Raw genomic sequence first — 60,948 nt, 5'->3', positions numbered from 1 at the left:
TCATGGTCCTATTTCATGTCTGTTATTAATATCCACAAAATGCTGGAGGAACTCAACAGGCCAGGCAGCATGGGTCTTGCCCCAAAATCTTTGCTCTTTTCCACAGATGCTGCCTGGCCTGCTGAGTTCCTCCGACATTTTGTGCGCGTTGCTTGAATTTCCATCATCTGCAGATTTTCTCATCTCTATTATTAATATCCTCCAGTTAGCTTAGTGTTGACTATCTCCAAATTCTACTCTCAGATGTTCAAAAGCAGATTTTCTCCAAATGTTTTACCTCTGCACCATAGTAATGCCCTTTCAGGTGACACTATTAGATGAAGTGTTAAACTCCAAAATGGCAGTCAGGACTACTTCCTTCTGCTGACACCATACCAATACTGTGTCCAACGTCACGTGTCTTAAGAAAATAAAAATAGGAGCAGAAGGGAATTGAATTTATACTCAAAAAGCATTCTGAGTGTTTGGGGATAGGGTGTAGAAAGACTAATTGGTAAAATCTTTTAAAGGTGAAATAAAAACAAAAAATGCAAGGAACACTCGGCAGGAAGCATCTATGAAAAAGCAAATAGAGTTGACCATCCAGATTAAAGCCCTTTCGTCAGCTGAGCTTTTTAATTTTATTTTTAAAGCATCGGCAGTTACAAAGGATGAGTACAAATGATTTGACTTGTGCAAGAGTCTCTTATACAGAGCATGAGGTGAGATTTCACTTGCTGACAGTGATCACATATAACAACAGTGAATGACTGCGGATGCTCAGAAAACCCTTAAGAGATTGTGTGCACACATACATTTCATAACAAATGTAAACCTCCAGAGTTGTATAGTCTGAAAGCCGAGTTAAACAATGTGCCAGACATCTATAAAAAGCTTGGACAGATTTTTGGACATAGTGACTTGAGTTCTCTATTTTTGCCTCTATCTATTTCAGGCAACAAATTCCATATTGTAACATCTCAGTGCATGAAAGTGTTTCTCGTTTCACCCCTTGGAATTAAACTTCAACAGCTTTTATTTAAAGCAAGCATACAACAAGATTTACAAAATATATGTTCTCTAAAAATTATCCAGGGAATTAAAATAAACAGAGGATAGTCAGTCCATCTAAGAGGATAGTCAGTCCATCTAAAATCAATAACATTTCCAGTCATATTCATCTTTACTTAGACTGTCACAAATACACAGTATATGCTTTCAAACATCACATCAGTTACTTATTAAAAGCTCTTCTAAATTCTACTTAGTGTTTTGACAAATAAGTTTCAGACACAATATTACATATTACAGTTGCTTCAATTACATCAGTAAAGATGAAAACCTTGTAAACATTGAAAAGCAAAGTAGGAGGAGTGATTGGCTGGCTTCATAAAGATGTACCAAACTTTTTTTCTCATTCTTAGTTATCTTGTAATAAAGCCCATGATCACATGAGCTGCACTGAAGGAAATGACCAGTTTTCAGAGGGGGTGTAAGGGAATTTTTAGCCATATTTGTGTTAGAATATTAGGGAGAAATTGTTACAAACATAGGGCAAAGATTATGACTCATTAAACAAGGTTAACAATTCCAATGTTCATCATTGGTACATGTCAGAGTGTACTGTGAGGAAATCATTGCCAGAGGTGGGGGTGGAATTGAAGGAGATATTGGATGTGGCGAAGGACGCAAAGGAGTTAACATTGGTACTGCCATTGAATGTCAAGATGATTGGGTGCTATCTTGTCTGAGACTATATTGTCTCCCACTTCTGCGGCACAAGTGTTACTTGCCATTTATCAGCCCAAGTGTGAATGATGTTTGGGTCTTGCTGTGTTTGGACTTCAACTACTGCACTACATAAGGCAAAGGACTGGGCACTCTGCAATTATCACAGACCTTAAGATGGAGGGATTGCTATTGATTAAATATTTGAAGAGGTTGGGCCTTAAGACACTGCCACGAAGAACTCCTCTAGTGATATTCTACAGCTCTAAAAATCACAACTAACTTTTTTTTTTGTGCCAGGTGTGGCTTCATCTAGCCAAGAGATTCTCTCTCACTTTATACAAACTTGAATTTTACTAGCGGTTCTTAGTGCCTCACTTGTCCAAATCCGCTTTGACATCAAGGTCAGTTACATATATTGCATGCCTAGAATTCAGCTCTTTTACCATGTGTAGTGAGTTTTGGAGGTGAGTAACCCTGGTAAAATCCCAATCAAAACATTTGTGGGCAAGTTATTGATAGACAATAGACAATAGGTGCAGGAGTAGGCCATTTGGGCCTTCGAGCCAGCACCACCATCACTGTGATCATGGCTGATCATCCACAATCCCCATTTCCCTTGACTCCACTATCTTTAAGAGCTCTATCTAACTCTTTCTTGAAAGCATCCAGAGAATTGGCCTCCACTGCCTTCTGAGGCAGAGCATTCCACAGATCCAAAACTCTCTGGGTGAAAAAGTTTTTCCTCAACTCCATTCTAAATGGCCTACCCCTTATTCTTAAACTGTGGCCTCTCGTTCTGGACTCGTCCAACATCAGGAACGTTTCCTGCCTCTAGTGTGTCCAATCCCTTAATAAACTTATATGTTTCAATCAGATTCCCTCTCATCCTTCTAAATTCCAGTGTATACAAGCCCAATCGCTCCACTCTTTCAACATATGACAGTCCCGCCATCCCGGGATTTAACCTCGTGAACCTATGCTGCACTCCCTCAATAGCAAGAACGACCTTCTTCAAATTTGGAGACCAAAACTGAACACAATACTCCAGGTGTGGTCTCACCAAGGCCCTGTACAACTGCAGAAGGACCTCTTTACTCCTATACTCAACTCCCCTTGTTATGAAGGCCAACATGCCATTAGCTTTCTTCATCTGCCTGCTGTACCTGCATGATCAAGTAAGAAGCATTTAATAGTTCTGTTGAAGGCTCCTTCCATCACTTTGCAGATGATTTTGCATAGGCAAATATTGCAGTATATGACCAGAACAGATTAGACCTTATTGTGAAGAGGCCATTCCTTGGTAACTTTCCACATTGTTGGATAGATGGCACTGTTGTGGTTGTACTGGAAAAGCTCCTCCATGAAATTGATCAACACCTTGATGTCCTGTGGAGGTTTGAGTGCTTCAAGGACTCCATCAGGCATTGCCAACTCAGGGCCATCCATGTTGGAAAGGCAATGGACAAGATGCCAGACGAAGATCAATGGAGGCCAGACGAGGATGCCCTGGCCTCCAAGTGGGCAAGTTCATGCCTGCTCCACCTGGGTCACACTTCAATCAGAAATGTGAACAACTGCCATACGAAACAAAAACACTGCAAAAGTCGATGGCATGGCTAGCTATTGAGCACAAGTCTCCACCACTGCAGCTGGGGCGTTGATCTATTCTATAGTCATTGCTAAGTTTAGTTTCTTGATATTACATGGTAGGAATCTCACGAAGAATCCGAATGGATCAACACTTCTGATTGAGGTTGGTTGCAAACAGTTCAGCATTGTCTTTTGCACTTACATGCTGGACTCCATCGTTTTGAGCACAGGAGCTATGTCTGTTCATAATTTGTATAAGTGTCCACCATCATTTCATTACAGAATGCTGAACTATTATCTGGTCCACAAATTATATTATTTAGTTCTGTCTGTGGCATGCTGTGTTAGTGCTGCACTTATAACCCATCACCAGGTGGGGGCTTCAATTTCAAGCTTACCGAGCAGTGCTCCCATCATCTGCTTTTACACACCCAGTTGAATCAAGGTTGATCCCCAGATTTGGTTATGGCAGAGTGAAGTTAAAACAGGATATAAAGCGGCATGCAGGTTGTTGTGGAATACTGTTCTGATTCTAATGCTCCTGCTTGGTATATATAGACTGGACGTCTGGTTTTGAGCTGCGAGTTTTTTAAAATCTATTCCATTTAACACTCTGGAATTACTGCATAGAATGATGAGAATTGTCTTCAGTGTGAAGCTGACTTTCATTTCCTCAGAACAGTGCTGTAATCACTTCTACCAGTATTATTAATGGGCAGATGCATCTACAATAGATAGGCTGGTGAGGAGAGAATCAATTTGTTTTCAGTAGCTGTCAAATGCTGATAACGGCAACAGTGTCACTGAGTCATAAGGAGGTACCGAACGGAAATAGGTCCGTAAGCCTACCATCTGCTCTGACCATCAAGCACCCGTTTTGAAACACTGAACCCTGCCCTAATCCATTTTATTACATAGAACAGTACAGCACAATACAGGCCATTCAGCCCATGATGTTGTGCTGACCTTTTAAGTTACTCCAAGATCAATCTAACCCTTCCCTCCTACTGTCCTCCATTTCTCTTATCAATGTGCCTATCTAAGTGTCTTAAATGTCCTTAATGCATCTGCCTCTGCCAACACCACTGGCAGTGTGTTCTATGCACTCACCATTATCTTTGTAAAAAACCAACCTCTGACCTCCTCCCCATACTTTCCTCCAAACTCCTTAAAATTATGCCCACTTATATTAGCCATTTCTGCCCTGGGAAAAGGTCTTTGGCTGTCCAATCTATCAATGGCTTCTGTCATACTATACACCTCTATCAAGTCACTGCACATCCTCCTTTTAACCAAAGAGAAAAGCCCTAGCACACTCAACCTATCCACATAAGATATGCTCACTAATCCAGACAGTATCCTGGTAAATCTTCTCCACTCCCTCTCTAAAACTTCTTTCTGATAATGAGGCAACCAAAACTGAGTAAAATACTCCAATTATTTTTTTCAATTAGTCCCACAATATCTACTACTCACTTACATACTAGGGGCTATTTGTAACAATCAACTAACCAGCCAAACAGCATACGTATGGGTTGTGAGAGGAAGCTGGAACACCTAGTGGAAAGCCATGTGGTCAGAGAGAGTATGTGCAAAATCCTTAAGACAGCACCAGAGGTCAGGCTTGAACCTACTAGAGCTGAGGCAGCAGTTCAATCTGTACCACTGTGCCTTCACGGTTCAGTCAGATAAGCATTTGGATAGTAAAGATCCCCACTCAGGGTATCTAATCTTAGTGCTTTTTCAAACTGGTATTGAAACTGGAGTGCAAGTTCATCGCCTGAATGAGTATAGCACATTGCAGTTAACAGGTTTCCTTGCCTGAAGCTGGCCTCGAGTTAATGCCACATGTCTTCACAGGAGTTGCTTCAAGAACACAAAGGACCAATCCCTTTTGGCTAAGTCCTCTAGAACCATTTCTAGTTGGCTTTCCCAGCTCTCAAAACATACCCAAGTCTGCCATTGGAGCAGTTTGGGACATCAGCTTTTAATTGTGAGTGCTTTTAATTTTGACACGATTCTCTCAAGTTTGGCATGTCAACAGATGTAGGCGGGGTTGACTTTATGAAGTTAACTGGGGAAAAGGAATGCATAAATCAGATAGGTCTACTAAAAGTGGGCGATATTTGAAGTAAATGTTGAAATAATAATCAATGTTCTGTTACGCCTGTACCCAACTCTGAGGGGTGCAGTGGCCCCCTCTTTTTAGAGAATCGCAAGATCGTTACTAATTCAGGTCAGGAGACCCAGGAAAAGAGAGAGATGTTTGGAATGTCCTGGCCCTCAGCGATACAAAGCCACAGAAAAGGCCATTGTCTCTTGGAGATGGAATTGTGTATTGAATACTGTACTTCATGGAAGCCCTCAGGCAACGTGGGCTGGTTGGGGGATGGCATCATTCCACCCTGATTGACATCTGAGACCCTGTGAGTCAGGATAAGAGAGGGTCTGGGGAACAGCCCCTTGACACGCACTAGGAGAAACGCTAGAAGTCCCGTGACAGCGTTTAATAGCGACAGCTGGTGGAGGGCCTACGTGTGTCCTTTCCCATTACCCTGGGATTGAGGCCCTACCATGGAAGGCGGCTTAGCTAAGGAAGAGATCACCACCGACGCCACTTCGAAGGATCGACATCATAAAACGGAAAATGGGCAGGTTCTAAACCTCCGTCTCTCTCTCCAACCAAAAGCTGCAGCCTGAATGAGCTAATGACTTTTATATTTCCATCGGACAATACATTATCCCCTAGACAATGATAGAGCATATTTCTTATTGATTATTATCATACCCGCACTGTTAGAGTTAGTATTGACGACGTATATTATCTGTATGTTTGCATTGATATTATCTTTGTGTATTTTTACCAAAAAATACTGTTAAAAATAGTACCATCAGACTTCAACGGACCTCTCTATCTTTGCTGGTAAGTGACCCAGTTACAGGGTACATAACAGTTCATACCCTCATTTATTTTGTTAATTATACAGGCTTTTTGATAGGAAAACTGGGGAATTGATATTGGTGTGTTCTGCATTTGGAAATATGGACTAGGAGTCTCATACATGCTTAGATAATTCGGAAATGACAGAGCCCTCTGATTGTGTGACAAGTGTTTGAAAAGAATACTTGTTTTGTATTACCACAGGTAGTAATTTTCCATGCTGCCAACTGCACCCAAGGTCTCATTTGAAAGATCAAAAAATGAAGTAGCTTAAAGAGTATTGCATCTAGAACCCAGCACCCCACAACCACAGCTCATAATGGTGAAGATATCAATGAAAGGGAAATGCAGAAATAAATCTGACAGCAGTTTAAATCTGTTAGACCAAATTCCACAACATCACTCACTCACTGAATTAGATTAAAATCAACACTTCAGGTCATCTTTGCACACTTGTTTTCTTGCGAGTGCGTTGCTGGGCTGCCACCTGGAGGGCGATAGGTAACAAATTGGACAGAGGTTACCAAATGATCACTTAATATTTTTTTAAACGAGCCAAAGAAATGATTTTTCCATGAATTTTTAATCGCAATCTTAAAAGTATGAGAACAATCCACATTGTGTCTAACACTGTAAAATGTTGCACGGTGATTCATGGGAGTGAAATCAAAAAAAGATTGACAATAGTTGCCATTGTGAGATACAAATAAAGCTGGTGAAGGTGGTTATTTTTAAGGATGATTTTGGAAGAGTACAGTGAATTGCAGAGGTTTAACAATCTTACATCTCAGGCAGCTAAATGTATAACTGAATATTAATACTTATGCCAATATTTAATACATGAAGTAAATTGGTTTCCAGTATCCTTAAATTTGCATTAGTGTTTCCAGCAATGCTAGGAAAAACGTTTCCCTTTGGGTTTGTAGTAGCATTTGGTTTAGGGTTCGAATCCATGGGGAGCAGAACAATTGTCTCTCATGTCGATATTCTTATCCTGAGTTTATTCACTTGTTGGTATTTGTCCTGTTTACTTGGGTTATGCCTAAGATTCTTTTTTATCCACTTTTACTTGCTATTATCCATCCATCTGGGGTCATGTTAATTGGTTCAAGCCAAGAATCTAGTTCACAAAAACATGACTAAAATTAGGTCACAAACAAGAACCCTGGGAATGCTGTGGGTAGATTAATATGCTACGTTTGGGTTCTAGACTTCTCAGCCAAGGGAACTATTATTGCAACCAGCCTGTTGAACCCTATCTTTCAAGTTTCAATGAGATCTCAGTCTTCTCTAGAGAATAATGGCCTAGTCTTTTCTGTTTTATGCAAGTGATGACCATACATTTTTCAAATTATTTTCCTGTGGTATGGACTTGTCCACTCACTCAACTCGTCTGCATCCTCGTGATGTTTCATATATCCTCTTCCCTATTCATAATCCCATCTATTGTTGTATCATCAGCATACTCTGAAATATAAACTTGGTCCCCTCAGCCAAATCATTGACATAGATTATTAATTTATTCACACTTGTTGCTTTCTGACTGTCAATCAATTTGTAGTCCATGACAGTACATTACCCCAATTCCACATGCTTGAACTTGCTGACCAATCTCCTGTGTGGGACACTATTTAAAGCTTTCTGAAAATATCAATATGTTACATCTGCTGGTTCCCCCTGGTTATTTGAGTGCTCGCAACTTCAAACCACAGCAGCTTAGGAACTTGCTCAGAGATAAAATTTTCTGCTAACTCCTTATCCCAAAGTCAACTAAAGTGACTTCTTAGACCAGACACATACTAAATGGCAGTGATCTACATAGACTGCATTTTCTTTAAGCAGAGGGATTACAAAGGACTGTTTGCATTCTGAACAAATGCCTTCATGAATTGGTGCAGTCCACGTGGTAACAGATTTGGCAGTTATGATAAAATAATGCTGACTCAATTTTCTTGCCAGCCTGCAGTATTTGCAAAGTAGACTTCCAGATGACCAAACCTAGTCTGCTTATTAAAGTAATTAGTGACCATCTTCACTGAATTAGACTCAATCACATAAAGGCTTCCAGGCATCCCTTCAGCTTGCACTTTACCACCCTGAGCTGATACTACCTTAGACAGTTGCCTTGGCCTATCAAGAAGTATCATTCGAATATATTTGTTCTATTCTTTTCACTACCAATCAAAGTGGCAAATTTCACATCTGCTTGATTGTGTTTCCAGGGAGAAAAATCATTTTTTCTTAATTCAATGCATTCTTGTAGTAGCGCCATCATTGTCTTGTATACTGGTGCTACCCCATTTTGTACACTGAGCTAGTGCAGGGCCTGGCAACACCATATTTCAATAACTGTTTGTATTCAATCAGTAGGACAGTGGATTCAGGTCCCAACTGAAGGACAAGCTTGAAATTTACCTGATGCATTGGTGTTTCACTGTTAGAGGCATTTGCCTACCACTGCAGCATTATTTGAAGGGCAGAGTTTTCTCTGGTGTGCAGGGCAACAATTTTAACTCACTTTAACTCAACCAGTATAGCTAACCACCGATGGAAACTGGCTCTTGTACACCTTACCACACCAAGTACACTGACTGTAAGGTGCACTCATAATCAGGAGATTATGAAAACTGATTGGTACCCATCAAATCCCATCTACCAAAGTTATTTAATGGGCACTTAGAACCTTGGTTAGTTCTGCTCATTTAAAATGTACATAATTGCTGGAATACTTCCCAGAAACTTATGCTCTTTCAACCAGAACAACTCAGAAAAGGTAACACAAAATGGATTTGGTTAAAAGGAAATTCCTGAGCCTTGTAATATTGCTAATGATTTTTTTGTAGAAATGAGAAATTCTCAGAAGCTCTTTCTCACACCCAACCCACCCGGATATCTCCATGTTTATCTTAGCCACACTTGTTCTCTGTAGAACCCTTGAGCAGAATTGCAAAGAGGGTATAGGATCAATGCCTACACTTTGTAACCAAGGTAACAGTGTACCATGCTTTTGTGAAGAACAGAGTTATCAATCTGAAACATTAATTCCATTTCTCTTTCTACAATGCTGTCTAACCTTCTAAGGATTTCCAGCATTTTCTATTCTTGTATAATTTTGAAGCCAAATTTACAAACAGGTTTATGATTTCTTTTAAAAAGGAAGTTTCCACATGAAAAATGTTATTCTTACATAGACTATTACAAAATTCCTGATATAATAAACATTTAACTAACATAGGAGGAAATTGATGAGGTCAACATTAATTGAAGAGTAAGAGTTTCCACGTAAACATTATTTTTGAGTGCATCCAGTGGACAGGAATCTGGAAGAAACTGTTAGTGACACTTGGAATTTTCTTGAAAATAATAGTGAAATCAATGTCTGCTTCAGGAACTACTGACTCAAAAGTTGAAAATGAATAAGCAAACTGACAATCTATGGCAACATTGGCTGACCACAAAATGTTAGAAGTAGAGGCAAAGCCTAATTGTACAGAAATACTTTCAGACAACTTACAAAGAAACAAATTTGTTTAATGATATTCAAATACAAACAATATGATTCTTGAATTACAACCCTCCTGTTAAGGAATATAATGAGATATAACAAAAGCAGATAAACTCATTTATTTTAATCTGCAGCACTAATGCAACAGCAAAATATTTAACTCAGCATTTTTAAAAATAAAAAATAATCCATCAAAAATTATGGTGTCTTGTTTGTTCCTTTGTTCTTTGACGTAAAAAAAGCAGATATATTTTTCATCCCACTTTTGTCAACCTTGGACAAGGATTTCTGAGCAGCTGTCATCTTGGTGGGCTAAAAGGGAGAAAGAGGCAGTCAACATTTTTTCAAGAAATTTAACTAGTTAAAGCTTTCATAACAAGTTTTCTGTTTAATTGACATAAATGAGTTACTTCATAGTATGAATATACTGCATCAATTAAAAGGCTTTAAATAATATAATTCTTGGAAATACCAGTTAAGAATTTACATGACACAACTGACTGTTCTCCCGGTTTACTATTTAACATTATTTACATTTTATTTTCAAGAAATTACACAACACTTTTCAGTAACTACAGTACATTTTACCAACCTTGGTTGCAAATGGAAAACACTTCCAGCTAATCCTAGTATTCACTATTTTACCAACCTTGGTTGCAAATGGAAAACACTTCCAGCTAATCCTAGTATTCACTATGCTATTATGTTTATAAGCAATGGGGAAAACAACCCATTACTTGGCTTCTTCCAATCATTTAAGTGTTTTTTAAAAATCCGATTAATAAATCTTTTAACTATCTACCTCAATAAACAAGTTCTTTTTTAGATTTAAAACAAAATTGAAATTGTTTTTCCCATTTATTCCAAGAAATCAATTGTTAATCCAAAACATTCCTTCTTTACATAGAAACATAGAAAACCTACAGCACAATAGAGGACCTTTGGCCCACAAAGCTGTGCTGAACATGTCCTGACCTTAGAAATTACCTCGGGTTACCCAAAGCCCTCTATTTTTCTAAGCTCCATGTACCTATCCAAGAGACTCTTAAAAGGCTCTATCGTTTCCAGTTCCACCACCGTTGGTGGCAGCCCATTCCAAGCTCTCACCACACCAATCTCTGCGTAAAAAACTTACCTCTGACAACTCCTTTGTACCTACTTCCAAGCATCTTAAAACTGTGCCCTGTTGTGCTAGCCATTTCAGCCCTGGGAAAAAGCCTCTAACTATCCACACGATCAATGCCTCTCATTATCTTGTACACCTCTATCAGGACACTTCTCATCCTCCATCACTCCAAGGAGAAAAGGCCAAGTTCACTCAACCTATTCTCACAAGGCATGCTCCCCAATCCAAGCAACATCCTTGTAAATCTCCTCTGTCCCCTTTCTATGGTTTTCATATCCTTCCTGTAGTGAGATGACCAGAACTCAGCACAATACTCCAAGTTGGGTCTGACCAGGGTCCTATATTACCTCTCAGCTCCTAAATTCAATCCCACGATTGATTAATGCCAATACACCGTATGCCTTCTTAACCACAGAGTCAACCTGCGCAGCTGCTTTGAGCGTCCTATGGACTCGGACCCCAAGATCCCTCTGATCCTCCACACTGCCAAGAGTCTTACCATTAATACTATATTCTGCCATCATATTTGACCTACCACAATGCACCACCTCACACTTATCTGGGTTGAACTCCATCTGCCACTTCTCAGCCCAGTTTTGCATCCTATCAATGTCACACTGTAACCTCTGACAGCCCTCCACACCACCAACCTTTGTGTTGTCGGCAAATTTACTAACCCATCCCTCATCTGGGTCATTTATAAAAATCATGATCAGTAGGGGTCCCAGAACAGATCCCTGAGAAACACCGCTGGTTACCTACCTCCATGCAGAATATGACCCATCTACTGTGCCTTCTGTGGGCAAGCCAGTTGTGGATCCACAAAGCAATATCCCCTTGGATCCTATGTCTCCTTACTTTCTCAATAAGCCTTGCATGTCCTTTTCCATAGTGAATACGAAAGCAGTATTCATCAAGTATCTCTGCTATCTCCTCTGGTTCCATACACACTTTTCCATTGTCACACTTGATTGGTCCTATTCTCTCACATCTTATCCTCTTGTTCTTCACATACTTGGAGAATGCCTTGGGGTTTTCCTTTATCCTGCTCGCCAAGGCCTTCTCATGGCCCCTTCTGGCTCTCTAATTTCCTTCTTAAGCTTCTTTCCTGCTAGCCTTATAATTTTCTAGATCTCTATCATTACCTAGTTTTTTTGAATCTTTCTTAAGCTTTTGCTTTCTTCTTGACTAGATTTTCAACAGCCTTTGTACACCACGGTTCCTATAGCCCACCACCCTTTCCTTGTCTCATTGGAACGTACCTATGCAGAACTCCACGCAAATATCCCCTGAACATTTGCCATATTTCCTCCATACATTTCCCTGAGAATCCCTGAAATCTGTTTCCAATTTATCTGGCATTTTAGCTTCATATTTCCCCCTTACTCCAATTAAAGGTTTTCCTAACTTGTCTGTTCCTATCCCTCTCCAATGCTATGGCAAAGGAGATAGAGTTGTAATCACTATCTCTAAAATGCTCTCCCACTGGGAGACCTAACACCTGACCAGGTTTATTTCCCAATATCAAATCAAGTACAGCCTCTCCTCTTGTAGCTTATCTACATATTCTGTCAGGAAACCTTCCTGAACACATCTAACAAACTCTGCCCCATCTAAACCCCTTGCTCTAGGAAGATGCCAATCAATATTGGGAAATTAAAATATCCCACCACTACAACCCTGTTATTATTACACTTTTCCATAATTTGTCTCCCTATCTGCTCCTCGATGTCCCCGTTACTATTGGGTGGTCTATAAAAAACCCCCAGTAGAGTTTTTGACCCCTTTCTGTTCCTAACTTCTACCTACAGAGACTCAGTAGATAATCCCTCCATGACTTCCTCATTTTCTGCAGCCGTGACACTATCTCTGATCAACAGTGCCACACCCCACCTCTTTTGCCTCCCTCACTGTCCTTTTGGAAACATCTGAAGCCTGGCATTCTAAGTAACCATTTGTGCCCCTGAGCCATCCAAGTCTCTGTAATGGCCACAACATCATAGCTCCAAGTACTGATCCACGCTCTAAGCTCATCTGCTTTGTTCGTAATGCTTCTTGCATTAAGGGACACATCTCAAACCATCAGTCTGAGTACATCCCTTCTCTATCACCTCTCCTTCTGACAATCACCTAGCTACCTGTGTCCTGCAACCTAGGGTGACTACTGCACTGTAGCTCCTGTCTATGACCTCCTCATTATCCCATACAAGTCGAAGGTCATTGAGCTGCAGTTTCAGTTCCTTAATACGTTCTCTTGGGAGCTGCAAATTTATCTGGGAGAATGGAGGTTCTCTCAGACTTCCCACATCCCATGCACTGCACAAAATATTGCCCCTGGAGCCATTCTCACTAAATTACTATGCCCTAACAGACAACGAACGAACAAATAAGAACAGAAAGAGTGTAGCTTACAATATTTTATCTCACCCCAGCTTGATTTTGCCTACGCTTGATGACCAAAGCCACTCTAAACACTGGCAGACTCAAAAGAACCACTCCACTTGCATCTGTGCTATTGTCACTGGCCCTTTCTAATGAATCCCCCTTGCTGATTAACCCTAGGTAATTTCTGAAGTACGCACATGTTCAGCACAGCATTGTGGGCTGAAGGGCCTGCTGTAGGTTTTCTATGTTTTTAAATCTATCATCATTAACTCCAAGTCCTGAATTAATTTTGGTGCAGTTGTGTACCATTCCAAGTATACATTTACTTGTTCAAATGCAGCGACAAGAATCAACTGCAATCTATATTACTTCACCCCCATCTATCACATCTGTGACCTATTTAGAAAAAAAAATCCAAAGTTATTCAGGAAGATCTTTATCCTACCAAACACCTGCTCTGTGGTCATGTGATCATTTTATACCCAATTTACAGTTTCAAATACCTCTTCACCAATAGGGTGACACTCAAAGAGTTTTGCCAGTTGAAGATTTACCCCCTTTGAAAACAAAAGGCCATGGTTCACTTTCAACCTGTCTAATGTTAGACAGTTCAAATGCATTTTGGAAGATCAGTTTGATGACTGGAATTTTTAATACATTGCGATTGGCCCAAATTAAGGACAAAGCACAGAATTAAAGAACAATACAGCACATAAGAATAAACAAGTTACTGATAATATGAATGGCAGTTCTTTGATAGGTCTGCCAAATAGAACCACTCCCCTGACTCATCTCCACTACCTGCTGTTTATCCAACTCACCAGTGACAGCTGCTTCCATCACCTTTCCAAGCAGTGGATCCCAAAATATAACAACTCTGGAATGAACAATTTTGCTTCTCACTCATCCTGCTTTCTGGTTAAAGACCATTGGAAGATGTTTATTCTTACTTTTTAAGATCAATTTATTTCCCCAAGTAAATAGAGGGCTACGTGAGAGGGAAGGGTTTAGATTGATCTTAAAGTAGATTAAAGGGTCGGCACAATATTGTGGGCCAAAAAGCCTGTACTGTGCTCACCTATCTATGTTTTAAAATAGCTTTGGTATCTCTGAATCACTTAGAACTGATTTTATAAACCTCTTCGTTATCCCCTCTTACTAAACTGTGGTGCCCAGAATAGTACACAATAGCCCACTTCAGTTAAGGTTTACCATAACTTTTATTTTGTACTCAGTACAAATATTTATAAAGCCATGAATCCAATGTATTTTAAAAATAGCTTTTTTTTCTTATATATACAATTGTCCTGCCACTTCAGAGAAGTAATAATACAAGAAAAAGCTGCAGAATATAACCTCTGAAGCCTATTCTGCCATTGATCTTGGTCTCATTTCCACTTTTCACACAGTTTCCTATAGTGATCAAATCCTTATACACAAAAAAAGTTACTTGGCATATAAAATACTCTCCAAGATGCTGAATCCCAAAAATTCGCATTCTCACATAGAAAACACTTCTTAGAATAAAAAACTTACTTTATACTCATCTCTTTTGCAATAAAGTCAACATTCCACTTGGCTTTCCAATTACTTAATGTACCATCTTGTTAACAGTGGTTAATTTACAAGGACACCCAGGTCTAGCCTGCGGAAACTGAAGTGACAATTTGGCAAGCAAAACTATAAAAATGATGATGGAAGGTCGCAGATGTTTCAGCTGCAGTCTGTACTTTCCCATGAAGGAGAAGGGGAGGGGATTAAAGTCAGAATTTCGTGGATGACCAGAAAGAGAGAAAAGCAGAGCTTACGAGTACAAGAAAGATGTTAGTTTACTAATGCAAATGAGAAACAAGCTGATTACAAAAAGTTCAAAGGAAAGAGAAAACGGAAATAGAAGAGAAAAAGAGAGCATGAGACATTACCGATGAATAACATCAAAAAGCAATCCGAAATACTCTAAAGGCATGTGAACAGGGAATGATTCATATGTGACATGAGAGTGAGTTAATATCAAAAAGGAAATCTACTCAAAAGGCAGACAGATGTGACTGAGGTATGATACTAGTACCATACACAATATCAAAAAGTCTTTAAAAGGTCCTGCTGAAGTCTCAGCAAAAGCAGTAGAGTTTGCTTGGCTAAAACTGAATAAGTCAACATTAGAAAGGCCAATTGCATTAAAAGTAGAAAAGTCAAAACAGTCCAGAAGGGATGCAAACTAGACCACTGCAGGAAACAATGGAGAAAATTACAGTCGGAATTTGCTGAAATCTTCTAAATGTCTACAGATTCATGGTTGAAAAACTGAAGGTGTTCCCAAAAAGTGAATAGTCAAACTCCAGAACCAGAAAGGGTTGTGAGAAGAAAGCCAGAATAGATTTGTTGAGGCAAAATGAGCCCACCTAAATGACAGAAAAAGTTTTTTTTTTAAAAAAAAGCAGCTGATGTAATACATAAGAAACATACAAAACAGGATACAGAGTAGGCCATCTGTCCCATTGAGTCTGCTCCACCATTCAATAAGTTCACAGCTGATCTGGCCATGGATTCAGTTCCACCTGCCTACCTTTTCCCCATAACTCTCAATTCTCCTGCTATGCAAAAATCTGTGCCTTAAATATATTTAATGAGGCAACCTCTACAGCTTCCCTGGGCAAAGAATTCCACAGATCCACTACTACTCTCTAGAAAAAGCAGTTTACACCCACCTCCATCTATACCACCACCACCCCCTCGATCTATCATATATAGACTTCCAAAAGGCATTTGATAAAGTGCCAAGTAATACGGTGTTCATTTTGACTGAAGCCCTTTGAATAAATGGGATTATTGCAGTATGCAGAGAAAGTTGGTGTAGTAACATTAAACAGGTTTTTGGAATTCACTGCATGAAATGGATTAAACAGTAGCTTTCAAAAATAAATTGGATTAATTACAGATCTGAGGAGCTAGACCACAAGACACTGGGGCAGAACCAGGCTCCACCATTCCATCATGACTGATTTATTATCCCTCTCAAACCCATTCTCCCGTCTTCTTCCCATAACCTTTGATGCCCTGACTAACCAAGAACCTATCAACCTCTGCTATAAATATATTCAATGACTCGGACTTCACAGCCACCTGTGGCAATGAAGTTTAGAGATTCACCATCCTCTGGCTAAAGATATTCATTCTCATCTGTTCTAAATGTGGTTCCTTAAGTTGTTATAGCCGGGGGTGGTAATGGAGACAAGCTCCCACTACCTATTAAATGCTCGCAAAGGCGTGAGCCTCAAATAGCCTCTGACGACCAAGTCCAGAGTTGGCCTTCATGTGTGGCTTAGCTACCAAGCCTGGTAGAACCATGTCTACTGACAGAAGGGGCAAAAGCAGGTTACTTGCACCTTAAAACCAATCACTTCAGGAAGATGGTGCTCATCAGCCGTGGCTGGCAGCTCATTTAGGAGAAGGAAAACTCTGATCTCAAACCTTCGCTGCCTTGTGGCTCTACCCACTCACGGGAAAGGCTTCGGGAGTAAACCCCGAGGGAGAAATCCAGAGCTGGAATCCCCAAGGCAGTCCTATATACTGACCGGCAACTCCTGTGATGCTGCTGGTACCAAACTGTCAGTCTCTGCCGTTCCTTTGGGTTCATCAGATGCATGGAGAAGAGGAGCTTACTTCATGGGAAACAGCTTGTTCTCTGCATCATACTGCCCAGGATTTCATATCTGTACAGCTAGGATGCAACATCCATGGTCAACCCTGACCGATGGAGGTCTCACTCACTCTCACCTGTGTTCTAAGTAGACGCCCATCTATCCTGAGGCTGTGCCCTCTGGTCCTAGACTCCCCCACTATAGGAAACATCCTCTCTACATCCAATCTGTCTCGGCCTTTCAATATTTGATAGGTTTCACCACCCTCCCCATTCTTCTAAACTCTATCGAGTACAGGCCCAGAGCCAAACACCTCATGTTAACTCTTTCACTCCTGGAATCATTCTCGTGTACCTCCTCTGGACTCTTTCCAATGCCAGCACACCTTTTTAGACAAGTGACCCAAAACTGCTCACAGTACACCAAGTGCAGTCTGACCAAGAGCATGAAATACTTTCTAAATGAAACGAATTTGGAACCTCTATAGATCCTAGCCTTACATGGATTCTGGACAATAGCATCAGATGCACAGTTAAGTAAAAAGGCTTACCTTTTTCTCTTTAGAATCAGAGTTAAACTTGGTGTAATCCTCTTCAGCCTCCACTGGTTTATCAGACAATTTCCTTTTCTGTAATGGTAGTTTTGTTGAATAAAGATGTACAGTGTTGACAGACTGTACGCTTTATTGCAGGAATTTTAACTGATGATTTAAGGCAACTTAAACATGCAATGTCACGCACACCTTCACACAAAGGTTTCACTGAGCATTTTTTTTTTTTAAAAAACACACGGGGCCAGTAATAGATCATCATAAAGCACCATCTTTTCATTCTGTGAAATTAACTTTTGCCCACCAAACACCTCTCATATGTATTTTACACTTGAAGAAATCGCTCATTCCTTAATAATCAGTTTAAAATTAGTATTTCATCCTGTCCTTCCCAATAATTAAAGCAACATTTATATCAGAAAACAAAGTACTGAGGAAACCTGAATTGGAAAGAAGTTAATGTTGAAAATCTGTAGGTTGGGCAGCAAATGCAGAGATCTAAAATTTCTGACAGTCATCAAGTGAAATATTTTCTTTCAGTGGATGCTGCCCAATCTTTCGAGTGACCTCAATGCTTTCCAGTTATTGCAGGACAGGTGCCCCCCCCCCCCCTTACAAAGGTAGAGCGTTCCTATGAAACTTCTCTTAAGCCGAAATGGCGTAAAGCAAAGAACCATTAATTTATATAGGAAAAATATTCGTAAAAGCGAAAATTCTCTTTGTAATATGAAAACAGGTTACTAATGTAGGTCTTTTGTAAAAAAGCGAAGTGACGTAAAACAAACATTTGTAAAGCGGGGGGCTTTATGTTATTGTGTGTGATTACAAGTGCTAAAATAAAGAATTTCTGGTGAAGTTTTCCAGTAATGTTTGTGAAAAATGTAGGTACAGTAGGAACAATTCATAGTATACTTAAAGTCAACAATGGGAAAGAGATCTTGCAATTGGATTTTCACAAGCAAATCAGCTCCATTAACAGAACATGGTTCTATTCAGCCAACTTGGATTCATTTCAAAATGTAAGATAGATACAAAGGGAGAACTGAGGTTTTGCTGGCTCAGAAATCACAGTGGTAGCCAGAAAATAATGTGCACAGCATGTGCTAATAACATTTTGTTCTGATCAGCCAGTAACGTTAAGTGATACCAAAAAAAAACAAAGCCCTGATAGTGGACTGACAACAGACCTGCCTACATAGGCTGCGGACTAAATCCATCCAGCTTTGCTCAGAATGGGCAACATGCGACAACACCATCACCATGGAACTTCACATATTATTTTGGGACTCAAAGTGACCGGTATGTTCTCTTCAATGTTAGTGATACAACCTTTAATTATTCTTTATTGCCCAAGCATGTACAGGTAAAATCATAAAACCAGTTAGTGAAGCCCACAGCTTCTCCTTGTGGACATTTCCATCCTTGTATGACATCTGTAGTCTGTTTGGGTTTGAGCACAGTCCAACAGCTCTATAGTAACTTGCTTGGTATGTCCACAAATGTGCAGATGTTTATGAATTCAACTGCATGAATTATACTAGTAGGTATAATAGAACACAAGGAAATTTTATCTAACACTTATAAAATATAAGGATTGCAAAAGGAAGCTGTAGACAAATTAAATTTGTGGTTTGGTGGCATTAGCCAAGGGGAAGTTGGCCATGATGTCAGACCAACAGAGACAGGCTTCCTGTTATAGAGTCAGAGGCAGACAGTGTAGAAACAGGCCCTTTGGATCCCTGCCATATCTATGTCAATCATCAAGCACCCATTTACCAGAACTCTGGTCTGTATACCATGGTGATTCTGGGGCTCACCCAGGTACTTCCAAAATGGTCCACCCAAAAGACGACTATTGCACTTGTGCAATACTTTTTTAATAATGGTCCTCCAAATAAACCCCAGCAAGACTGAACTCCCTCACTACTGCAATACTGCACTATAGGCAGAGCTGAAATTAAATACCAAAATCTTGGAGTGGGAATTAATTCTTAATGAAAATATGAAGCACTTACAATTATTCTGATTAGAATCTCTGATTTACTTGAACGTGAGTACCTGCATTCTTAACTATAAATCTCTTTGCCACAAAGGATAAGCAGATTGGAATGTTCATCTTTATAGAAACAAATGTTCACTCCATTCAAACTAATTATAAATTTTTCATTAAAATTAATCAGTTAAATATTTCCTACCAAAACTTTTACTAGGCATCTATAATAGCACAAAACAAAATGATCAATGCAGAAACAAACCTTAGACGGTGGTTCATTTACTGTTGCGTTGGTTGAAATAGCTGGCAACCTAACAGAAATACAAATAATTCCAATCAGGTAGGTTTTAGGATACAATACTATTATTAAATCAGAATTAGGTTTAGTATAACAGGCATGCAGTATTGTGTAAAAGCCTTAGGCACATATATACAGCTAGGGTGCTCAGGGCTTTTGCACAGTATTATAGTAATTTTATGTATTGCACTGTGAGTGATGATAAACCCAATTCTGATATGGGTCTCCAATGGAGGCTGAGAGTGGGAAGGAGGCAGGGAGAGGGGAGGGAGTGGGAAGCACCAGAGAGACTTTCTGTAATGATCAATAAACCAATTGTTTGGAATCAGATAACCTTTCCTGGTGTCTTCAGGCTGAGTGTGACTGAACCCCCAGCACTTCTACCCCCCACCCCCCCGTGCCCCGGCACCCCTTCATCACCACCTGTCCCACTCACCTCTTGCAGCTCTCCACCATCGCCATTCCCAACATCCTTTGCTCCTGCCAGATTTACCAACTCGCTCACCGCTCCACATTGACGAGTACAGTATTATGCAAAGTCGGAGGCAACCTAGCTATTTATGTGTCCAAGACTCTCGCACAGTGCCATATTTCATGAAATTTGTTATTTTACTTAAATAAGTAATGCAAAAAGAGAGAAGAACATACTGAGGTGGTGTTCTTGGTTTCATTTTCTATTCAGAAGTCTAACAGCAGAGGGGGAGAAACTTCCTGATTGTGTGTCTTCAGGCTCCTGTACCACCTTGATGACAGCAATGAAGGTGTCCCGGATGCTGGGGAGGCTAGTGCCCATGACAAAGTGGACAGGGATTAGAACTTTTTGTAGCATTTTCCAATCCAGTGCAGTAGCCCTTCCATACCAGACAGTGATGCAACTAGTTAGAATGCGTTTCACAGTACATCTATAGAAATTTATGATTGTCGTTGGGGACTTCAAATTCCGAATGAAATATAGCCACTGTTGTGCCTAATTTGTAATTGCATCAATATGTTGGGCCCAGGGTAGGTCCTCAGAGATGTTGACAGCTAGGAACTTGAAACTGCTCACCTTTTCCACTCCCGATTCTCAATGAGGACTGGGTTCTGTGCCCTCAACTTCCCTTCCCTGAAGTCCACAATTAATTCCCAAGTCTTACTAATGTTGAGTGCAAGGTTGTTACTACGGCACCACTCAACCAGCTAATCTACTTTGCTCCTGTACGCTTCCTCATCACCATCTGAAATTCTGCCAACAACAGTTGTGTCATCAGTAAACTTATGGATAGTGTTTGAGCTGTGTTTAGCCACACAGCCGAGGGGGTAGATAAGTGGGAAATGCATGCATTCTTGAGGTGCACCAGTGCTGATTATCAGCGAAGAGGAGGTATTACTCTGATCCACACGGACTGATCTCCTGGTTGAGGAAGTCAAGGATCCAGTCAAGGATCCAGTTGCAGAGGGAGTCTTTAGAGCTTGTTGATTAGAACTGAAGGCATGATGGTATTGAACGCTGAGCTGTAGTCAATAAGCAGCAGCCTGACGTAGGTATTACTATTGCCCAGGTGACTGAAGCCGAGTGGAGAGCCAGTGAGACTGCATCCGCTGTACAGCTATTGTAGCAATAGGCAAATTGCAACAGGTCCAGGTCCTTCCTCAGGCAGGAGTTGATTCTAGCTGTAACTAAACTCTTAAAGTACTTCATCACAGTAGACTTCTTCTAGTACTACAAGTAGAGCAAGACCTCTTCTAGTACTACAGTGGAGTGTCATCTTCGGTTCAGTCTGCAGTGGGGCTTGAATCTGCCTTTCTGATGCACAGATTATATCTGGGCTATGGTTGACCTTAGAAACATTCTTATTTCCATGGCTGACTAAGGTGAAGATTTCAATTCTTGTTCAAATTACTGTACAAAAGAGATTATTGGTTTACATAAAGCATCCTACTGCATTCAGGAAAATCCAATCAATTTGGTTTTTCTCCAGTGTGGTAGCAAGTGTCAGGAATGGCCCCAATCCTACTTATTGCCAGTTTAACATACTCCAACAGGACATAAGTACTCAAGGCATCCATTTAATGAATCAATCCTTACTAGTTTTAAACTCCATTTATGACATGTTCAGGTCTTTCATCTGACTGTTGCAGGACTAATGCTAACTCTCAACTAATACGATATAATGGAGCAGTGGGTAGAATTACACTAGTGGTTGAAGAATAATATATAATATTATACATTAATATAATTAATATAATAATATAATATAACATAACTGAAAACATAATCAAATTGTTATGAATATCCCTTTCACTAGAGGATGGGAAGGGCAAATGGAGTGTAGTTCCTCCAGAGGTCTGCAGATGAGAAATGTTGAATATCAGCAGGTTCAGATTTCTGGCCTGAAGGAAGGTGGGAAGAATGCAATAAACATCATGCTTGCATTGCTCAGAGTCCAATCAAATCTTCTGAACAAGTTTTAATGTCCCAAAATGGCAATTTAAATTCTGACATGAATGGCAGGTTAGGACAGCCATGAAAATACAAGTTTGGAACTGGCAATTTGAGAAAGCCAAAACTATTCTATAGGACTTTTCAGATTTTCAACATCTCAAAGCATTAGCATTACATTTTATATCATTGTAATTTATCGCATTCTGAAGGAATATTTCATATCATTCAGAATACTGTAAATTGCTATTTTTGAAAGTGCATTTTCACATTGGTTGCTAATTTCTCTACATTATCCCTTTGCTCAAATTCACTCCCATCTAACCTAGACTTAGATGTTATAATCTACTCAAATTCCTATCAAGACTATATTTAAAAAGAAACCACACAACATTGATTTGTGAGAATAAAACTACATAATATGAGACATTATGTAGTTAAAGCATTTTTCCCCAGTATGAATCAAATTGTTCCAGCTTATGATTAACAGATGCTGTTATCTTCTCCATTTTGTAAATGTCCATTGTAATTTCCATCCATGCATTCCATCCATACAAGTTGGGCTCTCCTGTGATAACCATTTCCTAGTAAGAGTCATTTTACCAGCCACCAACAGTATATTCATTAAATATTTATCTCTTTTCAACCATTCTTGACTACTTGCACATAGTTTTTTCTTTTGCTTGTTTTTTCTTTCCACTCTTTTCTATAAGTGTATACCTCAGATAAATACTATGTGGAAATTTGTGACATATATGATATATATGTACAATGTCTGAAATACATCTTATGGAAATGTTTGTTTGATGATGAACTTCAATAAAAAAAAAATTACAAAAAAAAAAATCACACTACTAACTGTCATCAATGTGATCATGGTAAACAATTCTTTCTTAACCTACCTACAAACCTTTGATTAACTACACCATCCACCTCCAAACCCTCTCCATTACCTAGCTGGTGAATCAACACACATCTGGTTTCATTCCTGTTCTTCCATTTGTAGTCAGAGAAATATCTGTGTTTGAGTTTTATGTTTATCTTTATTATTCTATGATTTGACTACTGTAATGCTCTAGATAAATTTGAGGAGTTCAAAACATTGCTGCTTGCACACTGACCTAGACTCTCCACCAATTTTATGAACAGCATCTTGTTTTCAATACCATCCCTGGGAACACTCTCTGTCACTGTAATTTCCTCAGGACCTGCACCCTCACAGACTACTCCAGTTTCTCAACACTGGTCTTTGCAAGATTTGACAACTGACCACTGTGCTTTCTGTGTATCACTTTGGTAAATTTTATTAACTTTATATCCTATAGGCAAAAAAATTGGTAACACACTGAAGTTCTCACACTGGTTAGTTATCTTAAATACACAAGTGCAGGCTCTATCAACAGCCATCTGTCACTATCAGAGGAGTAAATGAATGGGAGAGTACACTAAAGGAACCGAAGCTCTACTTTGTAAAATGACAGAACTTCACAAAATGCAGGAGGAACTCAGCAGGTTAGTCAGAGTCTATGGAAAAAAAAAGTACAGTCAGGCTGAAACCCTTTGGCAGGAATGATTAACTTCACAAATAATTTATGAGTAACATTTCTGTAATCAATCAGATACTCACTTCAAGAACTTGAAGAGCTCCGTATTTAGACCACTGGAAATATAATCTGACAGCAAACCATGAGCGTATCGTATGTAGTCCTCTGAGGGGAAAAAATCCAATATTCACATAGAAAAATCAAAATATGATACTTAAATGCATACTGAGAATAAGTTACTTGGTTTATTGATTAGTTAGTGCTAAATTAGTGAAAACATTTGGCTTTTTGCTAGCAATTTATGTAGTGTTCCGTATTCCCACTTAATGACCAATTTCCAAGGCTTGCTCAGAAAAATACATCTCATGATCTCCTGGTCTAACAGCCTCAAAGCTAAAAGAAAAATGTAAGCAAATCTAAGTACACAAGGTTCATAATATAGACTAGGTGTAGGGAAACCCCAGAACATTCCATGGAAAATCACATATGTAGGATGCGCCAGCATTAGAATCAGGTTTAATATCACTGTCATATGTCGTGAAATTTTTGTTGTTTTGCAGCAGCAGTGCATTGCAATACATAATAAAAAAAACAAATTACAATAAGCATAAATATGAAAAATAGTTAAGTACTGCAAAAAGAGATCAAGAAAAAAAATGTGATGGTACACATGGGTTCATTGCCTATTCAGAAAAATGATAGTGAAGGGGAAGAAGCTGTTACTGAAACATTGAGTGTGTGTCTTCAGGCTCCTGTACCTTCTCCTTGATGGTAGCAACAAGAAGAGGGCATGTCCTGGATGAGGGTGCCGCCTTTTTCAGGCATTGCCTTTCAAAGGTGTTCTCAATGCTGGGGAGGCCAGTGCCCATGATGGAGCTGGCTGAGTTTACAACTTCCTACAGCTTTGTCTGATCCTGTGCAGTGGCCCCTCCATACCAAATGGTGATGCAACCAGTTTCAATTATCTCCATACCAAGTCTCTTCAAACTCCTAATGAAATATAGCTGCTGTCATGCCTTCAATAGTTTGGGCTTAGGATAGATCATCAGAAATGTTGACGGCCAGAAACAGGATACTGTTCACCCTTTCCATTGTTGATCCTTGAGGAGGACTGGATTTATGTTCCCTCGACTTCCCCTTCCTGAAGTCCACAATCAATTCCTTGGTCTTACTGGCATTGAGTACAAGGCTGTTGTTGAGACACCACTCAACCAAATATTTTTATTTCACACTGTATTCCTCTGTCACCATTTGATATTCTGCCAATAATAGTTGTGTCATCAGCAAATTTATAGATAGTGTTTGAGATGTGCCTAGTCAAACTGTCTGGGTGTGGAGAAAGTACAGCAGTGAGCTAAGCACTCATTTTTGATGTGTGACAGTGGTGATTGTCAGGAGATGATATTTCCAATTCACACAGACTGTAGTCTCCCAGTGAGGAAGTCAAGCATCTAGCTGCGGAGGAAGGTACAGACCACCAGGAGCTGGTTGATAGGACTGAGGGTATCATTGTGTTGAACACTGAGTTGTAGTCAATAAAGAGCAGCCTGATGTAGCTGTTGCTATTGTCCAGGTGATCCAAGGAGAGTGGCGAGCCAGGGAGATTGAATCCATTGTAGATCTATAGTGGGAACAGGCAAACTGCATTGGGTTCAGGTTCTTACTTAGGTAGGAGCTGATTCAGCCCATGACCAGCATCTCAAAGGATGTGAGTGTAACTGGGCGATAGTCATTGAGGAAGCTCACCCTGATTTTCTTGGGCACTGGTAATGATTGTCACCCTTTTGAAGCAGGTGGGAACCTCTGACTGCAGCAGTGAGAGATTGAATGTCCTTTAACATTCCTGCCAGTTGGTTGACACATATTTTCAGTGCCCTACCAAGTACATCATCAAGGCCTTATAACTTGTAAGGCTCTACCCTCTTCAAAGATGTTGGCCTTCAAGACACAGACCATAGGGTCACCAGATGCAGCAGGGATTTGCAGAGGTGTAGTTTCATTCTCCCTTTCCAAGCGGGCATAAAAGACGTTGAGCTTATCTGGCAGTGAAACACCAACAGCCATTCATGTTAGGTTTTGCTTCGTAGGAAGTAATAGCCCGCACACCCTGCAAGAGCTGAAGTGCATCAGATTCCATCTCTAACTTCAATTGGTGTTGTTTTCTCATTCTTAAAATAGCCTTCAGTCTTGAATGGCACAAACCTAGCCCTCAACAGAATATGAATCTCCTGGTTTATCCATGGTTCCTCAAATTTATGTAGAGATACACCAGCAGAGCATTACTATGGTCAAGACATAAAGTAATAAAGGCAAGCTGTCCTGTCTTTGCAGAGAATGGCAAAGCCATTGGACTGCAGGATTGTGCCTGAAATTGTGGATGTGAGTTATGTTTCCATAAAGCAGAGTACACAGCAGATCTGACGTCCTTCTTGTACTACCCTCTTGTTTGAAGGTCTCAGATTTTGTTTTCCACTGAGAAGAGCTTTAGAGTTTTTGAGGTTCAAGGAACACTAGTAGCACTACTGTGAAATTGGAAGCTAAGAGTTTTAATGAATAACAAGTTTTAGCACATTGTCATTAAGTTCTAGACTAAGTGGGAACATGTTAGCTTTCAGACAGATCAGGACAAAAAAGAAATAAAAAGAAAAAATAAATCAAGTATACTGTGGGAAACTATACTGCGAAGTAAGTAAACACAATATAGCATACATTCTGGAAGTCTCATCACAAGCACTATGGGGCTCCTTTTGTTCTATAAAAGGATTTGATGAACAAATTTTAACCTTCATACACAGATCACTGTCAATTTTTATGTCAGCAAATTCTTCACATGAACTTGGCTCATTTCTATATATTAAAAAAGTTTCATATATTAAACTAGTCGTGAAATACCAGCTTGGAAGCTCAAGGAACATTCATTCAGCACAGAATTCCAACGACACTACTTGACCTCTCAGCATGAACATCTTGTTTTGGGATGAGGTGAGTTACTGAAATAACCAAAGTTGTTTTTAATGCAGCAAATCATTTGATTCAGCAGTGGGGTGCTAAATTTCAAGTATCTCAGCAGAGTTTCACTTGATGCCATCAAACTTTTCTGCAACACAGCTAAACCAGTGGTCTAGTACAAATGGACACTCCACCACAAAAGTGAGAAAATTGTCAGATGCCTGAAAATCCAAAGCAACACAAACAAAATGCTGGAGGAACTCGGCAGGTCAGGCAGCATCTACTGACAAGAGTATGTAGTCAACATTTCAGGCCGAAAACCTTCTTCAGGGCCAGCCAGGAAGCTCATTCAGTACAGAATATCAGTATCACCACTTGACCTCTCAGCATGAACATCACTTTTTGGGATGAGGGGAGATATGAAATAATGAAGTTGCTTGTAATGAGTAAACCATTTGATTCAGTAGTGGGGAGCTAAATTTCAAGTGCCTCAGCAGAACTTCTCCAGGATACTCCACCAGCAGTCTCTGGAAGGCTAAATTGTTCCATGAAGACCCTCTTCCAGTACTCTTCAGCACAGTCTTCCTATTGTCAAATGAAGCTGAAAACTCATATAATTTCTAAAAATATTGTCCAAGTCTTCAGGTCCACATGGAAAGCTGCAGAGTTTGAGAATTGGCTAGCACCTGGTAGTAAATAAGTTTGCTCAATATCTTTGACCTTACTTTACCACAGAATCCATGTAATCTGACAGGTGCTTGCTAATCTGACAGTCATAAAGCAGCATTTCCCACATAAAAACCAATCATGTGGAATACACGACTAGATACATTTACATCTTTACCTCAAAATGATTTTCATGGAATGCAACCCACTCCCTCACGAGTAAAAACCTTTGTAAGCATCTGTTCGTAAAATGGGGGGTGGGGGGGGGGGAAGAGAGAGAGAATGGGAATTTCTAAGTGCCTGTTTTGTTCAAGTACGTTTACTTCCTTGAAGAGCAGTATACATTTCTTTTTTAAAACATTTTTAGTACTTTCACCTGTGCATTGTTTTCAACGAAGAAACATCTGCTACTGGCAAGCTTATTCACACTTTATACCTGGCAGCAAGAAATTTCTGATTTCAACACAACTAATTGACCTCTTCAAGTCATCTGGGTAATGGCTCCAATTATCACATGGAACTTGTGGATCAAAGATTCAAGTTTGTCACATGTACATCGAAGCATACAGTGAAACACATCGCTTGCATTAAGAATCAGCATACCCAAGGATGTGCTGGGAGCAGCCCCAAGTGTCACCACACATTCTGGCACCAATATAGTGTTCCTACTATGCTGGGCAGAATAACACAGAACATAACAAACAACAACAACAAAAACAAGAACCGTTCCTCCCTCCTGTCCTCACTTGGACAATGAAGATAGCAATGCACAGACGGCATCTGTAATGGAAAGTAACCATGAATTACAAACCGCTATCTGTACTGACAGTTGGCATCAACTCTAATCTTTGCAGATGGATATATTTCCTAAAGTGACAGCATTTCCTCACTTAATTCCTCATTTCTCTGACGCAGTATCTAGTGGCTCTGTTTCATCATTTACTTCAGCTTTCCAAAAAACAGAAGGTTCTAGTATTTCCTAGAGATTAAAGAGCTGAACACACCTCTCTGCCGGTAACAAAACAGCTTAAAGTGGCATGTCAGCTACATTGTCCTGGTATTTTGAGATTCACCTACAGCAATAGATCTAGGATGATGAATTACATTCATAGACAAGATCAGTAATTTTTTTCCAACATCTTCTAAGTTCGAATACAAACATAGAAGATTTCCATTATGGCTATGCAATGTTTTAACGTCAAAGATTTGAATATGATGTTCTGCAATCTCCAAATAAAATAAAATAGTTGCTCATACTAAAAAGACCAATATTACTGTAAGAATAACATATAGTGAATGCTGGGAAGGATTTGACATCTCATTTTTTTTAAATCATTCTCTGAATATTGGGTCCATCTACAAAGATTCAAGTGTTTTCTTAATTTTCGCAGATACATTTGAGCAAGCCAGTATTCTCAGAGGATCTACTGAGGATTATAGTAAAATAAAGAGGTTGGGGTACATTGACAACAAGTTGCAGAGTAACTAATTATCATGATGCTGAGATAGTAAGTGGATTCATGCCTTTGCTTGAAAGCAGATCTTGCCACACAAATTTCAATTAGACAAAAAAAAATAGCTAGAAGACTCTAAAGTTATCCAGTTGTCTTGGCATCAATGACAGGAACGTAGAAATCAGGATTTTAAGAGCCCAGGACTGGTTTGGTATCTATAGCAATGAGTTAAAAATAAGCCTGAGAATTATGTTAAAATATATTTTAACATTTTCTCACGGTTTTTTTTTACTTCACCCTTCACCATCAGGGTCTGAAAGTGAATTTTCAAGCTGCACTCCAAAAGGTTCATCTTTCTGGTTAATAATGTCAAATAACCCAATAACATGATAATTTTCCCAGTGGTGTTGGGCTTGGATTCTACACCACACTATACTACTTACCCTTATGAATGCATCAGAACTTTTCTCCCCACAACTCCTGCCCCCCACTTTACACTATATTGATGTGGTATAATAATAATCCTCAATGGGCTGAAATAAAGGTTGAAGGGAAGAACAATTCTTCTTTCAACCCCTAATGCTGAGATAAACTTTACCAAGGTAGCTCCAGCTACACCACTTGCATCTACTGACAGTGGAAAATTATTCAGGCAAGGCACATCAAAAATGGTAGGTCCCCAAATTAACTAATTGTGGATGAACTTTCTATTATCAGAAAGATGATGGAAAGTGTAAACACAAGAAATTTTACGATGTTGGAAATCTAAAGCAACACACAAAAAATGCTGGAGGAACTCAACAGGTCAGGCAGCATCTACAGAAATAAACAAACAGTCAATGTTTCGAGCTGAGACCTTTCTTCAGGACTGAAAAAGATGGGGAATGACATGCTATTAAAAGGCACATACACAACCAACAACTTGCTCACTAACACATAGGTTGAGTTTTGCTAAGGCTACTCAATAATCAGATTTATTAATGTCTTGATTTAATGCGAATCAGGAAGAAAAGCAGATCATTGCTAGATCCAGACTCGAGTATGCTTCAGCAAATGATGACTTAAGAGCTTAGCTTCTGAGTAGGCGCATATAGGGTCTGTGTAGCCCTGCAGCTCAGTGACTGAGGTTCCAGAAGCAATGGAGATTGAACTGTTTTCCAGTTGGCCTGTGGATGAGTTCCACTTGAGCTGAAGGTCTGCTGGATGGGAGGTGCAGTTCTGCAGTGAGGAAGATTCAGAAGATGGTGCTGTCTGGTGGGCCTCAGTCTGCATTGTCATGGCTCATGTGACATCACTGTAATCACAAATGATTCAAGGACATTTAGGAATGGGCAACAACTATCAGCTTGCTGGGAAGCCACAAAGTGAGAATAAATGAGGAATGGCAGCCAGTTGACATTGACCTAAAGAGTAGAATGACTCTCCATTCGCCAGAAGATCTGAGCACCAAAGAAAACATTAGAATCAAAGTCTCAGTACAAAATACAGTAATTCTCCACGATCTGATTCCCAAATACTCAGGCTAAGCTGATCCACCTAAGTAAACATTTTAGTTTTGTTTCACATGTGTCCATAAATAGACATCAAGCTCTGGACTGGCTTAAGCATAGAAATTATTTTACATAATAAATTATTATGTTTGACATATGAAAAATGCATTCAAAATGCAAAAATGGATCAGAATCAGCTATTTTTGTGTTCTTATTTTATTTGCACCTGTTTGAAGAAATGAAATTTGATTTATATTGAGCCTTTAAGCAGCTTGATATCATAAGTATTGAACAGTTAATGAACTACCCAACAGTTAAAACTTGTGAACAGCTGTTAGGCAGTCTCCGTTTACCCTGTGTATGAGCAAATATTCTCATCACTTTTACCCTCCAGGCTATTCTCCTATCAACACGTACAAACAAGCTGGGCTCCTGACGAAGGGTCTCGGCCCAAAATGTTGACTGCTCATTTCAACGGATGCTGCCCAACCTGCTGAGTTCATCCAGCTTGTTTGTACACATTGATTTGACAACAGCATCTGCAGTGTACTTTGTTTCCTATTCTCCCATCTAATTTATTCTTTAAAACTGACATATACAATATACTAAAATCACTAATTTGGTTGTATACTACATCTAATAAGGCCTGAATTTTGACTTCTCTAGTGCTACTGATACCTCAGCATCTCGAGTCCAGAATCTTATCAGGCTCGGTAGCTTTCTTCAACTAAACCAATGTAACTAAATATCATAAAACTCGAGTGCTCCCAATGTGATCCCCTCAACATTGGTAAGACTCATCATAAATTGGGGGTCTGTTTTGTCAAGCACCTCCACTCCATCCGCAAAAACAGAAATTACCGCTGGCCAAACATTTTAATTCCAATTCCCATTCCCAGTCTGATATGTCAGTCAATGGCATTTTCTTGAGGCCGCCCTTAGGGAGCAACCCATCTCCAATGAATGATGATTCTGGGCCTGTACTCACTGGAATTTAGAAGAATGAGAGGGGAATCTCATTGAAACCAATTGAACGTTGAAAGGCCTAGATAGAATGGATGTGGAGGGATGTTTCCAATAGTGAGGAAAGCCTAGGATCAGAAGGTACCACTTCAAAATAAAGGAACATACATGTAAAATGGAAATGAGGGGAATTTCTTTAGCCAGAGGGTAGGGAATCTGTGAAATTCATTGCACTGGCGGCTATCGAGGCCAGGTCATTGGAAGGTTGATCAGACTTGATTAAATGGCAGTGCAGACTTGATACGCCAAATGGCATAATTCCGCTCTTATATCTTATGGTTTTATGCCAATCTAAACCATATTCTTCACTTTAGTAACCATCAACTCAAAGTCCTTGTCAAATGTTGCTGCCACTTCTTAATTTCACCTAGTCCTCTTTTTATTTCTAACAATTAAAATAGTGGTCATTACAGGTGTCCATTTTTTTCAACGTTCGCTTTACGACACCTTGCTATTATGAAAGACCTACATTAGTTACCTGTTTTTGCTAACAGAAGGTGTTTTCGCTTTTACGAAAAAAGGCAGCGTGCCCCAAGCAGTCAAGCTCCTCCCCTGGAACTGCATTTTAGCCGGTATTTCTTAAACACATGCCTGTGAGCATCTGTGGTTTATGTCAATTTATATTGTGCATCCATTAGCAAGATGAGTTCTAAGGTATTGGAAAAAAGAGCTCGTAAGGGTGTTACACTTAGCATAAAACTAGCCATAATTAAGCGTTTCAATCATGGTGAACGAAGCAAGGACAAAGTGAGTTTGGCTTGTGGAAGTTGATGAAGATGATGTTGAAGAGGTTTTGGCATCCCATGACCAAGAACTGATAGATGAAGAGCTGATGCAATTGGAAGAGGAAAGGATAACAATCGAAACCAAACGCAGCAGCAAACAGACCGAAAGTGAAGTCCTCCAGGAACTGAACGTGAAGCAACTGTGTGAGATCTTCGCTATGATTGACAACGCTGCAATGACTGCAGAAAAGTACGACTTTAATTTTGAAAGGGTACGTAGGTTTAGGGCATATTTGCAGGATGGTTTGAGTGATTACAAAGAACTGTATGATAGAAAAATGCACGAGGCTAAACAGTCAAGCATACTGTTGTTTTTCAAGCCTTCCACATCAGCCACAGCAGACGACGAACCTCAACCTTCGACATCGAGGCAGGCAGTCATAGAAGATGACCTGCCTGCCATGATGGAAACAGACGACGATGAGATGACACCCCAATGTCTCACCACCCCAACCTCCGACAACTCAGCCTAACACACCATCATCAGTGTGCTCGCTGTCCTCCCGATTCCGGTAAGGGATACTACACTGTACATACATTATTTTTACTTTATATAGGCTGTGTATTTTTATATGTTATTTGCTACGATATGTTATTTGGAATGATTTAGCAGCTTCATAGCTTAATGGTTACTGGAGAGAATGTTTCTGCCAAGAGCGCTTGCACCGCGTGTTTCTGCCGAGAACGCTTGCGTGAGATTTTCTCTATGGTGGACAGTGCTGCAATGATTGCAGAAAAGTATTTCTACATTATTTAGGCTGTGTATTTATTGTATCATTCCTGCTTTTACTATATGTTACTGTTATTTTAGGTTTTATGTGTTATTTGGTAGGTTATTTTTTGGGTTGTGAAGGCTCACAAATTTTTTCCATATAAATAAATGGCAATTGCTTCTTCACTTTACGACATTCTGGCTAATGAACTGTTTAATAGAAACTCTCTACCTTCGGATGGCAGGGGAAACCTGTATAGTCAGCCAATGTCTAATGGACATGAATAGGTTACCGGAAAATAAGTCGGGCAATGGGATGGATTGATAGGATGGCTCTACCAGACTAAGCTGAATGGTTTCCATGATAAATTGAACTTTAGTCTAGCTGACACTTGCATTTTATAGCCTTATCCGTTTAGGTTAGTAGAAAACCTAAATGAATGTGGCTGAAGCATATCCACCATCATGTAGAGTCTTTTGCCAAAGTCTGGAGTTCTAGCACATCTTTATCAGACAGCACAGTGCAGCAGCTAACATTTCACTGAGCAACTGGAGGGGCAACTTTGCTTCCAGAAGAACATCACTGATCTCCATCCAGACCCGTTCCATTCTCCATATAGAATGTGATTGGATGCCGCTGGTCCTTTACTCTACTGAAGCCCATCATTCTTGGAAAAAAATTAGGTCAATCGATTGAGCTGTCCACATTTCAGCTCCTCTCTATATATAATGTTGACATTGCCATGGCCAAGTCTTGCATCATTTTAACAGATAACCAAAGAGCAAATCCAAGGAATTACAACAATCAAAGAACATCAGTACTCTACCAGTAATCTGATCAAATGCAAAAGACTAACATTCACAAAAATACAAATAGCAAGATCACGTGCTCATTTATTTACTTAGCAGTAAGATATTTACTCAGATTCCAAATATGCCCAAGTACTTTTTCATACCTCATTCCACCCCATGAAAATAACCTGCAAAATAAATGCCTAAACAGATTATGGAAATGTGAACCAACCTTCTGTTGCTTCTGTGACTTGTTTACTTCTTATCAACATGCTGGACTGAACACCTCCACCAACAGAGACACCAGTGCTCTTCAGTGCTTTAACAGTCTGTTCAACCTATTTAAAGCAAGAAACACAGCCAATGAATAAAAAAAAATGTTGATCCACAAAGCATTATGCTATTTAGTACAAAATCCAAGAGATTGTAAATGCTTAATCAAGCTCTCCATTCCCAATGATTCAAACAATTACAGCTTTTCACTAAGTGCTTTAAAACCAATGAATTATTTAAAAAAATTATCAATTGAGTGAATCAACACTTTTTAAGGCAGTTCTCAAATGGAGTAGACTAAATCAAAAATGAGGACTGAAGCTGTCTTTGCAATGACTTGTCTTAATATTGTACACTAGCTACCACAGTCACTTCAGAACAAGGACTTGGATCCAACGGTAAGAAAATCCAAACCAATGGCAATGAGACCATGGATGATGTACTAAAATGTAGAAACGACGACACAGTCACCTGTAGCACAGCTCACTCACCACCAAGTCAGAAAGCTGAAGTTCAGGTCCTACCCCAGAAACGCAAGCACTAAAAGGGACACTGACCTGAAATATTACTGTTTCTCTCCACAGATGCTGCCCAACCTGTTGAACACTCTTAGCCTATCCTGTTTTTATTTTAGGTTTTCAGCACCTACAGCTCTTTGATTTGCAAGCACAAAATGTGGGCTGACACAGAACTAAGGAAATGCAGCAGCAAACTGAGGTTTTGTCAGACATTTTAGCTGGATGTAAAATACCCAAAACATTACATTTAAAAATGGGGGGGGGGGGGGTCGTCAGTAATTACCCCAAAAATCCTGGCTAATATTTAATTTCTCAATCAAATAACCAAAACTGATTACTTGATTATTTTTACATATCTATTTATACAACATTATCTGCAAACTGATAGCCATGCTTTCTACACTACCATGGTATCTACTCAACAGTTCTTCATTAGCTGTCAAATGCTTTGGAACTTCACCAGACACACTAAAAATTGTAAAATCGTCTCGGTTCTTAAGTTTATTCAGAGGAGTCCAGAAAGAGTTAGATGGTCAGACAGTACTGGCACCCAGGCAAACTATCTGGCTCTTGTTCAGAGCATAGGCATGGGATCTTTTACAATCACTCAAAAAGAATGGCAAGACCTTCACCTCCAACAGTGCAGTGTTTCCTAATGTGGATTCAAGATTATATACTCAAGTCACTAGATTAAGACTTGAGCCCAAATGTTCTGATTGGGACAAGGATGCTACTATGCAGCTGATAGTTGGTTAATTAAAATCATGTCACAGAAATACTTCACGCACATACTGTCAAAATGATTTGCTCTCTGTCAAATGTGTTCATGGAAACGAGTCAGAGCAGACCCAGTCCAACACAAGCGTAACAAAACCAAATTAATTCCTCAGTTCATTCACTTAAAGCTATTCTTTGATGCAAGCTAAGGAGAACAAGAAACAATCCTGTCCATTACTTTTACAGTTGTGATCAACCACAAGGTAAAGGAGGTGGGGGACAGTGGTTGAGAGCTCAATTGGATATTAAAACAGAATTCAAACAAATGAATTGCTAAAGTCAGTGACTTACAGAGTTCCTTGTGACTTCTGCAAGTGCTAACAAATAGCTTCATTCCTCACTGCTGGTTATATCACCTCTAAAGTTCTTGGCATGGATTAAAGCTTTAACACAGGATGAATGAGGCATAGTCCTCCTGGAAGTCTACACCTTTTATAGAAAATAAAATGTAATTTAATATATCACCTTCTTTTTTAGCCACACAAGGGTTTTCTCTCTGTTATACTTATAAAACTTTCGATCACCCATTTCTGAGGAAAAAAAGACAAAACAAGACTAAATGAAATTATGAGTATGCCAGGGATAACAGAAGAAACAAATATATAGAATTATGCTGGCAAACAAAGTCATCTGCACAGAGTTGTGATCTGTAACAGTTCCTTCATTCAATCCAGGGTACAGCTGGACAATGCAAATACCTACGGCAAGATATTGTTTATTGACTGTATCTCAACATTTAACACTCATTCCTACAGTCCTGATTGAAAAGCTACAGAACCTAGCCTCTGTACTTCCCTCTGCAATTAGATCTTTGACTTCCTAACCAGAAGAACACAATCTGTGTGGATTAATAATAACATCTCCACCTTGCTGGCAATTAATAAGGGTGTACAGGAGTGAGATATACCAGTTAGTTGAGTGGTGTCGCAGCAACAACCTTGCATTCAACGGCAGCAAGACCAAACAACTGATTGTGGACTTCAGGATAGATGAGACTGAGCAATTTCAAGTACCTGGGTGTCAGTATCTCTGAGGACCCAACCTGGATGCAACATATTGATGCAGTTATAAAGAAGGCAAGACAGCAACAATATCTCATTAAGAGTTTGAAGAGATTAGGTTTGTCAACTAAAATACTCAAGAACTTGCACAAATGTACTTCGGAGAACATTCTGACTGGGTGCATCACTGTCTGGTATTGGTGGGGGGGGGCGGGGGGGGGGGGGGAGCTACCGCAGAGAATCAAAATAACTGGTAGAAACTTGTGAAATTAGTGAGCACTATCATGGGTACCGGAGTCCATAGTATCCAAGACATCTTCAACGAGTGGTGCCTTAGGAAGGCAAAGTCCATCATTAAGGACCCACCATCCAACACATGCCCTCTTCACATTGTCACTGTCACGAAGGTAGGTACAGAAGCCTGAAGGCACACTCAGTGATTCAGGAACCTCTTCTTTCCCTCTGCTATCCGATTTCAAAACGGACATTGAACCCATGAACACTACCTCACTACATTTTTTTTTGTTATTTTGCACTAGTTATTTAATAGATATTTAATACATATAATAGATATATCTGTTTAATAGATATATATTATATATACATACATATATACACTTAATGTAACAGTTTTTTTATACATTTATTATTCTACTGCTACCGTAAAGTTAACGAATTTAACAAGTTAACGAGATTCAAACAAGAGGACACAAGTTGAGAGTTGGGGGCAAAAGTTTAGGGGTAACACGAGGTGGAACCTTTACTCAGAGAGTGGTAGCTGTGTGGAACAAGCTTCCAGTAGAAGTGGTACAGGTAGGTTTGATATTGTCATTAAAAAAAATTGGATAGGTATATGGACAGGAAAGGAATGGAGGGTTATGGGCTGAGTGCAGGTCAGTGGGACTAGGTGAGATTAAGCGTTTGGCACGGACTAGAAGGGCCGAGATGGCCCGTTTCCGTGCTGTAATTGTTATATGGTTATATTTTAAATGGTTAAATTTCACGACATATGTCGGTGATATTAAACCTGATTCTGTATGTATTAGTCTCCAACACGCCCTTAGTATTTTTGGCACAAGGAGTAACTATCTCTACAGATTTTCATTCTAATCTGTTGGCATTCAAATCTTACCTCCCACCACCACTTCCAAAGTACCAGAGATGTGAACAGGAGGCTGGGCTGGTTCTGCATTGTTTTCAGATTGGTTCCACATGCACTTGCTGCAGGGTATTTGTTCACAACATAATCCCTCACAATGTGATCAAGTCCAGACGATCTTTCAAAATAATTTGGCAAAAGGAAATAGATTTTCACTATGCAATAGGAAGAACTTACATGTACTTCTTTAAAATAGTGGATATCCTGCATGCTCCTGAAAGGGCTGTGTTTACTGTCTCAATGGGCAAACAGATCATCTGACAGTATAATACTCTCTCAATATTAGACAGCAGTGGTTAGGTTATGTACTCAGGTCCCTGGTGGAGGGCTGGAACCCGCAACTTCTGATTCAGAAGCAGTCAGGCTGATACCCTGCACGGGTTTACATCACAGCATCAAATAATGTACCTTTTCACTCCATTAAAATCACCACACCGATCACAGAAGTACTTGACCCAAATCCAGTCATGCATCACAGAGCTGCTATACCTTGACAACACTGACCCGAAGATATTAATTCATGCAATCAAGAAACATCCAACCTTTCTAAAGTAGTCGCTGACATTTACAATTGGGGAAAATCACCAGGCCCAAAGAACAACTGCTGAGTGTGTACTGCTGGGGCCAGGAAAGAGCAATGAAGATAAATGAAGTTCTCACAGTGCAGTCAAAAGGAGAAGGGTTTAGGGAGTTACAAGTAGTTCTGGGTTTTCAGTGCTCTACCTTTCACATCAGTGACATGATGGAGTGATTCCAAAGTTCTTGGACATTTCAGTAGACTGGCACATGCAGGAAATTCTTCATCCTTTACTACTTGATCGGCTGGCTCAAACTTTCCTTGCTGGGGGAAAAAGGCGACTTTTTTATTGTAAGGAAGAATAAAAACCACTAACTAAATCACAATCTTGGAAAGAAATTAATAATTGTTTGCTACAAGTTTCTACAAAAATGGAACAGTATATGTTTTGTGCAAGTATTTGCTGATATTAGAAAAATAATCATCACCATTTTAGGTCCTTGTGGTTCCTATCAAATTTTGGAATATTCTTCATTTAAGCATTTCATAGTCAAATGTTAACATAGCAGTCATCTAGCACAGGAAAAGACCTCACCTTTTCATTGGCGTTAAAGTATGGAAGTACCAGAAACAGTGGATCCAGGGGAGTAACAAAGAGAAGCCTTCCATCTTGAAAGAGAAAGAATAGAAATTAACACCATTTAACTCACCACTGCTCATCATTCAATCATTCCATTCCGCAACCAAATGCACTTTTAAACAAACATAAGAGTCAGGCTTATTATCACTGACTGATGTCATGAAATTTATTTTTGTGGCAGCAGTACAGTGGAAGGCATAAAAGGTACAATAAATAACTAATACAAAAACAGTGAGGCAGTGTTCATGGGTACAGGGACTGTTCAGAAATCTGACGACAGGGGAGAAGAAGCTGTTCCCAAAACGTTAAGTGTAGGCCTTCAGCAAAGTTGGTTGAAGCACTTGAGTTTATATTGAATGACTCCTTTAAGCCCAATAGTTGGGAAGAGTAGCAAACAACTCAGCCAGGGTTATACAGCATGGAAACAGCCCAAATGATCCGGACCAACCGAGGCGCTACAGGTAAGCCCATAATCTTTTAAACCTTTATATCTATTACATGTCCAATTCATGTCCCTATCCAACTGTCTTTTAAAAGTTGTTATTGTACCCGCCTCAACTACTTCCTCTGGCAGCACATTCCACAGTTATATCACCCTTATTGTAAATAAAAGTTGCCCCTTAATTTGAAGTACGGATCACAGCAGGCCCCCTCGAGACTCTCCCACACCACCTCAACGTCTCCCCCGGTTGGCTGCAACAGGTGACTCCCACAGCCTCACCCCTGCCAGTCTCACCAATGAACCAGTGAACTGGGCTTGCAGTATTCTACATTACCAATGTCTTGCAAATGCAAGAAAAAAAACATCCACAACAATTACACACCATCCAATGGCTCGTGACAAGTTCAGGCAAAAACACAACAATGTTATGTAATAAGTCCAACTCCATCACTATCCAACAACTTGCTTACAGGATAGTACTGCTGTACTTGATATTCTTAGTAACTGGCAGTGACTCGTGATCTTAAAAAAAAAAGACATACAAATACAACTTTTTTTGGACTCAAAGTGGCTGCTGCATCTGAGTGCACCAGCATCTTACTGAAGACTTAACCAAGTTCCTCACTGAAAGCAGTGACCCACATAAATACGTCAATGAAAATACTGTTAATATTGTCAATGCAAGATTTTTCAGACAACTAAAAGTCTCAGAAATGGAATTCTAGAGTTTCAGAACCTCTGTCTGGATTTTTATGCTTTGATCTAGTAACTAACCAATCACTTTCAATATTTTCTAGTTCATCTCTTAAATTGACACATTTTTACCTCCAAATTGAGCTCCTTTGTAAAATTAACTGCATTTCAAAATTACCCAAAAAATGTGCTGCAACTTTTCCAAATTCAGTTTTCTCATGTTACAGTGTCTGCATACTTTATGAATTTTGCAGTTCCTTCAAATGACCTGAATTTAGTGACTCTTGAAGAAAATTATTCAATAGTTGAACCAATAATGTTCAAAATTGCATTGGAAGACTCTGAATGCATTTTTTTCCCAAAAAATTCACGATCAGTTCCGTGTTTATAGGTTTGAGGAATACTTCAAAAGTTAAATTCACCATCCTGCTTGGAATACTTCTAGTTTGATTTCAAAGGCTTGTAATATTATTAAACATAACATTGTGTTGTGCCAGATCCCTGCAATTTGATGCTCAAGTCATTTAAAAGTGAGGAGAAATGGGCAAGAAAAACATCAGTCTACAAATCTACACAATGCCATAATTTTTGACATTTTCATTCATTAAGAACAGACAATTTTCATCCAAACATTCAAATGGTAAAAGGACAGTATGTCTACTAAGCTGAAGAACACTGTTGTATACAAGTCATCCTGTGCACACAAAATTCACCTCACTCAGCAATTTCTGAAATTTCCCCCCCTCCTCAAAGACCCAGAAATAAAATGAACTACCTTCTTTATAGTTTCTTAAGGCCAGCTTTTGCACACAACAGCAAAAGCCTATTTATCAGTCGATGTCCAACATACTTTGCAAACAGATTGACAAAACCGACCTCACTCACCATTTGAGTTCATCATCAGTTGTCATGGAGACTATTCTTTGAAAGGGTAACTTGCTGACCAGTCAATTCTTTTACATATTTCAACCAGTGGCGTGTTAGGGTAACATTACCAGGTTAATCAGTCCTTCACATATTTTATCACCCCTGCAAACTCACAACTGACAGAAGATAAAAATCTCGCTGCCAACTGGCCCAATCATTTACTATCCAAATACTGATCAGGTCTATGAGGATTTCAAACACATCACCCAACATCATGTGTTTTCACAACCATCTAGCTGGCACCAAGCCAGCATGCGACATTTTCTGTGAAAACATCTTGCTGCTCTTAGGGGGTTAAAAAAAAAAATGAGCTGCTTTATATGATTGTAAAGATAATCATTTGGATCCCGAACTAGCTTGCCCACAGAAGGCAAAGAGTGGTTGTAGACAGGTCATATTCTGCATGTAGTGGTGTGCCTCAGGGATCTGTTCTGGGACCCCTACTCTTCATGATTTTTATAAATGACCTGGATGAGGAAGTGGAAGGATGAGTTAGTAAATTTGCTGATGACACAAAGGTTGGAGGTGTTGTGGATAGTGTGGAGGGCTGTCAGAGGTTACAGTGGGACATTGATAGGATGCAAAATTGGGTCGAGAAGTGGCAGATGGAGTTCAACCCAGATAAGTGTGAGGTGGTTCGTTCTGGTAGGTCAAATATGATAGCGGAACATAGTATTAATGGTAAGACTCTTGGCAGTGTGGAGGATCAGAGGGATCTTGGGGTCTGAGTCCATAGATCACTCAAAGTTGCTGCGCAGGTTGACTCTGTGGTTAAGAAAGCTATATAGGACCCTGGTCAGACCCCACTTGGAGTACTGTGCTCATTTCTGGATGCCTCACTATAGGAAGGATGTGGAAGCCATAGAAAGGGTGCAGAGGAGATTTACAAGGATGTTGCCTGGATTGGGGTACATGCCTTATGAGAATAGGTTGAGTGAACTTGACCTTTTCTCCTTGGAACGACGGAGGATGAGAGGTGACCTGATAGAGGTGTTTAAGATGATGAGAGGGATTGATCACGTGGATAGTCAGAGGCTTTTTCTCAGGGCAGAAACAGCTATCACAAGAGGGCACAGTTTTAAGGTGCTTGGAAGTAGGTACAGAGGGGTTGTCAGAGGCAAGTTGTTTTTTTAAAAAAAAACGCGGAGAGTGTTGAGTGTATGGAATGAGCTGCCGGTGATAGTGGTGGAGGTGGATACGATAGGGTCTTTTAAGAGATTCCTGGATAGGTACATGGAGTTTAGAAAAATAGAGAGCTGTGAGTAATCCTAGGTAATTTCTAAAGAAAGTACATAATCAACTCAGCATTGTGGGCTGAAGGGGCTGTATTGTGCTGTAGGTTTTCTATGTTTCTGTATTATGTATTCTTTTATTATGGGTGGAATTTAAAGAGTCAAGGGATGACACTGCATGCCACTGCCAACAAAACTTTGGCATGTGCTGTCTCATGCATGCTTGCCATATGTTCACACCGCTGACTAGATGTTCTGCTACTGTGAATTCTCTACACACCTTCAAAATTACTGTGTCTTCTGTGCACCAAATACAATGGAAAGCTGTATTGCAAAAAGATAATTTACTGTCTAAATTAGTGGAGCTATTTTTACAAATGTGTTATGCATGACTGTAATCATAATAGCAAATGAAGGATCATAAAAAATACTTAACAACAGGAATACTCACCACGCTGAACGGACTGACCAATAAACCAAGAATGATAGTCTTCATCAAAAGCCTTCACTTCATAAACCTGCTTGCAATCACTGCTGAAAAGGTATAAGGCAGGACTTCCTGAAAAAGACAGAAAAATTAAATACACTCAAAGCTCTGTTCAGTGTTTGTAACAGTGATAGAAATCAGAAGACTCAATCAAATGTGTAACATTCAATTCACCATACAAATCAGCAGCAAAACAGACTATTAACAGAAAATGCTGGAAGCACACAAAAGCACAAATAGACAAAAACAGAGGTAGAAACAGTACTTAGGTTTCAAGTCAGTGAACAAGTTTAAGAAAATGATCCAAAGAACTAGAAGGAGATGAGAAGTTGTAAGAGAAGTGAAGAATCATGATTTGTCATGTATTGAGTGTCAGGAGCAAAAAAAAAATCAACAATTATGTATGGGGGGGATAAGTGGAAATGCACCATTGACTGTAAAGTATGACAAAGTGAGGACAAAATGGGCAACTTTACAGCTGAAGTGTGGGGGCAAGGATTGCAGTTCGGATTGCATTGTCAGAAAGTATATAGGATGGGAGGAGAGACCTTAGCACTTACCCCAGCAGAACACCACTGTCTACTATACAGCAGTCCAACCACTTAAACACAACTTACTAGCTTCTGTCCTTAAGCTAACTGCTTATCCAGGGATTCTACAGTATCAAATGAGAGCATCAAATAACTAGTGTAGTAGATAAGGCTTGGGATAATTCAAGTGAAGTGAACTTAAACAATAATCACAGTATGTTAGAAATGTATATAAGCATAAGAATTGACCTCCAACTAGAGCCAGGGAAAATAAGTAGGGTGTAATCTGTTTAGCCTTTATAGAGGGATAGTTATAAACAGACCAAGGCTTTGAATTCAAAATTCTACAATACTTAACTTATAGTTTAAAGTAAATTTATTATCACCATACAATACCGAGATTCATTTTCTTACGGAGAGACACAACAGAATCAATGAAAACATATAAAGGCAGAAACAACCAATATGCAAAAGGCAAACTGTGCAATTACAGAAAATAAATAAATGCATACATGATATTGAGACACGAGTGGTATAGTCCAATAGATACAAGACATAGGGAAGGTGGAGGAGTGGAGAGGTAGCCCTAATTTAGGATAAAAGCAGGAGGGAGAAAGAAACTTAGCATTGGGTGGAGTTAAAATAAAATAACAAGGCAGAAAACATTGACATTGTCTTTCAACCTCCAATGTAATATAATGATCAAAGGCACATGTACTATAGTAATACAATAATTATGAGGGAGCCTCTGACCACATAAGTCAAATCAGCAGCAATCGTGCGAAGGGAGACAAACTTACCTTTTGTACACAGGATGGCTTTCTAAATCAGCACAGTTGCTCCTCCCTATCTGCGAGGGATTGGTTCCGGGACCCCTCGCGGATACCAAAATTCACAGATGCTCAAGTCCCTCATTCAACCTGTCTTAATGTAGTGGAACAACACACACAAAATGCTGATGGAACACAGCAGGCCAGGCAGCATCTATAAGGAGAAGCACTATCGACGTTTCGCGCCGAGACCCTTCGTCAGGACCGAAATATCGACAGTGCTTCTCCTTATAGATGCTGCCTGGCCAGCTGTGTTCCACCAGCATTTTGAGTGTGTTGTTTGAATTTCCAGCATCTGCAGATTTCCTCGTGTTTGCTCAATGTAGTGGACCTTAGGACCAAGTGGAACCCCAGACCTTATTTAACGTGTCTCAGTGAGGTGGATATTAGGAGCCGCCGGCAGAGATCTGAATCCAGTGTTTCTGTTCACAAAAATAATCACGGTAACGAATGAAAATAAAGTAGAAATAATAAAGTGATCCGAAAGAGGTGAAATGCCATCGGTCATTGGAAAAGCGTTAGGCTATGTCGGTCAACTATCGGAACAATTTTAAAGGATAAAGTGAGAAAGGCTGTGCCCCAATGAAAGCTACAATTAATACTAAGCAACGCAGTGGTTTAATTATTGGGTTTTGGGTTTTTGATCCTCCACATCAACCCAGCACGGTGGAGAGCGCCCTCGATAGCCATCTGTCACTGGGTCAAACTCAGGAACTTCCTGAGCCCGGCACTGAAACATACATTCTTAAGTGTTTTATATGCATAGAAAGGTAAAATATATACCATATACGACTGCAAACGTTTGACAAACTGACGCTAAGTAATACCGGATGTACCTTTTCCAACTTACTTAGTAAGAGAACTTCTGATTTTTTTCGATCCCGATCCACGATAACCCACGCAATCCTCCCGTATACTTTAAATCATCTCTAGATTACTTATAATACCTAATACAATGTAAATGCTATGTAAAATGGTTGTTATACTGCATTGTTTAGGGAATAACGACAAGAAAAAAAGTCTGTACATGCTCGAACAAGTGCTGGAAGAGAACTTCCAGGTTTTCGCGATTTGCAGATGCGGAATTTGCGGATAAGGAAGGCCGACTGTACTGAGAACTGAATGAGAGAACCGGCTATCTTAAAACTGGTATAATGCAATGAGTCAATGTTAACGAATAATGCTACACTCAAGGGGATTTTAGGGGAGAGTGGTCATAATAAAACATCAGTTTTTATTAAAAAGCAAATTGATTTCATTCAATCCAAATCAAGGTTTTAAATTAAATTAAAACGTGATGAAAAACATGCAATGGTTCATGCTTAAAGAATGAATCGTTTAGAATATGTACATTTATTTAAAACAGAAAAATCCAACAAGACACACAAAATGCTGGAGGAACTCAGCAGGCCGAGGCAGCATCTATAGAAAAGTGTACGGTCGATATCTCGGGCAGAGACCCTTCAGCAGGACTGGAGAAGAATAGCAGATTTAAATGGTGGGGGTGGGGGGGGGGGGAGAAAAACAAGGCGATAGGTGAAACTGGGAGGGGGAGGGGTGATATAAAGAGCTTGTTAGTTGATTGGTGAAAGAGATACAGTGCTGGAGATGGGGAAATCTAATAGGACAGGACAGGTGGCCATGAAAGAAAGTGGGGGGGAGGAGCACCAGAGAGGCGATGACGGGGCAAGGAGATAAGGTGAGAGAGGATAAAGGGGATGGGAAATGGTGAAGAAGGGGCGGTGGTATTACCAGAAGTTCAAGAAATAGATGTTCTTGCCATCAGGTTGGAGGCTACCCAGACGGCAGACAAACTGTTGCTCCTCCAACCTGAGCGTGGCCTCATCACAACAGCAGAGGCTGCCATGGATAAACATATTCGAATAGGAGTGGGAAGTGGAATTAAAGTGTGTGGTCACTGGGAGATCCCACTTCTTCTGACAGACAGGTGCTTAGCGAAATGGTCTCAAAACCTACATCGAATCTCACCGATATACAGACAGACATACTTTATTGATCCCGAGGGAAATTGGGTTTTGTTACAGCCGCATCAACCAAGAATAGTGAAGAAATATAGCAATATAAAGCCATAAATAATTAAATAATAAGTTAATCATGCCAAGTGGAAATAAGTCCAGGACCAGCCTATTGGCTCAGGGTGTCTGACACTCCGAGGGAGGAGTTGTACAGTTTGATGGCCACAGGCAGGAATGACTTCCTATGACACTCAGTGTTACATCTCGGTGGAATGAATCTCTGGCTGAATGTACTCCTGTGCCTAACCAGTACATTATGGAGTGGATGGGAGACATTGTCCAAGATGGCATGCAACTTGGACAGCATCCTCTTTTCAGACACCACCGTCAGAGAGTCCAGTTCCACCCCCACAACATCACTGGCCTTACGAATGAGTTTGTTGATTCTGTTGGTGTCTGCTACCCTCAGCCTGCTGCCCCAGCACACAACAGCAAACATGATAGCACTGGCCACCACAGACTCGTAGAACATCCTCAGCATCATCCAGCAGATGTTAAAGGACCTCAGTCTCCTAAGGAAATAGAGACGGCTCTGACCCTTCTTGTAGACAGCCTCAGTGTTCTTTGACCAGTCCAGTTTATTGGCAATTCGTATCCCCAGGTATTTGTAATCCTCCACCATGTCCACACTGACCCCTTGGATGGAAACAGGGGTCACCGGTGCCTTAGCCCTCCTCAGGTCCACCACCAGCTCCTTAGTCTTTTTCACATTAAGTTGCCTCTCCCTTCCCCCATCCCACCTTCACTGTCTCCTCTTCTAGCTGCCTATCATCTCTCATGACTCTGCCTTCTACTACTACCCATAGTGCTTTCCCCTTAGATTCCTTCTTCACCTCTCCTGCCTATCCCCTCCCGCACCCCTTGATCTTTCCTCTGACTGGTTTTCCACCCTCCCCCCACCTTCTTTATAGAGCCCCTGCCCCATCCTTTAGTCCTGACAAAAGGTCTCGACCCGAAACATTGACTGCTTCTTTCAACAGATGGTACCCGACCTGCTGAGTTCAGCCAGCTGTTTTGTACATCTTGATTTGACCACTGCATTTGCAATGTACTTTGTGTAAGCTGCAGATGATTCTGCTCGCACCATGTGACAAAGTTTCCCACTGTAGCCCTATACTCAGCCTCATCTCCTTTGCTGATGCATCCAACTATGACAGAGTCATCAGGAAACTTCTGAAAATGGCAAGACTCTGGGCAGTAGTTGAAGTCCGAGGTGTAAATGCTGAAGAGAAAGGGAGACAGGACAGTCCCCTGTGGAGCCCCAGTGCTGCTGACCACTCTGTCTGACACACAGTGTTGCAAGCACACATACTGTGGTCTGCCAGTCAGGTAATCAATAATCCATGACACCAGGGAAGCATCCACCTGTATCACTGTCAGTTTCTCACCCAGCAGAGCAGGGCGGATGGTGTTGAACGCACTGGAGAAGTCAAAAAACATGACCCTCACAGTGCTTGCTGGCTTGTCCAGGTGGGCACAGACATGGTTCAGCAGGTAGACAATGGCATCCTCAACTCCTAGTCGGGGCTGATAGGCGAACTGGAGGGGGTCTAAGTGTGGCCTAATCATAGGCCGGAGCTGCTCTAGAACAAGTCTCTCCAGAGTCTTCATGATGTGGGAGGTCAATGCCACCGGTCTGTAGTCATTGGAGCCACTGGGGCGCGACGTCTTCGGTACAGGGATGAGGCAGGAGACACCTTCCATGGCACAGGAACCCTCTGGAGACTCAGGCTCAGGTTGAAGACATGGTGAAGTACTCCACATAGCTGGGGGGCACAGGCTTTGAGCACCCTGGGGCTGACACCATCCGGGCCTGCAGCCTTGCTTGGGTGGAGACATTTCAGCTGTCCTCTCACCTGTTGAACAGTGAAGCTCACCGTGGTGGTTCCAGGTGGGGGAGGGGTGTAGTCATGAGAACAGGGTGGGTGGCTGTGAGGAGGGGTAGGAGGGAAGAGTGGAGTGTGTGTTGGTTGGGGGCCGACAACAGGTGAATCATGTGGGGGATGGGCAGGGGCCACAGCGTCAAATCTGTTGAAGAACAGGTTAAGTTCGTTGCCTTCAGCTCCTCTGTTGCTGGTTTACTGGAACCCAGTGATGGTCCTCATCCCACTCCAGACCTCTCTCACGTTGTTCTGCTGGAGTTTCCACTTAAGCTTCCTCCTATACCTGTCTTTAGTCTCCCTAATCTTGGCTTTCAGGTCCCTCTGTATTGTCCTCAGCTCCTCCCTATTTCCATCTCTAAACACCCTTTTTTTAGCGTTCAGGATGTCCTTAATGTCCTTTGTTACCCATGGCTTGTTATTTGAATAACAAAGGACAGTTCTTGCCGGAACATTGCAGTCCACACAGAAGTTGATGCAACCAGTGATGCACTCTGAGCCCATCAATGTCCTCTCCATGTGGCTGACAGAGTGCCTGCCAGTCTGTCGCCTCAGAACAACCCTGGAGTGCCTCATAAGCCTCCCCCAACCATTTCCTCACTGACCTCAAGGTTGCAGGTCACACCAGGAGCATTGGACAGACAAGTAGCTTAAGCATAGCTAGCAAAAGCAGTTAAAGACAAGTTTCAGCCACTTACTTGTATTCTCCCCAGCATTCTACATTTGAATGTCATAACTGGACCTACTATTAAAATTCATTTTTATTTCAACATAACAAAAAGAGTCATTTGTTTAGCTACAGTGGCCAAACAGGAAAAGATTTCATAGATCTGTTGAATTTGGCATTAGCTTAAGTAAACCCCACAGGATTTCATTGAAACCTAGTGTCAAATGTAACAGACTAATGCCAAAAGAAACTGGCATCAGTTAATAACGCATCAGGGGTGACTGTTAAGTTCGTTGCCCAGGGTAAAAGATGAGTTATTAACTTCGAACTTTCTGCATAATCATTCAGAGTGTTGACCTGCGTGTAACGGAAACTGTATGACCTTCTACCTTGGGCCACAAACTTATCAATCACCCAGCTGTGGACACTTTCTGGAGGTCCAAGATCCGTATGCTCCATGACCGCTGGACTAAGTGTGTAAATGTAGGAGGGGACTATGTTGAAAAATAAATGTGTTAGGTTTTCTAAAATTGACTCCTTCTACCTTAGGCCACAAACTTATCAATTGCCCCGCATATGCCACATTCCTAGAATTGCTATAACATCATACACAAGGATATGCTGTTGGGGTTCACTGAAAAGAGGTGGGAAAAAATCTGGTGTAGAACACAAGCCATGGCATAGACTAGTTGGGGACATAGTGGGCTGCTCATGTGCTGTTCATTCAATCATTTCTATACAATAAAGACTTACTTTGATCAGTGCTCACCTGCAAATCAACTGAACTTATTGTCTATGCTCCTTAATACCCAAACTTAGCAATAAATCCAGAATTTGGTCCACTATCCGAAGAATGCATTCACTCCACATAGGCCAAGTATTTTTCAAACATAGTTATTGAAGCTATGTAAGCTACTATTAAAACTATGATACACTGGCTAAACTGTCAGTGCTGCAATTCACTGTTTTGGGACATTTCTTTAACCATTGAATTTTTTTTCCTTCATCTGCAGTCACCTTCCACACATCGGTTACACTCTGATACTTACCTGTTTTAGGATTGCGAAGCTTAGTAAAAACAGGACCGGAGTCCCTTTTCTTTGGTGCATCAATAGCAGACTCTGAAACAGGAAATGAAAACCAAATATATAAAAAAAATGCAGATGCTGGAAACCTAAATAAAAAAATAAAATGCTGGAGACACTCAATAGGTCAGGCAGTATTGTGGAAAGAGAAACAGAGTTAACATGTCACGTTAAAGATCCTTCATTACACTTTTCAGTCTGAAATGTTAATCCTGTTTCCCTTGCCTGCCCTGCTGAATGTTCTTAGCATTTTACTTGAAATTATTCTAAAATTTGAAAGCCAGAGGAGTAAGAGCAAACATAAATGACCAGGCTGCATCAAGAAGCACAATTTAACCATTTAATATAGAACATGTACTTTGTTGTTGCACCCAGCGACAGCCAACATATAACCCATGATCCGTAAACATTTTTTTAAAACTCAGAAACTCCTTTCCAATTTAAATGTGCTATCTTTGAGGTTTCAAAAAGTATAGAAACAACTGACTCTCTTTAATCCCAGGAAGACCAGACAATGCTTTGTCAGAGCTCAAGTGAAGCTGGTGACATAAGCAACTTTCTGTATACAATTTCAGTTGACTTTCTTTTGAGTTCTTTACATTTTCTTTTCTCATATTGGTATTACTGAAGTATAACCCAACTTAATTTTCACTTGAGATACTATTTTTTTTAAGAAAAGTAGATGAGCAGAGTTTAAATTCTATTTGTAACAAAGTGACTATTACAAACAAACATTTCCAGCCTTACCAGTTTAATGTAATGAAGGTTGATAAAAAGCAAACTAGCAAAAGGCAACTCTTCTCCATTCCTTTCCAGCACAGAGGACAGTGTTTCAGATCAGCTAGCAAATTTCAAACCACAAGAAACAAAAAAAACCTCAAAACTACTGATTAACATTGATTAATTTTGTGTTTGGATCATTTTGTATTTATAGCTTGTGAACCTGCTCCCCATTACTTCAACTACCCACTCACTTTCTTCAAGATCTAAGCATTCCGGAACCAACAGTTCCATTTCTTACAGCACATTTCAAGAAATTTCTCATGAGCTTCATAAATTCAAATTTGCTTCCAATGACAAAAGATGTAGCCAAAGGAAACTCTACTTACTGAGGAAAATAAAACCTAGCTGTGAACATTGGTTTAGTAACAAAACAGTACATCAGTTCACTAGGGTTGACACCAAGAGACGTCAACCAGCTGGACACAGATGTGATTGATCTAAATGTTATTTTCAGAAATTGAAGCCATTTCACAAGCCAAAGAAGCATTTCAGATTACTGATGCTCCTAAAACAAAATCATCTTCATCCCTTAAGCCTTCATCTTTTCAAAGCAACTGAAGACAGCTAATTCAAGAATTTACTGATTATCAGACCTGTGATACAGTGAATGCAAAAAGATGTTTCATAACAAATCACCAAAAAATCTCAAATCTTTAATATCTCTCACTGCCTTCTCTTCTGCTGAAGAATTTTTCCACACTAATACTGCAAGAGTACTTCCTAAAAAAAGGAAAATGAAATCAAGCTCCCATTTTGTGAAATCAGTTTGGCTCCTGCAAGGTGAACATAAAAACCAGAGATGTACAACACGGAAACAGAACCTCTCAGTCCACCTCACCCATGTTGACCGTGACACTTGAAATTAACAGATTCAACTTGAAATTAATTATGTGCTACACAAGACGCCTAAATTTCTGTGGTGTTGTTAAGTGCATAAGAGGTAAATGATAAAGTGACAACTCTACTTGCTGCACTGCAGTACACCAGCAATAATGTGAATACTGGAACTCCTCCAGCATATTTCCCCAACAAGGAAAACACTGCAGAGCTTTGGGGAGGTGTTGAATTTCAGTGCAATGCTAATTTATCAAAAACCATGGATTCCCAAATCTGCCTACTAGTTTCAAGGCCAAGTATTGGTTCAATAGAAAAATATGCCCATAATGTTGTGTACCAAGAATATGTCAATCAAGTTTATTGTCATTTATGGTTATACATGTATATGACATATATAACCATGTAATGTATATAGAGAGGAGACATTTCCATATTAAGTAACCTTTCGAGCCAAGTCTCAATGAAAATCACTCCTAGCATAAACTCTATGCCTCATTATCTTGGTTTTAGCCTTCTGTCCTTTTGGGATAGAAGCAGCCCCATTTCTTGTTATGTAATGTTGCAGCTTCACGAAAGTTTAATTAGGCCATGGCCTTTATTTCTGGCTGCCCCTTTATAAGAAGGATACAATCAAAGGTTTTAGAGAGGCTGTCTCCATTACAGCATGTCCTGACGAAGGGTTTCGACCCGAAACGTTGACTGCTTCTTTCAACGGATGCTGCCCGGCCTGCTGAGTTCATCCAGTTTTTTTGTACATCTTGATTTGACCACAACATCTGCCGTGCACTTTGTGTTTAGAGCATGCACTATAAGGAGAGGTTGGATAAACTTGGGCTGTTTCCTCTGGAGCAGCAGAGGCTGAGGGGAGACCTGATATTAGTTTATAAGAATAAGAGGCAGAGGTAGACCGCTGGCATATTTTTTCCAAGGCTAATTTGTCTAATACTAGAGGGCATATATTTAAGGTGAATTAGGGGAATAAGTTCAAAGGAGATGTGTGGGGCCAAGTTCCCCAGTACAGATGCCTGGAGCGTGCCGGAGTAGTGGAGACAAGTATAATAGAGGCATGTAGGAGGCTCCTATATAAGCACGTGAATATGCACAGAGTGAACATTGGGGAGGTAGAATTAATTAATTTAATTAGTTCAGCACAACACTATTGTACTGCTTTACATTCTATTTGGATTCCCTGATTGGGTCATCGAGCATAAAAATTGGAAATTCATGTTGCAAAACATGTTCAAGAAACATGTTCACAACCCTAATCACCAGAGATTAGCAACACTATCACCAATTTGATCATTCTGCACTAAAACGGGTATTTCTATCATTCTAAGTGTTCTTTCTTGTAAAAATTGTTTTCCTTGTGAGTGCTGCTTTTGTGATGCTACATACCTGTGATGCTTCAAATAAAATTTTCCACTGCACCTGTGCATACACATACTTGTGAATATTACAATAAACTCAGCTTTGACTTTTAGTTAGGCCACATTTGAAGTTCTGCGCATAGCTCTGATTGCCGCACTACAGAAAAGTCGCAAGACTTTCAAAGGGTGCACAAGAGGTTCCCTTGGATTGGAATGTATTAGCTAAGGTTAGACAAGCTTAGATATCGAAGACTGAGGGGTGACCTCATAGAAATATGCAAATTTATGAGATGAGTCATTAAGATTTACACAATCAGTTACTCCTCCCAACTCCCACGAGTAGAAATCCAACCTCTCCCCCCCCCTCCCCCAACTGCCAGCAGGGTGGAAATGTCAAATAATGGAGGGCATAATAATATTAGAGGGGATGTTTAATGAAGTACAAGTTAACTATTTTTTAAATTACTAAATTGTAACTACTGGAGAGATACAATAGCAGTGTTTTAGAAGGCTCTTAGACAGACATATGAACTGGAAAGGAAAAAGACGGATACAAAGTACAGCACATACCACCAGACCAGACTCGAGGACTATCCCTATTATTAGACTCCTGGACAGATCTCTCAAATGCTAAAAGATGAACTCTTGATTTCCCAAATCTCTCATTAGGGGTCTTGCACTCCATTTGTCCACCTGCATTGCACTTTCTCGGTAACTGGAACACATTTTGTATTGTATTTTTGTTTTGCTACTCCATGTAGTTTTGGATATTGGGCGGCAGAGATACCTAGGTGTGTACCTAAAGGGGGTGTAAGTAGCTCCTTCCCTCTGCTAGCCCCATAGGTCACCCTTGGACAAGGTGTAGCACCTGCTTTGTCCCCCTCCCCTCAAGCAGGATCATGCGAAGCCACAGTAACAGGTGGTGTACGGTCGTATGAACGGCCGGTGCATATCACAAGTCCTGGTTACGCTACCACTTTCGCTAGGAAGACAATCTCTGATGAGTATTAAAACACAAGAATACAACTGCAGGTGCTGTGGATCAAAGAATATGTACACAACGCTAGAAGAACTCAGCAGGTCAGGCAGCATCCATGAGAAAAGAGTAGCCAACGTTTCGGGTCGAGACCCTTCATCAGGAGTGAAGTAACATGGGATGGTCGAGGGGGGGGAGAGATGAAGTAGAGAGCTGGGAAGTGATAGGCTGAAGGGAAATGGGTTAGGGATGCACTTCGCATTTCTACCTCCTACCTAAGATTCACAAACCTGCCTGTCCAGGCAGACCCGTTGTCTCTGCTTGCTCCTGCCCCACTGAACTCATTTCTGCCTATCTCAACTCTGTTTTATCTCCCCTTGTTCAATCCCTTCCCACCTTTGTCCGTGATACTTCCCATGCTTTACATCTCTTCAAAGATTTCAAGTTCTCTGGCCCCCACTGCCTTATTTTCACCATGGACATCCAGTCCCTATATACCTCTATCCCCCACCAGGAAGGTCTCCAAGCGATCCTTGAAGTGGCTCCTCCCACTTCCTCCAAACTAAAGGTGTAGCCATGGGCACCCACATTGGTCCTAGCTACGCCTGCCTTTTTGTCGGCCATGTGGAGCAATCTATGTTCCAAGGAGGTATCTGTCCTCCTCTTTTAAGTTATATCGACGACTGAATCAGCGCTGCTTCCTGCACACAAGCTGAGCTCGTCAACTTCATTAACTTCGCCTCCAACTTTCACCCCACCCTCAAATTCACCTGGTTTATTTTCGACACCTCCCTCCTCTTTCTAGATCTTTGTATTTCTATCTCTGGAGACAGCCTATCCACCGATGTCTACTACAAACCTACAGACTCTCACAGCTACCTAGACTATTCCTCCTCCCACCCTGTCTCCTACAAAAATGCTATCCCTTTCTCTCAATTCCTCAGCCTCCGCCACATTTGCTCTCAAGATCAGGCCTTTCATTCTAAGACAAAGGAGATGTCTTCCCTTCGTCCACTATCAACTCTATCCTCCATCACGTCTCCCGTATTTCATGCACCTCTGCCCTCACCCCATCCCCCCCGCCTGCCCACCAGGGATAGTCCCCCTGGTCCTCACCTATCACCCTACCAGCTTACAGATCCAACGTATAATCCTCCGTAATTTCCGCCACCTTCTACGGGATCCCATCTCCAGACACATCTTCCCCTCCCCCCACTCTCAGCTTTCCGCAGGGATCGCTCCCTGTGCAACTCCCTTGTCCATTCATCCCCCCCCATCCCTCCCCACTGACCTCCCTCCAGACACTCATCCCTGCAAACTGAAGAAGTGCTACACCTGCCCCCACACTTCTTCCCTTATCACCATCCTAGGCCCCAGACAGTCCTTTCAGGTGAGGCACCACTTCATCTGCAAGTCAACTGGGGTGATATATTGTATCCGGTGCTCCCGATGTGACCATTTATACATTGGGGAGACCTGCTGAAGACTGGGGGGGGGCCGTTTCGCCGAACACCGGCGCTCAGTACTCCATCAGTGGCGGGATCTCCCTGTGACCACACAATTCAATTCCACAGACCACTCCTATGGCCATGGCCTCCTCTACTGTCAAGATGAGGCCACACGCAGGTTGATGGTGCAATACCTTATCTCCCGCCTAGGTAGCCTCCTACCTGCCGGCATGAACATTCAACTCACAGACCTCCATTGATAACCCTGCCCCCCCTTACCCCATCCCTATCTATAATTTTAGTCTGGTTCTCTTTCTCTCTCTTCCCCCCCCCCCTCACTATCATCTCCCCACTACCCTACCTTTCTTTCTTTTATTTCCCATAATTCTCCACCTTCCCCCAGCCCATCACTTCGCAGCTCTCTACTCCATCCCTCCCCCCACTTCTTATCCCCCTTGGACCATCCCATGTTACTTCACTCCTGATAAAGGGTTTCGGCCCGAAACGTCGTCACTGCCTCCTCCCATATGCTGTCCGGCCTGCTGAGTTCTGCCAGCATTTTGTGTTTTTATTAGCGAAACAAGTCCAGTCATTTCCTGGGACTGGGAAGCAGGTGCTCGGGGCCACGGTGAGGGATGGGGGCTGTAGGGGGCTTACAGAGGACAACCTCTAGTCCCCGCCGATACCACCCACATGTCCCGCTCTGAGCGGAGCAGACCCTCCCGACGTTAGCGCGCATGCTCCGTGACGGCCGCGCACGCGCCCTGGTGTCCCGATCGGTTTGGACCGCGGGCTCCGGCGCCTCAGCCAGCGGGACGGGTCCTGCCCGTGAGCCGGGAGGCCGTTCCCCGTTCGCCGGCGCCGTTCGCTCCTTACCTGGGGCAAGCACCACCCACTGGTCGGAGGCGGTCGGTGCACGGCTCTTTTTGCCGGGCATCTTGCTGCGCGCCTACTCCGAGCTGCCCGACCGCCGCTGACTCCGCCTCGCTCGGCTCACCGCACTGGCGGGGAGAGCGAAGTCACAGCCACCTGAGGCGGGAGAAAGTCCTCCACACAGAGGCGCGAGCAGGCAGCCAAATAAACTCCTAGAGTACGAATAAAACTGAGTCAGAGAACAGTGGACCTCTTGTGTTTCTCCAGTATAATAAAAAGGCCTACCTCCGCCCACCCCGACCCTGTCCATTTGGTGCAGTCCTCCTCAAAGGGCGCGGAAGGCGCCGCCTCAGCGACTAGCAAAGTAAGAAGAACGACAATTCAGGAAGCAGCAATACAAGTAATGGGGTTGTGTGTGAAAGTTGAAAGGCGAACATACCTGTTCCTGCTGAAAACTTCTAACAAGAAACAAAGACCTTAAGAATCTGACCCGCGCTCTGCCGTTCGACAGGTTTTAAAACTCCTGATGAAGGGTTTCGGCCCGAAACGTCGTCACTGCCTCATCCCATAGATGCTGTCTGGCCTGCTGAGTTTGTCGTGGTTACTTGGAATGACCAGGAGACGCAGACAATTCTTCGAGAAGCTTAAACCTTTATTGGCAATCAATGAACTTGTCACCGAAAGCCCACCGAGCTCCGGTGTACAGCATCCTTTATAGTAATTTATTATCTCAGTTACATTTCGGTTTCATCAGCACACCCAATCAGTTTATAATTGCATATCATCTATTCATTAACTAATCAATCGCTCTTGCCTAGCTCTCGGTGCGTCACCATTATTTTTCACCCATTCGCATTGGGACCTTATTCGTGGCCAAGATTATGTTTTCCAGACAACCTCCCTCACGTGGTTATATGGTTATTACATTCCTGCTCGCAGTATCCTGTCCGCCACCGTTATCTCGTACTAAACAAAGGCTGAGTGTAATACATGGGATACATCTCAGCTAATAGTGCTGCTAAACAAACAGGTGTTCTGTAAGTGCCATAATATGCAGCTAAGAGAGTACAAAGTATCTAGTGAAAACAACACATAACAAAATGTGTCTAGTAAAATAATACATACTAATATTCAGTACCTAGAAGTGATTACATAGTGAGTAAATAGCTAATGCATAGTGATTATATTTCAGGTATATATAGTGGTTATGTCTGATATATTTTTCAATAGGTTCTGCCAGCGTTTTGTGCTTTTATTTAAAACTCTCACCTCGGCTCCATTTCCCTGCACTATCCTTTAATGTCTAGAATTCCCATCGTCTCCGTTTTGACTTGGCTTAGTTACTCTACCAGATTTCTGAGGTAGACAATTCCAAAAGTTCACCGCCTTTATGTCTCATTTTGATTCCAAATGACCTACATCTTATTCTGGGGAAAATCGGAAATGCATTGCAGATTAGCATCAGGGATGGGAAAAAAAAGTTAATGCTTCAGGGCAAAGACTTAGCGTCCGAACTCACCTGCATCCTCGTCATTTAGTAATTCTCCCGCATTTCAATCCATCTGCTTCGGCGACCTCCCTTTCATACACTTACTGTCCATCAGTAGCAGCATCACCTGGTTTTACTTCGTGTAAAAACGCTTGCCTTCTTAATTGAATATTTTATTTTACTCTAAATAAATATGTAAGAAATGAAATACGTACGTGGACACGTTTGGTATGAAGAAGGGGCTAAATACAAGCTGGTTGGTACTATTGGAGTATAAAAATATTATGGAGTATAAAACTTGTATTATTTGCTGTGTAACCAAAACTATGTAGTCAGTTTGCTATGCATGTACCCAAGATGAAATCCTAGGAATGTAGAAGACAATGGTGTGTTAATATATGTTAATAAGAGGTAGCTAAGAGATGTAGTCAGCTTTGAAACTTGCTATTTGCTATGCATGTACCCAATTTAACAAGAGAATGAAATATTAAGAATGTAGAAGTCAATGTTGTGTTAATGGAAGGTAGCTAAAGAGATGTAGATTAGAACATGATTAAGTCACGAAGTAATAAGAATGTAAACTTGCTATTTGCTGGAGTATGAAATCTTAGGAATGTAAAAGACAATGGTGTGTTAATGGAAGGTAGCTAAAGAGATGTAGATTAGAACTGTACGTGTGAAACTGGACCAGGATTTTGCTATAAAAAATACCGTGTCCGAGGATCGGTGGGCTATCAGCGACGAGCTCAATGACTGTCTCAGCTTTGATTTGCAAATTAAAGTTTAACCCTTCTTGAAGAATTTTCTGCGTCTCTTTGTCATTTCTGGGGCACGAAAAACCACGACAGTACCTGTGTTGAAGTTTTCTCAGGACCATTGACTATGAGAAAAAAATTCTCTTTTGAAGTAAAAAAAATAAAAGGTGAAAGCAAGATGCAGTATGTCACAAAAGCTCAACGAAGCTTGTGAGTTTCATATAATATAGATTCAATAGAATCATAAAGCACAGAAATAGCTCCCTAGACCCATCAAATGCATGTTTCCAATCCCAACTGCTTGCGTTGACTATATCTTTCTATGCCTCACTTGTCTAAATGCATCTTAAATCTAATGATTGTATCTGCCTTCAACACCTCCGCAAGCAAAAAAAAAGTACTGCTGGAGGAACTGAGTGGGATATGGGCCTCTGTATGGGGGGAAAGAGGTGTTGGCCCTGCACTGTCAAGCTAAGTCAGACAGACATACTTTATTGATCCCAAGGGAAATTGTGTTTCCTTACAGTTGCACCAACCAAGAATAGAAAAGAAATATAATAAAATAAAAACCAGAAATCAATGTGGTTTATTGAAATGGAGATCATATTTGACAAATTTGCTGGGATTTTTTTGAGGATTTAACAAACAGGATTGATAATAAAAGAACCAGGAGAAATCCTGAAAATGGCTATTCAATAGCATTGTAAGTACATTGCCAGAGGGGAATTAGAGCAGTTCAGGAAGGTGGCTCATCACCACCCGATCAGGGCCACCATGGGATGGACAATAAATGTCAGAATGCTGTGCTCTTTGGTACTGGCAAGGTTGTAAAAGATCTTGTAGCAACCCTGAGATTAAATTTCTCGCAGGCATACTTAATTAATCCATATAGGAATAATAACCATTACAGAATCATTGAAAGACTGCACCAACTAGGGTGCAAAGGTGTTCAAGGGTGTTCAACCAGTGTGCAAAGGACAACAAACTGTAAAATACAAAAAAGAGTGAAATTATAATAACAATAATAATAATAAATATGGAGAACATGAGATGTAGAGTCCTCGAAAGTGAGCCCACAGGTTGTGGGAACATTTCAGTGATGGGACAAGTGAAGTTATTCCCTTTGGTTCAAGAGCCTGATTGTTGAGGGGTAATAACTGTTCCTGAACGTGATGGAATGAGTATTGATGCTCCTGTACCTTCTTCCTGATGGCAGCAATGAGCATCAATGTCTTGGATGGGGGCGGGGGGGGGGGTCCCTGATGATGGATGCTGTTTTCCTGCAAAAGTGTTCCATGTAGATGAGCTCGGTGGTGGGAGGGAGGGAGTCTTTATTCATTATGGACTGAGCCATATCGATTCCTTTTTGTAGGATTTTCCATTTGATGGCATTTGTGCTTCCATAGCAGTCTGTGATGCAGCCAGTCAATATACTCTCCACTATGCACCTATAAAAGCCCGTCAAATCTTTAGATTTCATGCCAAGTCTTTGCATGCCCCTAAAGAAATAGAGGCACTGCTGTGTTTTCTTTGTAATTACACTTAATATGTGCTGGGCCCAGGACATGTCCTCCAAAATAATAACACTGAGGAATTTAAAGTTGCTGATCCTCCGATGAGGACTGACTCGTGGATCTTGTTTCCTTCTTCTGCAGTCAATAATCAGCTCTTTGGTCTTGCTGACATTGAGTAAGAGGTCTGGAACCACTCAGCCAGATTTTCCATCTCCTTCTTATATGCTGATTCATCTCCACCTTCGATTTGGTTAATAACTGTGGTGTATTCAGCAAACTTGAATATGGCATTGGAGCTGTGATTATCCACACAGTCACAAGTGTAAAGCAAGTAGAGCAGGGTGCTAAGCACACAGCCTTGTGGTGCACCTGTGCTGATGGAGATTGTGGAGGAAGTGTTATTGCCAATCCAAACTGACTGAGGTCTGCAAGTGAGGGAATTGAGAATGCAATTGCACAAGCTGCTATTGAGGCCAATTTCTTGGAGCTTATTGATTGGTTTTGAGGGGATGCTGAGCTGTAGTCGATAAAGAACATGTAGCGTCTTTGCTGCCCAGATGTTCCAGGGTTAACTGATTGAAGAGCCAATGAGATGGCATCTGTTGTGGACTCCATGTATGTTTCAGTTATCAACAAATTGCTGGATCTTCTGCTCTTTCATCACCCTATGTCTTTTCTTTAGGGCTTTTTTAATGTATCTTAGCCTTGACCCAATTGGAAGAGGGAGCATTAGTCTGAGCCCCAAGTCCTGATCTCTATCTGATCTTCTTATCATATGGCAGTGCTTGTGTATTGATGGTTGGGAGCTAGGTTATGCATGGCTATGTAAATATCTGCCATACTGGAAAAGATGAGGAAATCAGTCTTTGCTGATATATTCCATTGTTTCATTTATGACACACAACTTGGTTTGAGTTTCCCTTGTTGTAAAATATGTTGTCACCTTCCTTGACTGTCTGGTTCAGTACTATTTATTAAAATGAAGGTCTAGTTTAGGAAATGATTTGGTAGGATTAGTAATTGGGCCTATATTTGGGATATCAATGTTCTTCCATGTTTGTCATTACTACTAAATGACAGTGGATTCCCTGATTTCAGATGTGCAAATAAACACATTGATAAAACAGGTTTGTTCAAGTTTATACAAAATGTGTTCATATTTCTCATGTTCTGTTCACTGACTGTGTACCTAAACTAAAGAATATTAAATCTATTATATGTATTAAAGTGGCATATTTGCATTATATCCCAATTTCTCATATTCTCTAGATTTTGGTATAAACTGGGACACAATCTAATAAATGTTGGTTGGATTGTTGTTACCACAGAAAAAATATGAGAGTCTCTGTTAACTTGAGTGGCACATAGTTTGATATAAAAGACCACCTGAATTTTTGATTCATTGGCTTGAAACATCATTCTGAAAGATAGCCAAACATTGGCACCTCTGTAAATAGAATTAGCAGAATTATTGTCTTAAGTTATTAACTCATTTCCAAGTCTGGAAGGCAGTTATGTGTCTAATTGAAGAATGAAGATATCTGAAGCTTTCATGTGGTTTCATTGAAACAATATAAGAGACCAAGGCAAAGAGGTCAGAATGGATGTGAACGTCATGGTCAACTGGAAGCCAGGA

The 60,948-nt window shown here is 40.7% G+C and overlaps 1 protein-coding gene across 2 annotated transcripts; it reads right to left on the bottom strand.

Annotated features, from left to right (window-relative positions):
* Positions 1-598: 598 nt before the first annotated feature.
* On the bottom strand, positions 599-57,838 carry rnaseh2b (ribonuclease H2, subunit B). Of its 2 annotated transcripts, XM_059967920.1 has the most exons (11): positions 55,558-57,834; positions 49,235-49,306; positions 42,207-42,314; positions 38,417-38,490; positions 38,028-38,145; positions 35,610-35,674; positions 33,809-33,914; positions 23,789-23,870; positions 19,704-19,752; positions 17,449-17,526; positions 9,752-10,058 (listed from the first exon to the last, which is right to left on the bottom strand). In XM_059967920.1, the coding sequence occupies exons 1-11, from the start codon at positions 55,616-55,618 to the stop codon at positions 9,945-9,947; spliced, it is 927 nt and encodes a 308-aa protein (XP_059823903.1). In that variant the 5' UTR covers positions 55,619-57,834; the 3' UTR covers positions 9,752-9,944. The 2 variants fall into 2 exon arrangements, with proteins under 2 accessions (XP_059823904.1, XP_059823903.1); XM_059967921.1 differs by lacking the exons at positions 9,752-10,058; positions 17,449-17,526 and adding an exon at positions 599-6,728 and having other exon boundaries at positions 55,558-57,838.
* Positions 57,839-60,948: the final 3,110 nt, after the last annotated feature.

Source organism: Hypanus sabinus, chromosome 4 (assembly GCF_030144855.1).
Source record: "Hypanus sabinus isolate sHypSab1 chromosome 4, sHypSab1.hap1, whole genome shotgun sequence".
In the NCBI taxonomy this organism is placed as follows: domain Eukaryota; kingdom Metazoa; phylum Chordata; class Chondrichthyes; order Myliobatiformes; family Dasyatidae; genus Hypanus; species Hypanus sabinus.
The sequence above is the reverse complement of the archived record's forward strand: the minus strand, read 5'-3'. Positions and strand labels throughout refer to the sequence as shown.

Coding starts and splice junctions, on each gene's coding strand:
- rnaseh2b (XM_059967920.1), bottom strand. CDS start 55,618: ATGCCCGGCAAAAAGAGCCGTGCACCGACCGCCTCCGACCAGTGGGTG. Junction 49,307..55,557: donor GTGGGTGGTGCTTGCCCCAG/GTAAGGAGCGAA, acceptor TTCCTGTTTCAG/AGTCTGCTATTGATGCACCA. Junction 33,915..35,609: donor TTGTGTGGCTAAAAAAGAAG/GTGATATATTAA, acceptor TGCTTTAAATAG/GTTGAACAGACTGTTAAAGC.